Genomic DNA, 72,089 nt, shown 5'->3' with positions numbered 1-72,089 from the left:
GTCGCAGTTACTCCTCAGGCTGTTACGGTGATTATTACCGCCTCCACTCCTTCAGACTGAAGATCAAGGTGTAATAAATCGGCGTGTCTATAGGTGGCACTACATCAACATCAACAGCAGAGGGAGAAACTCATGGCTCCTCACAGATCCCAGTAAAACACACACTTATCATATTTATCTGACTGTACTGCACATGCTCATTAGCTGTCATGCCTGTTTGTATGTCGTATGTTTAATGGACGCTCATTAAAGTCTATCATACACTCCATTAAACCACTTTGCATCTCATCATCTCATACGTCTAATGGCTCAGAGCATGGTTAATGTCTGGTCTGCTACAGGTTTTCATTAAGATTAAATGTTTTGTCCTTCGCTGTGTTGGTAGAGTCAGACCAAGGTTAGAATCTTATATATGTATGTATGTACATACAGGGTGGGGAAGCAAAATTTACAATGAACATTTAGTTGTTTTTTCTCAGCAGGCACTACGTCAATTGTTTTGAAACCAAACATATACTGATGTCATAATCATACCTAACACTATTATCCATACCTTTTCAGAAACTTTTGCCCATATGAGTAATCAGGAAAGCAAACGTCAAAGAGTGTGTGATTTGCTGAATGCACTCGTCACACCAAAGGAGATTTCAAAAATAGTTGGAGTGTCCATAAAGACTGTTTATAATGGAAAGAAGAGAATGACTATGAGCAAAACTATTACGAGAAAGTCTGGAAGCGGAGGAAGCAACAAAAAACGTACCAAAGCTTTTATTAAAGCTCTCAAATCCAAAATCCTAAAGGATCCAACCAAATCCATGAGAAAAATGGCAATTGAACTTGAGGTAGACAACAAGACCGTTAGAAATGCAGTAAAATATGATTTGAAGTTAAAATCTTACACAAGAACACCAAAACACTTGTTGACAACAGCAACAAATCCAACTTTAGCAATTTTTGGGAATCATGTTTATGGCCGCATTCTAGCCCAGATCTAAACCCTCTGGATTCTGCTGTTTGGGGCGTTTTAGAACATGCTACCAATAGAACATCACACAGCAATGTCGACTTTCTTAAAGATACTATTAAAGAAGAATGGGAGAAGTTGTCACCCGAATATTTGAGGAACACTTGTTCACACAAGTTTCAGGAAGCGTGTGAAGGCAGTTATTGAGAAAGAAGGAGGACACATAGAATAAAAACATTTTCCATTATGTCAATTTTCTTGTGGCAAATAATCTCTCATGACTTTCAATAAACTAATTGGTCATACACTGTCTTTCAATCCCTGCCTCAAAATATTGTAAATTTTGCTTCCCCACCCTGTGTGTGTGTGTGTGTGTGTGTATATATATATATATATATATATCATACTAAAATTGATATTTGAAAAAAATAAAATAACGGTTGTTCCGAGGGACCAATAAAGGCTCCATTTTCAAAGAACTGGAATTTTCTGTCAGTGATTTAATGGTTCAGGCTTTACAGGGTTAAAAGAACATGATATAGTTTGCATTTCTATATTAACCCTTTCATCCACAGTGGTCACTGCAGTGGACAGCTGTTCTACAGCTGTTCTCTTACATATGGATGGATTTTGTTGTTTTAGTTTCATATCTGCCAACACATTGGATGCTTTTGCATCATCCCATACACTGCAACTGATAACATTACTGTAACTTTGCTGTTCTTGATAAACCTGATCTAACATGTTTGAGTGTAAATCAATTCCTTGTTATTGTTATTAGACTGTGATGAACAACAAAAGTTGTTTTTTTTTTTTGCATATTATTTCCATGAAATGAGTAATAACTAGTATTCGAGTATGTTAAAATGTGAGAAAACATCAAATTAGCAGCATTAAAATGTTTTTATTTCATAGTTTTCACACAGTGTATCTGTAAATGCATGTTTCTTTGCTTCCTCAAAAATTCAACACGTGGTGGACATTTTTTTCAACTCCATGAAAAATAGCTTCATAAAAAAAAATATTTGCATTGTTTTTTTTAATGCCTGAAGAGGAATTAAATCACTCAAGAAAAACATCTTGATTAAGATTCTCATAATTCATGCATGAAAAGGTTAAATATGGGCAAAAATTATTCTTTGAACAGTGTTTAGGTTATTGCATTTTTTAGTTTTTGGTTCTGGGAGACTGTACGCCAAAATTTCTTGCTGATGTTTGCCAAATTTTCTGGCTTATTTTTTGTAAATACATAATTTTGTAAGAGAAATGATGTCACCCATCGGTCAAAATTGTCTTTAGTGACAATAAAATTTAGCAGCAGAACCCCAGTGTGTGTCCTGCAGTGAGATTATATTCATAATTTGTGGCAACACTTGAGTTTAGTTTAATAATAGCCAAGGTTACAATAGTTTTAGATTTTTTTTATTATAGTTTAGTTTTATTTAGTTTTGACTTTTTTTTTTTCTCTAATTCAGTTAGTTTTAATTCGTTTTTAGAGCAGGTTTGCTAGTTTTTATTAGTTTTCGTTATTTTCTAAATGCTTAGTTTTAGTTTAGCTTTACTTTTGTCGTCTCTTTTCTCTTCTTCTCCGTCGTATTCACATAAATCCCAGACAGGACTCTGCTGCTTTCTCCCAACTTTAGTCTCCATGTTTCCAGGTAGAGTGGGGACCAGAAGACGACTAAACGACAAGTGACAAGAAGTGACGGACCGTGAAGTACTGTTTGGTGCCGCTAGCTAAAATTGCTAGAGCGAAATAAATTGCTTTTGTATCAATCTGACACTGACAAAGACGAAAACGAAGGGAATCTGATCTATAATTTTTATATGTTTTAGTTAGTTTTGTAAACACACAATACAGTTTCAGTTAGTTATCGTTTTTTTCATTTTAATTATAGTTTTTATTTAACGAAAACGTTTTTACAATTCTAGTTTTCGTCATTTCGTTAGTTTTCGTTAAAAATAATAACCTTGCGCCAGACACGATCAGCTCCAGTGAAAGAACCAGACCTCAAAGTCAAAGCGGCCGCTGTGCATGTGACCTGTGCATAAGTCGTGCTGGCATATTATTGTCTTTAGTACAAAAAAAAAACAAAAAAAAAAACGCTGGATAAAAAACACGGTTTGCTCTGTGAGTGCTTCCACATGATGCAGTGATACTGCACGGGCACAAACTCCAGCGGTCGCTCAAGGTCAGGTGTCTCGCCGTGCTGTTTTAATCACACCCAGGGGGAAATAGCATCACTTCAATAAGGTTAAGGTGGTTTCTGATGAACACAGAACATGTTGGAATAAGGAATTTTGAGCATCACGTCAACAGCCTGAGAATGTTTAATACTGCGAGGCTGGGTTTAGACTTCATTTACGCTATTTTTGTTTGAAAGGATGTGGTCGCAGCGGTAATTCGGAGCTCAGCTTACCCAGATCGGTGCATTGATTAGAAATGTGAATGAACCTCCCGCAGAGGTCAATGAAACTAAAGGGCAACGATGTTCTTACTTCCACACTGTCATTTTCACCCACAGGTCTAATAATAGACCTTGTTGAGCCGCATTATGTAGTAATGGTGCAATATGTAATATCTGGAAGTAAATCTGTCTCATCAGATTTGGAATTATAAAAGCTATTGAATTTCTAGCACTGATTTTTTTTGCACTGAAATTAAGTGTCTGAATTTTTTTTTCTTTTTTTTTGCACAGAAAATTAAGTATCTGAATTTTTTTTTTTTTTTTGCACGGAAATGAAGTATCAGAATTTTTTTGTCTCTCAATTTTACTATGTTCATAAATTTAGAATAAAAAATTCAGAAGCAAAAAATTCAGATGCATAAAATTCAAAAAGGAAAAAATTCAGATCACACATCCATATGGCAGTAAATCTGTCTCATCAGATTTGGAATTATAAAAGCTATTGAATTTCTAGCACTGATTTTTTTTGCACTGAAATTAAGTGTCTGAATTTTTTTTTCTTTTTTTTTGCACAGAAAATTAAGTATCTGAATTTTTTTTTTTTTTTTTTGCACGGAAATGAAGTATCAGAATTTTTTGTCTCTCAATTTTACTATGTTCATAAATTTAGAATAAAAAATTCAGAAGCAAAAAATTTAGATGCATAAAATTCAAAAAGGAAAAATTTCAGATCACACATCCATATGGCAGTAAATCTGTCTCATCAGATTTGGAATTATAAAAGCTATTGAATTTCTAGCACTGATTTTTTTTGCACTGAAATTAACTATCTGATTTTTTTTTTTTTTTTGCACTGAAATTAAGTATCAGAATTTTTTGTCTCAATTTTACTATGTTCATAAATTTTGAATAAAAAATTCAGAAGCAAAAAATTCAGATGCATAAAATTCAAAAAGGAAAAATTTCAGATCACACATCCATATGGCAGTAAATCTGTCTCATCAGATTTTGAATTATAAAAGCTATTGAATTTCTAGCACTGATTTTTTTTGCACTGAAATTAACTATCTGATTTTCTTTTTTTTTTTTTGGCACTGAAATTAAGTATCAGAATTTTTTTGTCTCAATTTTACGATGTTCAGAAATTTAGAATAAAAAAAATTCAGAAGCAAAAAAATTCAGTTGCAAAAAATTCAGAAGGAAAAATTTCAGATCACACATCCGTATGGCAGTAAATCTGTCTCATCAGATTTTGAATTATAAACGCTATTGAATTTCTAGCACTGATTATTTTTGCACTGAAATTAAGTATCTGAATTTTTTTTTTTTTGCATGGAAATTAAGTATCTGAATTTTTTTTTTTTTTTTTGCATGGAAATTAAGTATGTGATTTTTTTAAAAATTTAATTTAATTTTTTTTGCACTGAAATTAAGTATCAGAATTTTTTTCTCTCAATTTTACTATGTTCATAAATTTAGAATAAAAAATTCAGAAGCAAAAAATTCAGATGCATAAAATTCAAAAAGGAAAAATTTCAGATCACACATCCATATGGCAGTAAATCTGTCTCATCAGATTTTGAATTATAAAAGCTATTGAATTTCTAGCACTGATTTTTTTTGCACTGAAATTAAGTATCTGAATTTTTTTTTTTGCATGGAAATTAAGTATGTGATTTTTTTTAAAAATTTAATTTAATTTTTTTTGCACTGAAATTAAGTATCAGAATTTTTTGTCTCTCAATTTTACTATGTTCATAAATTTAGAATAAAAAATTCAGAAGCAAAAAATTCAGATGCATAAAATTCAAAAAGGAAAAATTTCAGATCACACATCCATATGGCAGTAAATCTGTCTCATCAGATTTTGAATTATAAAAGCTATTGAATTTCTAGCACTGATTGTTTTTGCACTGAAATTAACTATCTGATTTTTTTTTTTTTTTTTTGCACTGAAATTAAGTATCAGATTTTTTTTTTTTTGCACTGAAATTAAGTATCTGATTTTTTTTTTTTGCACTGAAATTAAGTATCAGAATTTTTTGTCTCAATTTTACGATGTTCAGAAATTTAGAATAAAAAAATTCAGAAGCAAAAAATTCAGTTGCAAAAAATTCAGAAGGAAAAATTTCAGATCACACATCCGTATGGCAGTAAATCTGTCTCATCAGATTTTGAATTATAAACGCTATTGAATTTCTAGTACTGATTATTTTTGCACTGAAATTAAGTATCTGAATTTTTTTTTTGCATGGAAATTAAGTATCTGATTTTTTTTTTTTTTTTTTTTTGCATGGAAATTAAGTATGTGATTTTTTTTAAAAATTTAATTTAATTTTTTTTGCACTGAAATTAAGTATCAGAATTTTTTGTCTCTCAATTTTACTATGTTCATAAATTTAGAATAAAAAATTCAGAAGCAAAAAATTCAGATGCATAAAATTCAAAAAGGAAAAATTTCAGATCACACATCCATATGGCAGTAAATCTGTCTCATCAGATTTTGAATTATAAAAGCTATTGAATTTCTAGCACTGATTGTTTTTGCACTGAAATTAACTATCTGATTTTTTTTTTTTTTCCACTGAACTTAAGTATCGGATTTTTTTTTTTGCACTGAAATTAAGTATCTGATTTATTTTATTTTATTTAATTTAATTTTTTGCACTGAAATTAAGTATCAGAATTTTTTGTCTCTCAATTGTACTATGTTCATAAATTTAGAATAAAAAATTCAGAAGCAAAAAATTCAGTTGCAAGAAATTCAGAAGGAAACATTTCAGATCACACATCCCTTTGGCAGTAAATCTGTCTCATCAGATTTTGAATTATAAAAGCTATTGATTTTCTAACTCTAATTTTTTTTGCACTGAAATTATGTGTCTGAATTTTTTGTTGCTGAATTCAACTATGTTCATAAATTTTGAATTAAATAATTCAGATACAAAAAATTCTGATGCAAGAAATTCAGATCACACATCTGCGCTGACCGTCTTCCTGCGTCGGTGTCACATGACCAACCTAACATAACTCAATTGGTTAGCTGTTGGTTCGACTTAAGATAGAATCGATTCCTTATCCTTGGTGTCCCAGATGTGTGATCTGAATTTTTTTGCGTCTGAATTTTTTGCATGTGAATTTTTTCTTCTGAACTTTTTTCTTCTAATTTTATGAACATAGTAAAATTGAGAGACAAAAATTCAGATACTTCATTTCAGGGCAAAAAAAAAAAAAAAAAAAAAATCAGAAACTTAATTTCAGTACAAAAAAAATTCAGATACTTCATTTCAGTGCAAAAAAATTCAGTGCTAGAAATTCAATGGCTTTTATAATTCAAAATCTGATGAGACAGATTTACTTCCATAAATCTGGGACACCAAGAATAAGCAATCGATTCTATCTCAAGTCGAACCGACAGCCAGCCAGTTGAGTTCCGTTAGGTTGGTCATGTGACACTGATGCAGGAAGATGGTCAGCGCGGATGTGTGATCTGAATTTTTTGCTTTTGAATGTTTTGCATTGGAATATTTTGCATCTGAATTTTTTTGAATCTGAATTTTTTTAAATTTTAAATTTATGAACATAGTTGAATTCAGAAACAAAAAAATTCAGATACTTAATTGCAGTGCAAAAAAAAAATTCAGAAACTTAATTTCAGTGCAAAAAAAAAAATGAGATACTGAATTTCAGTGCAAAAAAATTTCTGATATTTCATTTCAGTGCACAAAAAAAAAAAAAAAAAAAAATCAGAAACTTAATTTCAGCGCAAAAAATATTCAGATATTTAATTTCAGTGCATAAAAAAAAAAATTCTGAAACTAAGTTCAGTGCAAAAAAAAAATTCATACTTAATTTCAGTGCAAAAAACTGTTTTCTGTACAGTTTATGTTGTCAACAGCTGAACTAAAGGTCTGTTTGGAACTGAATCCACTGTGTAGTACAGTTGTACTTTAATAGTGTAACGTGCAGTGTTACATATTATTCTGTGTACAATCATCATTTACGGTTGAACACAAAGGTTTATTCTCTCTCATTCAGCGTCCTCTACCTGTTTAACATCCAAACTGTTCTTGTTCTGACTGGATGAAACACTTATTCTATTCATTGTTTCATTCTAATGTACTGTTCTGACAAAGAAACATCATACTCCTGGATGAATGTCTCGCTCCCTCTGAGAGTCACAGATTCACACTTTCTTTTATTCAGATTCGATTCTGTTTGGCATTGGACAGTTCTCCACTCACAGAAAAAACCATGAAGCAAAATTTTAACAGTCTGTATCCACACAGTCAGCGGCCGCCTCGCTAAAAAGAGATCTGCACTCACTGGGAAAAAAGTAGAGGCAGAAGAGAAAAATATGACAGACATGGCTGGACGGAGTAGATGGAGGAGGTGGAGCCCAAGCATTCACAAATGAAAGTTTTTCAATAACGGTGGAGTGTTTATTCAGACGGATCGCAGGCGGCCAAGTCTGTGATAACATTACAGTCAATGTAAAGTACAATAACTGATCTGAGAAGGAGCTTTAGACTCTATTAACACAATAAAATAAGTTTAATAATTCTGATCTAAACATCATATTTAACCAGTATTTTCAAGACTGACACAAGGTTTTCACTTCTATAACTACTGTGTATGTTACAGTCACCCTTTTCTGTCGGAATTACAGTTTACAGACATGTTTGGACATTCTCAAAGTACAATAAAAGCTCAAATCTGTACTGAAACTTGTATTGAATTGACAAAACTACACACACTGCAAAAAATGAGTTCTATGAAAGTGAAAAAAAAGCCTTATCTCCAGAACATTAGTCTTATTTTTCATCTAAAAAGCTGGCCAAGAAAGTTTTACGTAAGAAAAATATTCTTATTTAAAAAAAAAAAAAAAAAAAAAAAAAAAAAAAAAAAATATATATATATATATATATATATATATATATATATATACACACATAACTTTTTCTTAATAAGGTTTTCCAGCTGATAACAAGGTGATGTTTTTTTTCTTGTATTAAGCACCGTTCGCTAAAATTCTAGCATTTTGTATTTTTCATTTTTAGCTTACCGGCCGACAGGCTGTAAGCTATTGTCGTCACGCAGCGTCCGGCATCGTCGTCTGTTGTTGTCTGTCGTCGTCGCATTTTACACCCGTTAAATATTTTAGATCAGTAGATGCTTTTGGTTGCTGGTGGATGTTTGGGTCTTTACTGGTTAATACGAGTTTCACATCTTAACACTTCCTGTTTAATTTGTCAGCCCTTTATCTGTCCATTCCAGGTCAGGGGAGGGTAAACACATAGTTAAGCACAAAGTGCAACAATCCAGTCCTGTAACTCAACCAGTACCAGGGTTTAAAATAGGGATGTCCGATAATATCAGCCCACCGATATTATCAGCCCGATATTGGCATAAAAATGTAATATCGGTGAATATCGTTATCGTTTTTTTTGCCTATCATTAAAACCGATAAAATAGTGCCTTGATTTCGCCGGTGTTTACCGACGCGTAAATGAAGCATTGTTTGTAGGTGAAAGAAATGTGCAGTTTTCAAAATTGTACAGTAGAGTTGCCACACTGTAATAGACTCATGGAGGGAGGGAGAGAAAATAAATAAATATGGCATTTTTTCCACAGCTTAAGTTGAAGTATGTATTCTTTGCACAGACAGTGTTTACATTTTGAAAACCTTGTTGCATTTGAGAATGCATCCAATGGGCATCACAATAAAATTAGGCATGATGTGTTAATTCCATGACAGGAGATATGTGATGTTACCTAAAATTAGTTTAATATCCCACATATATCAGCAGCGGTATCGGTAGATATCGGCATTGGAAATTAAGCGGTGGACAATATTGGCATATCGGTTTTTGGCAAAAAAGCCAATATCAGACATCCTTAGTTTAAAACAATTAACACCTTAACTGACTGTAGGTAAAAGACTGATCACAGAAAACTGCCCCACTGATTAGTTTTAATTTCCACTTTAAGTTGATCAATAATATATATATATATATATATATATATAAATGGGGGCTATCGTGGAAGGACAAGCCCCTGCACGGCATGTACCACCGGCAAATTGAGGGAGTGGCTGATATCGAGAAAACATACCAGTGGCTGCAAAAAGCTGGACTGACAGACAGCACAGAGGCATGACTCATGGCTGCACAAGAACAGGCCCTGAACACCAGAGCAATAGAGGCTGGGGTCTACCACAGCAGACTAGACCCCAGGTGTAGGCTGTGTAGAGAAGCCCCTGAGACAGTCCAGCACATCACAGCAGGGTGTCAGATACTGGCAGTAAGGCATACATGGAACGGCAGAACCAGGTAGCGGGTATACTGTACAGGAACACCCCCAAGCTGAGAGGAGGGCTCCAGCAGATACCAGGAACAGCAGAGAACTCTGTCCAAAAGAGCGCAAGCCTAGGAACACCTAAGAGCCTGCGCAGAACCTGAGGACCGAGTCTGAAGGAAACACCGCCCAGGTGGGCGAGTATATTATATATATATATATATATATATATATATATATATATATATATATATATATATATATATATATATAGGTTCTGCGCAGGCTCTTAGCTGTTCCTAGGCTTGCGCCTTTAAGTAAAATGACGATTTAAGTAAATTACTGAATAACTATTTTTAGTTTATATTTCCCTTTTATTTTTGCTAAATGTTTAAACTTTTCTGGAACTTGTCTAAAGTGTATAAATAAAATGATATTATACATTTTAGGCACTTCTTATTGCTTAATCTGGAATATATGTTTGTCCATAATGACATACAATTGCAGAAAAAATTATTAGACCATCAAAAGTCATCAAAAACAATGGTTATGCAATCCAGTACTAACTCCTGTGTGTGTCATGTGACTAAAACAGACAGAAAAGAAAACATGGAATGCCTAAAAGCACTGTTTTTGTCAGTACAATGCCATAGATACTGATGTAAGAACTGAAGGGATTTTGGTTATTATCAAGAAAACATGGAAAATGGATAGATATCAGCTCTGAAATGAAACAATTATGAGCTATTTTTGTTGTTATCATTATATCTGTCCAACAAATGTACCTTTAGTTGTACCAGGCATTAAAATGAACAAAAAATTGAAGAAAACTAATAATTTTTCCATGACTGTATCAATGATTTATTTTATAAATAATTCAGGAATTAATTAATAATCATGACATGCTGTTTAATTAAACCTATATCCTACATCTATAAAATATAAGGTGATTTGTACTGTCTAAACATAATTAGTTGTAGGACCATCAGCAGGTGCTTCATGTAATGATGTGATGATAATCCTGTCATTATATAACAGTAGAATATCACCTGGAGCCTATGTGGGGCAGCATTGAGTTAAAAAAGAAATTGGAGTTTATTTTTCAAGCACAAATGACAGGTTCTGATAATTACATTAATTTAACAGCTGCTTGTAAAACTATCTAAAAATATATATATATATATGTGTTTTCCAGGTCCAAATTATTGTGTATATTTTTAGAGCAAGATTATTAAAAAAAAATAAACACCCAAATATTTGGTGTGAATTATGGCTGTTTGTCTCAGTTGGAAAACATGAGCCTGGGTGAGCATGTCTGATTGGGTTTCTGTTGGCAGACACATGTCAGCTCTTAATTACACTCATTTATATGATTCTATTAAATAAGGGATTCCTTTTTCTCTTCTGATGTTCAAAAATCATCCCTGCATGATGTGTCAGTTTATACATTTACACTACAAGCCAAAAGTTACGGATATTTTTAAATTTTGGGCCTAGTGAATTGAATTGAAACACATTTTTTTTAATGAGCAGACATAGTTTTATTTACAAATGGTGAAAATGACCAAAAAATTACAAAAAAAATTACAAAAAAGGAAATATTCTTAACTTTTTATTTGTAGTGTATGTTTGTTCCTTCTGTAAAATGCACATTGTCTCATTGTAATGAACTGTAGATGCTTGTAAAACACCCTAAACATAGTGTAAGAGTTTCTGGTAATAAAAAAACAAATCTTTAAAAAAAAAAAAAAAAAAAAAAGAAAAACTCCTAACGTAAAAATAAATAAATAAATAAAAGGTAAAAATACCACCTTAGATATTATATGTCAGTCACTGCTTCTAACGCCACACGATATTAAAAACATAGAAAATCTATTTATTTTTTATTGGACTCGTCTTGTCTCTATAGCACTTTGAGATTCCACTAAATGGAAAGTGCTTTATAAGTGCAATTTATTATTATTATTATTATTATTATTATTATTATCAGTCAATCAAATGTATTTATATAGTGCCAAACCATAACAAAAGTTTTCTCATTATACTTTACATATCGAGTTGGTCGAAGCATACTTATTATTATTATTATTATTATTATTATTATTATTATTATTATTATTATCATTATTATCATTATTATTATCATTATTATTATCATTATCAGTATCATTAATAATAATAATAATAATGATAATAATAATAATAATAATAATAATAATAATAATAATCATAATAATAATAATCAATCAAACAAATGTATTTATATAGCACCAAATCACCTATCTCTATCTCATTACACTTTACATATCGAGTTGGCCGAAGCAGACTTTATTATTATTATTATTATTATTATTATTATTATTATCATCATCATCAGTCAATCAAATGTATTTATATAGCGCCAAATCATAACAAAAGTTATCTCATGACACTTTACATATTGAGTTGGTCGAAGCAGACTTTTTTATTATTATTATTATTATTATTATTATTATTATTATTATTATTATTATTATTATTATTATTATTATTATTAACATAGAAAATCTATATAAACTAGTGCATTAAAATTCTACTCATACATTTATTCTGTGTTTCTTTGAACAGCCTGTGTCATTACAAACATTACAGATGTGTTTATAGTGTTTATACTGATGATCCTCAGACAGAAATTCAGCGTTTGCCCACAAAGGGGCTCCCTTCTCTGCAAAGTGTAATCCTTCAAACATGCTCAGTCACAGTCAGCTGTGTTTTTTTTAACAGGCAGTCCTTCATTTATTTCAGAATACTTCTGTTAAATGAGTAGCTGCCAAAACCTATTAAGACAAGGCCAGCGTACACAGAGCATGTAATGAGTGTCAGCATGTGCATTTGTCAGTGTTTTATGTTTACTGCAGGAAGTAAATATTCTCCAAATATCCAGTATTTTACTGTAAATATTGAGTTTTTTAACCTTTTATCGGGCAAGTGTCTATTTTTGGTGATTTTTGCATACATTACAAGACAGTGATAGATCCAGTGAGGACAGTGAGTCAACAATGTCAGGTCCAATGTGGTCTCCAGGGTCTGTAAGGTCCAATGTGGTCTCCAGGGTCTGTAAGGTCCACCTCTGCATGAACAGTGAGTGTACCTGCTTTGTTAGGTACCATGAAGTACTGGTACTAATGTAAGGAATGATGTTCAAAGGGAGAATGTGGATGTGGACAGGGGTCTGGATCAGCACTGATGTTGGTCTAATGTCCCTTTCACCTTACATGTGTTTTTCTTGGATTTTTTTTTTTTTTCCCACTTACAGACAAGGAACCAAATATGGTAACTTCAATAAACTTGATTTTCCACAAAAAAAAAAAAAAAAAGTAAAAATTTCACAAAAGTAATACTGTCTTGTTATGTCCTCTAATAACACACTAAGGCTGAAATTGTGTATTTCAGAGTATTTCTATGAGTGCATAAAGGGTTAATGTATCATTCAAAGTAGAAATAGACGGTTAGAAACAGGAACTACCCACTGGGAACCAAATATGGTAACTTCATTAACCTTGATTTTCTACATAATAAAAAAACAAAAACAAAACAGCATTCTGAAGATGGACAAGTTACAAAATTACAATTAATGACACTTGATCAAACTAACAGAAAAATGTACACCTATACAATGGTGGAAAAAATGTTTTTGGACACCCTATGCATTTGTGATAAATTACATTAGGAATCACTCTTAACCCTTTATCAGGCAAGTGACCATTTTTGGTAATTTCCACACATATTACAAGACAGTGACAGCAACAGTTCCAGTGAGGAAACAATCTCAGGTCCAATGTGGTCTACAGGGTCTGTAAGGTCCAATGTGGTCTACAGGGTCTGTAAGGTCCAATGTGGTCTACAGGGTCTGTAAGGTCCAATGTGGTCTACAGGGTCTGTAAGGTCCAATGTGGTCTACAGGGTCTGTAAGGTCCACCTCTGCATGAACAGTGAGTGGACCTGCTTTGTTCGGTACCATGAAGTACTGGTACTAATGTAAGGAATGATGTTCAGAGGGAGAATGTGGATGTGGACAGGGGTCTGGACCAGCACTGATGGTGGTCTAATATTGTTAGAAGTTGCTGTTCAAATGTGAATAGAACAAGAGAAAGGGTTCTATCTGCACTCTTGTCTTTTACTTGATTTTAACTGATTTTTTTTTTTTTTTACCTTTTATTGATTATGTTTTAATTGTAATTGTGTGTTTTTAACCTGTCTTTTTCCATTTTTGTAAAGCACTGTGAATCAATAGATAGATAGATAGATAGATAGATAGATAGATAGATAGATAGATAGATAGATAGATAGATAGATAGATAGATAGATAGATAGATAGATAGATAGATAGATAGATAGATAGATAGATTTTTGAAAGGTTCTAAAATACATGTTCCTATACCAGTGTTTTTCAACACTTGGGGTCAGGACCCCATGTGGGGTCGCCTGAAATTTCTAGTAATTGATAAAAATAATTTTTTTAAAAATGTACTTACAAATAATATGTGGTGAGTTGAGAGGGAATCACAAAACATATTTCATTGTTAATTTTGACACTGAACTGAGTAGAATTAACTCTATTTTGAGTGGGACCAAACATTATCTGAAACTCTCTAAGAGTTAATTGACACTATTTATTTATTTTTTACTGTGTATCACCTTACATGTGTTTTTCTTATATTTTTATGTATAGTTGTTGGATTTTTTTTTTTTTTTTTTTTTTTACGCTTATGGGTAAGGAACCAAATATGGTAACTTCACTGACCTTCATTTTCTACATGACAATTAAAAATTTTAAACATGTTTTTTTTGTTAATTTTGACTCTGAATTGAGTAGAATTAACTCTGAAAATTTGACACTGGCCATAGTCAATTTTACTCTAATTTTGAGTGGGACCAAATGTTATCTGAAACTCTCTAAGAGTTAAATTGACACTATTTATTTATTTATTTTTTACTGTGTATCACCTTACATGTGTTTTTCTTATATTTTTATGTACAGTTGTTGGATTTTTTTTTTTTCCACTTATGGGTAAGGAACCAAATATGGTAACTTCACTGACCTTAATTTTTTACATGACAATAAAAAATTTTAAAATTTTTTTTTGTTCATTTTGACACTGAATTGAGTAGAATTAACTCTGAAAATTTGACACTGGCCATAGAGTCAATTTTACTCTAATTTTGAGTGGGACCAAACGTTATCTGAAACACTAAGAGTTAAATTGACACTGTTTTTTTTTTGTTTCTGTTTTTTTTTTTTTTTTTTTACTGTGGATCACCTTTCATGTGTTTTTCTTCTATTTTTATACATAGTTATTGGATTTTTTTTTTCCACTTATGGGTAAGGAACCAAATATGGTAACTTCACTGACCTTCATTTTCTACATGACAATAAAAAAATTTAAACATGTTTTTTTTGTTAATTTTGACTCTGAATTGAAAAGAATTAACTCTGAAAATTTGACACTGGCCATAGAGTCAATTTTACTCTAATTTTGAGTGGGACCAAACGTTATCTGAAACTCTCTAAGAGTTAAATTGACACTATTTATTTATTTATTTTTTACTGTGTATCACCTTACATGTGTTTTTCTTATATTTTTATGTACAGTTGTTGGATTTTTTTTTTTCCACTTATGGGTAAGGAACCAAATATGGTAACTTCACTGACCTTAATTTTTTACATGACAATAAAAAATTTTAAACATTTTTTTTGTTCATTTTGACACTGAATTGAGTAGAATTAACGCTGAAAATTTGACACTGGCCATAGAGTCAATTTTACTCTAATTTTGAGTGGGACCAAATGTTATCTGAAACACTAAGAGTTAAATTGACACTGTTTTTTTTTTTGTTTCTGTTTTTTTTTTCTTTTGTTTTTTACTGTGAATCGCCTTTCATGTGTTTTTCTTCTATTTTTACACATAGTTATTGGATTTTTTTTTTCCACTTATGGGTAAGGAACCAAATATGGTAACTTCACTGACCTTCATTTTCTACATGACAATAAAAAAATTTAAACATGTTTTTTTTGTTAATTTTGACTCTGAATTGAAAAGAATTAACTCTGAAAATTTGACACTGGCCATAGAGTCAATTTTACTCTAATTTTGAGTGGGACCAAACGTTATCTGAAACTCTCTAAGAGTTAAATTGACACTATTTATTTATTTATTTTTTACTGTGTATCACCTTACATGTGTTTTTCTTATATTTTTATGTACAGTTGTTGGATTTTTTTTTTTCCACTTATGGGTAAGGAACCAATATGGTAACTTCACTGACCTTAATTTTTTACATGACAATAAAAAATTTTAAACATTTTTTTTGTTCATTTTGACACTGAATTGAGTAGAATTAACGCTGAAAATTTGACACTGGCCATAGAGTCAATTTTACTCTAATTTTGAGTGGGACCAAATGTTATCTGAAACACTAAGAGTTAAATTGACACTGTTTTTTTTTTTTGTTTCTGTTTTTTTTTTTGTTTTGTTTTTTACTGTGAATCGCCTTTCATGTGTTTTTCTTCTATTTTTACACATAGTTATTGGATTTTTTTTTTCCACTTATGGGTAAGGAACCAAATATGGTAACTTCACTGACCTTCATTTTCTACATGACAATAAAAAATTTAAACATGTTTTTTTTGTTAATTTTGACTCTGAATTGAATAGAATTAACTCTGAAAATTTGACACTGGCCATAGAGTCAATTTTACTCTAATTTTGAGTGGGACCAAACGTTATCTGAAACTCTCTAAGAGTTAAATTGACACTATTTATTTATTTATTTTTTACTGTGTATCACCTTACATGTGTTTTTCTTATATTTTTATGTACAGTTGTTGGATTTTTTTTTTTCCACTTATGGGTAAGGAACCAAATATGGTAACTTCACTGACCTTAATTTTTTACATGACAATAAAAAATTTTAAACATTTTTTTTGTTCATTTTGACACTGAATTGAGTAGAATTAACTCTGAAAATTTGAGAGTTAATTAGAATGACTGTTTTCCATATCTGCATGCAAATGCATAATCCAATACTAAATCACATGGGTAATATTTCATGTTTGCGCCCTCGATTGATAGAATCCAATTGTACAAACAGCCAACAAAATATGAAAAAAAAAAAAAAAAAAATTTTGCATGAGAGCCACGTCCAGCGCTGACCTTTCTTGATTGAGTGTAATAGCATACAGAGCAAATGCAAAAAGGTCACTCATAGAGACAGCTTTAATATTATAATTGGCACTTTTTCCAGGGAGACAGCTCTGTTGCAAGGAGCTGCACTGGCTTGCTCCAGAAAATACCTAATACATATTCAGGACATGGTGTTTGCAGCCCTGTCATATCCGTGCGAGGCGGACTACCTGCTTAATCACACAGACACAGCACTGTGAGCTACAAGCGACTGCAACACTCATGTAGTTTAACTTGTTTTGTTTTTTTTTTTTTTTAGTGGTTAGCATTCTGAGCGCTGCCTTTGTGCTTTTCCCATGGCCGCTCTTTTGCTCTGTGTAATAGCCGAGGACACCGTGTTTTCAAACAGAATTCTTTTGGGAAAATCAACAGAGGAGAAAGTGTTAAAAACGTTAAATTACTAACAAAGAATCCGATATGAAACCATCTGTCTGCCCAAAGATGAAGGTGGAATGGCTTTACCGAAATTAAAGGAATATTTCTACGCAGTCCAACTAAGACCTATCTGTCTATTGTTGGTGCAAACTTGATTATGAGGCTAAATCAGGGGTCTCAAACTCAGTTTCTTTCAGGGGCCACATTCAGTGGGCTGGACCAATAAAATAATAACATAATAACCTATAAATAATGACCACTCCAAATTTTTGTCTTTGTTTCAGTGCCAAAAAACCCCATTAAATTACGAAAATACTTTTATAAACTCTCCAAATTAAAAAGATGTGAATAACCTGAAAAAACTGAAATTTCTAACAAAAATAAAGTGCAATTTTAACAATAATATGCCTCAGCTTATCATTTCTACATGTGCATTATGGATCCGATCTAGAAAGACACTAAACATTTAGTAACGGGCAGAAAATTGTTAAAATTGTGCTTAATTTTCTTCAGACATTTCAGGTCGTTCATATTTATTCAGGTTATTCACGTTTTATTGTAACAGGATAGTTTGTACATGTAAATATTTCCATAATTTAATGGGTTTTTTTTGCGCTTCAACAAAGACAAAAATTTGAAGTTGTCATTATGTACAGGCCAAATGTAATATTAGTTGTTTTTTTTCACATCAAACTGAGAAAAAAATATGGAGTCATGATTTTTTGTAGGTTATTATGTTATTATTTGACTGTAGATCGTATTGGTCTGTACGTGGAACCTGAACTAAAATGAGTTTGACAGCCTTGACTGTACGGAATTTTTGCAATTTGCAAATTCATCCCAGGGGCCGGATTGGAACCTTTGGTGGGCCGCATGTTTGAGACCCCTGGGCTAAATGGAAAGAAATTGAGAAAGAAATATATCAATAACCAATTCAAAATATGACTGGAGACAAGAAAAAAAACATAGACCCAATAACAGTGTTTTTCAGCCTTGGGGTCAGGACCCCACATGGGGTCGCCTGAAATTTCTAGTAATTGATAAAAAAAAAATAAAATAAAAAAAAAAACCTTACTGATAAAAAATATATGGTGAGTTGAGAGAGACATTCCCAATACATAAAAGACATGACAAACAAGAAGCACAAATGGACAAGAAATGGAATAAATGGACTGATTATAGAACCCGGAATGGTGGAAGGACTGAATAATGCCAATGTAGGCCCAATCCCAATTCCCCCCTTGGCCCTTGCACTTGGCACTACCCCTTGAAATGGAGCTGCAAATGTTAGGGGTTGAAACGTTCCCCTATGAAATGGGAAAACCCTTAGAGACCTGTTACATCATCAGCAGTCATCGATGCCGCTATGAACAGATGCGACAACTTTTGCCCCGTTTCCACTACATCGGGGGTGTCAAACTCATTTTAGTTCAGGGGCCACATTAAGCCCAAATTGATCTCCAGTGGGCCGGACCAGTAAAATAATAGCATAATAACCTGTAAATAATGACGACTCCAAAATTTTCCCCTTGTTTAAGTGCAATCAAAATTAAATTATAAAAATATGTACATTTGCAAACTATCCAAACAAAAATGATGTGACTAATCTGAAAAAAACTGAAATTTCTTGAGAAAAATATGTGCAGTTTTAACAATATTACACCTCAACTTACCATTTATACATGCATATTATGGATTGGATCTACAAAGGTACAAAATATTTAATAACAGGAAGAATAATGTTAAAATTTCACTTTCAAAATTTCAGGTTTTTCACATTTCATTGTTAAAGAATAGTTTGTAAATGTTAATATTTTCATCATTCACTGTAAGTTTTTACACTAAAACAAAGAGAAAAATTTGGAGTTGTCATTACTTTTTTATAGATGTACTGTAATACTATGTTTTCATATTAAACTAAGAACATTTGGAGTCATTATTTATCGGTTATTATGCTATTATTTTAGTTGAGATCACATTGGTCTGTATGTGGAACCTGAACTAGAACGACTTTGACATCCTTGATTGTTAATATCTGAAGTGTAATTTTTGCGCTTTGCAAATTCATCCAGCGGGCCAGACTGGACCCTTTGGCGGGCCGGTTTTGGCCCCCGGGCCGCATGTTTGACACCTGTGCACTACGTGGAACCAGGTCGACTCGGCTCGACTCGGTATTCCTGGAGACCATTTCCATTACAGGATACTACTGACTTTACAGTACCTGGACGTCATAGCGATGCGGCGTGTTACTTCTGTGTCGTCTGTTCAGAGAGTTGCTGAAAACTCGCTCGTTGCGCGTTGTCTTGTCTGAATTTTTACGTCGGCCACCAAAGACTGAATCTCCTGGACCGACCATGGTGTAGTTTTGGGCTGCTATCATGCGGATTAATGTACCGCTATATTTTTTTACTGTTTACTTCTGCATCTGTTTTTTGTAAAACGGCGGGTCACAGAGACGACTCTCTGACCAATCAGTGGTCTGCAGTGTTTACACGTCATGTTTTAAGGATCTGGTCCTCAGTCCTGGAACCTCGGCGGAGGTGATACCAAAAAACTAGTACTTGGTACCAGATTCCAGGTCCTTTTTCGTAATGGAAATGCAAAAAAGGCCGAGCTGAGTCGAGTCGATACCACGTAGTGGAAACAGGGCATAAGACATCTCCAAGAGAAAAATGTCTTAGTTTTGAATGTCTGGGGTCGCCACAAATTTGTGATGTTAAAATGGGGTCATGAGCCAAAAAAAGTTGGGGACCACTGGGGTAGGGGGTGAAACATTCCCCTGTGAAATGGGACAACCCTTCGTGACCTGTTACATCATCATCAGTCATCGATGCCGCTATAAACAGATGTGACAACTTTTTTTCCCGAAAGTATCCCCCATGCCATCAGTAGCTGCAGTCTCTGTTGCATGAGCTTTGGTCATCTTTTTGCGGAAATGCGATCTATAACACATTGAAACGGCATTAAATGGCCGATCAATTGATCAAGTGTTTTACGAAGAAAATATGCACATTCGTGTTTTTCTGCTGCACTTTTTGGCTGCGTTTACCGCCATCTTGCTAATGATTCAAACAGAATTATGGGTGCTACGTGCCAGGAGGTCTAGGGTGCTGACATGAGAACAAGGAAAGATGTTCCGGGTGAAGACCAAAAAGAAAAAAACGTGGAGAGCAGGTCGTTTGGAACTAAAAGGATTAGGAATTTATTATACAGTTAAAAAAAAAAAAAAGAAAGAAAAGAAAAGCTAACAGTTACACTACCAGTCAAAATTTTGGACTCACCTTCTCATTTAAATGGCATAAGATGGACCACAGATGGTCACCAAGTGCTCAGCATCACTGGGAACTCCTTCAAGACTGTTGGAAAACATTTCAGGTGACTACCTCATGAAGCTCATCGAGAAAATACCAAGAATGTGCAAAGTAGTAATAAAAGCAAAATTTTGTCCTGACATGCATTGTGGGAAATGGAGGTTCGTACAGCCACCTGACAGCAGCAGCGCAACCATATGGTATTATATGGATGAAACAAACATGCGGAAACGGCTGGAGGAATATGCATAGAAGGAAGGGAGTTCCTGCCATTTCTGATCATGTCTGTTCCAGATGCCACTGTCAGGTGGCTGCACGAGCCTTCGCTTCCCACAATGCACGTCGCGACAAAATTCCGACGATGCCCGAGTGACTTCCCAGCTCGTTTGTAAACACACGGTTTGTTTATGGTGGATGGCACTTCGAAATTGTTCACCGTAATGCAAGAGATTCAGGTGAGTAATCCCAGAAAGACTTTCAGATTCATGAAACTGAGGATATGACTGAGGTTTGACAGATTTGATGAAAAATTGGTCACGAAAGTCTCCAGCACCTTTAAGAACTAACACAAAATTAAGCAAGCAAAATACTCCTGCGATCTTCATCATGGTGGCTCCTGGATTTATAGGCTGTGGAATTAGCGGCAGGTGTTGTCCGTCAGCCAAACAGGAGGCGGAGCCAAGGAAAAACAAGAATTGGGAATTTCTCCTACCCCTCTGTTCATAGTGTGGTCCTGAAAAATCTCCGTTTCGAGGGCTATACAGTCTTCTGCCTTAGCCCTTCATTTCTGTCTCATCAAAAATCGGGACAACTTCACGTGTATGTGCAAAATGGAGGGGGAATACCAAGGGTGAATTGAGATTCAGCTGTAGTGTACCCAAGCAACGTTGGTGTGTTCGTTTTTTTGTTGTTTTTGGTGACTACACTACCAGTCAAAAGTTTGGACTCACCTGTTTTTTCTTTATTTTCATGACTATTTACAGTGTAGATTCTCACTGAAGGCATCAAAACTATGAATGAACACATATGGAATTATGCAGTTAAAAGAAAGTATGACATAACTCAAAGCATGTTTTATATTTTAGATTCTTCCAAATAGCCACATTTTGCTTTTATTACTACTTTGCACATTCTTGGTATTTTCTCGATGAGCTTCATGAGGTAGTCACCTGAAATGTTTTCCAACAGTCTTGAAGGAGTTCCCAGTGATGCTGAGCACTTGTTGGTCATCTGTGGTCCATCTCATGCCATTTAAATGAGAAGGTGAGTCCAAACTTTTGACTGGTGGTGTAGTTTTTGGATTTTTTTTTTTTTCTCACTTATGGGTAAGGAACCAAATATGGTAACTTCACTTACCTTCATTTTCTACATGACAATAAAAAATTTTAAACATGTTTTTTTTTTTTTTTTTTTTAAATTTTGACACAGAATTGTGCAGAATTAACTTTGAAAATTTGACACTGGCAATAGAGTCAATTTTACTCTAATTTTGAGTGGGACCAAACGTTATCTGAAACTCTCTGAGATTTAAATTGACTTTTTTTTTTTTTTTTTTTTTTTTTTTTTTTACTGTGTATAACCTTACATGGGTTTTTCTTATATTTTCATACATAGTTGTTGGATTTTTATTTCCTCCCCCCACTTATGGGTAAGGAACCAAATATGGTAACTTCACTTTCCTTCAGTTTCTACATGACATTAAAAAAAAAAAAAAAACATTTTTTTGTTAATTTTGACATTGAATTGAGTAGAATTAACTGAAAATTTGACACTGGCCATGGAGTCAATTTTACTCTAATTTTGAGTGGGACCAAATGTTATCTGAAACTCTATGAGTTAAATTGACACTGTTTTTTTTATATTTCTTTTTTATATCACCTTTTATGTGTTTTTCTTATATTTTTATATATACTGTAGTTTTGGGATTTTTTTTTTTTTTTTTCTTCTCACTTATGGGCAAGGAACCAAATATGGTAACTTCACTTACCTTCATTTTCTACATGACAATAAAAAATTTTAAACTTTTTTTTAATTTTAATTTTGACACAGAATTGTGTAGAATTAAGTTTGAAAATTTGACACTGGCAAATGAGTCAATTTTACTCTAATTTTGAGTGGGACCAAACGTTATCTGAAACTCTCTAAGAGTTAAATTGACTTTTTTTTTTTTTACTGTGTATAACCTTACATGTGTTTTTCTTATATTTTTATATATAGTTGTTGGATCCCCCCCCCCCCCCCACTTATGGGTAAGGAACCAAATATGGTAACTTCACTGACCTTCATTTTCTACATGACAATAAAAAATTTTAAACTTTTTTTTTATTTTAATTTTGACACAGAATTGTGTAGAATTAAGTTTGAAAATTTGACACTGGCAAATGAGTCAATTTTACTCTAATTTTGAGTGGGACCAAACGTTATCTGAAACTCTAAGAGTTAAATTGACTTTTTTTTTTTTTTTTTTTTTACTGTGTATAACCTTACATGTGTTTTTCTTCTATTTTATATATAGTTGTTGGATTTTCCCCCCCACACACACACTTATGGGTAAGGAACCAAATATGGTAACTTCACTGACCTTCATTTTCTACATGACAATAAAAAATTTAAACTTTTTTTTGTTAATTTTGACACAGAATTGAGTAGAATTAACTCTGAAAATTTGACACTGGCCATAGAGTCAATTTTACTCTAATTTTGAGTGGGACCAAATGTTATCTGAAACTCTCTGAGAGTTAAATTGACACTGTTTTTTTTTTTTTTTTTTTTTTTTACTGTGTATCACCTTTCATGTGTTTTTCTTATATTTTCATATATACTGTAGTTATTGGATTTTTTTTTTTTTTTCCACTTACGGGTAAGGAACCAAATATGGTAACTTCACTGACCTTCATTTTCTACATGACAATAAAAATTTTTAAACTTTTTTTTTGTTAATTTTGACACTGAATTGAGTAGAATTAACTCTGAAAATTTGTCTTAAAGGAGTTCCCAGTGATGCTGAGCACTTGTGGGCCATCTGTGGTCCATCTCATGCCATTTAAATGAGAAGGTGAGTCCAAACTTTTACTGGTAGTGTATGTGTCTACAAAATCTCAATAAAAAAACTCAAATGACTATCCTTACATCCGTAGAGGCAGGACAGCGGCAAAACGTGTTACGACATACGCGTCACGTCCCCGAGATAATAATCACCTGCGCTCGGTAAAAGCTAATCAGCGTCGAAAAAATGTTGTGTTCGGTGGCAGTTAAGAACCTTCAAGTATTCTCTGACTGCCCTCTCCTTGTGCCATAATGATGAGCAAGCTGTCTGTCCAATTTAATCACTGTTATTCAGGCAGGTTGTGTTTGGACGTGGGCTCTGCTGATAAAGGCCGAATCGGAAAATATAGTTGAGTAAAAGAAAGCGCACGGCGGAAACATCTTTGTCCTCGTGTTGGCTTTGTTTACATTGTTATTGACTGGATCAAAGACTGTCACGCTGGAAAAGCTTGAGTTTTTATTGAAGGACACCGAGTTTTTTGCATTAACGTCCCCGCTGTAAAGGTTTTTTTTGTTTTTGTGATGTTGGGAGAGATGACAAGTGTAAGAGTTCTGAGCGGCTGTGAAGGGCACGCGTTGTCGGAAGTGTATATATATTTGTACTGTATCTTATTTCTAATTCAGTACATAAAACATATCACTGCAGTTTTGCCACATCACACAGTTTAGAACACACTCCTACTATATATTCTGCTACGTATTCTCTCACCTGTAAACAAGCAGGGACGTCTACGGCGCTTTGCTCCGGAATCTAGTCACATTATAGTAAAGAAAACAGTCAGCAGAGTCATTATTTTCCCAGCTTTATAATAGGTTTAGCTCGATGGCTTATTTTTTCGGGGTTATGTAAATATGTCCATATGGGTCATTTCCGATGAGCATGAAAAGACCACAAACTGTATTTTACACCAATTCTTTACATGTATTGATAGGATTAATGCAGTAGTTCCCAACCTTTTTTGGCTCGTGACCCCGTTTTAACATCACAAATTTCTGGCGACCCCGGACATTCAAAACAGAGACATTTTTTTGGCTAAAATTAATTTGTTTTTGATCGTGTAATGGTTTGCTATAATATGTTGCAAATAAACGTTAATTTTAGACAACATTTAGACTATATAATGTGAATGTTTATTAGTAAGTTTTAATTTTTTTTACTTTTTTTTTTTTTTTTTTTTTTATAAATTATTAGAAATTTCAGGTGATCCCAGACATCCAAAACAGAGACATTTTATTTGCTAAAATTAATTTGTTTTGATCATGTAATAGTTTGCTAGACAATATTGCAAATAAATGTTAATTTTAGACAACATTTAGACTATATAATGTGAATTTTTATTAGTAAGTTTTAATTTTTAACTTTTTTTTAAAATAAATTATTAGAAATTTCAGGCGACCCTGGACATTCAAAACAGAGACATTTTTTTGGCTAAAATTAATTATTTTTGATCGTGTAATAGTTTGCTATAATATGCTGCAAATAAATGTTAATTTTAGACAACATTTAGACTATATAATGTGAATTTTATTAGTAAGTTTTAATTTTTTTTACTTTTTTTTTTTTTTTTTTTAATAAATTATTAGAAATTTCTGGCGACCCCGGACATTCAAAAAAGAGACATTTTTTTGGCTAAAATTAATTTGTTTTTGATCGTGTAATAGTTTGCTATATGTTGCAAATAAACGTTAATTTTAGACAACATTTAGACTATATAATGTGAATTTTTATTAATAAGTTTTAATTTTTTACCTTTTTTTAAAATAAATTATTAGAAATTTCAGGCGACCCCGGACATTCAAAACAGAGACATTTTTTTGGCTAAAATTAATTTGTTTTTGATCGTGTAATGGTTTGCTATAATATGTTGCAAATAAACGTTAATTTTAGACAACATTTAGACTATATAATGTGAATTTTTATTAGTAAGTTTTAATTTTTTTAACTTTTTTTTTTTTATAAATTATTAGAAATTTCAGGTGATCCCGGACATTCAAAACAGAGACATTTTATTTGCTAAAATTATTTTGTTTTTGATCGTGTAATAGTTTGCTATATGTTGCAAATAAACGTTAATTTTAGACAACATTTAGACTATATAATGTGAATTTTTATTAATAAGTTTTAATTTTTTACCTTTTTTTAAAATAAATTATTAGAAATTTCAGGCGACCCCGGACATTCAAAACAGAGACATTTTTTTGGCTAAAATTAATTTGTTTTTGATCGTGTAATGGTTTGCTATAATATGTTGCAAATAAACGTTAATTTTTGACAACATTTAGACTATATAATGTGAATTTTTATTAGTAAGTTTTAATTTTTTTAACTTTTTTTTTTTTTTATAAATTATTAGAAATTTCAGGTGATCCCGGACATTCAAAACAGAGACATTTTATTTGCTAAAATTATTTTGTTTTTGATCGTGTAATAGTTTGCTATATGTTGCAAATAAACGTTAATTTTAGACAACATTTAGACTATATAATGTGAATTTTTATTAATAAGTTTTAATTTTTTACCTTTTTTTAAAATAAATTATTAGAAATTTCAGGCGACCCCGGACATTCAAAACAGAGACATTTTTTTGGCTAAAATTAATTTGTTTTTGATCGTGTAATGGTTTGCTATAATATGTTGCAAATAAACGTTAATTTTAGACAACATTTAGACTATATAATGTGAATTTTTATTAGTAAGTTTTAATTTTTTTAACTTTTTTTTTTTTATATAAATTATTAGAAATTTCAGGTGATCCCGGACATTCAAAACAGAGACATTTTATTTGCTAAAATTATTTTGTTTTTGATCGTGTAATAGTTTGCTATATGTTGCAAATAAACGTTAATTTTAGACAACATTTAGACTATATAATGTGAATTTTTATTAATAAGTTTTAATTTTTTACCTTTTTTTAAAATAAATTATTAGAAATTTCAGGCGACCCCGGACATTCAAAACAGAGACATTTTTTTGGCTAAAATTAATTTGTTTTTGATCGTGTAATGGTTTGCTATAATATGTTGCAAATAAACGTTAATTTTTGACAACATTTAGACTATATAATGTGAATTTTTATTAGTAAGTTTTAATTTTTTTAACTTTTTTTTTTTTTTATAAATTATTAGAAATTTCAGGTGATCCCGGACATTCAAAACAGAGACATTTTATTTGCTAAAATTATTTTGTTTTTGATCGTGTAATAGTTTGCTATTTGTTGCAAATAAACGTTAATTTTAGACAACATTTAGACTATATAATGTGAATTTTTATTAATAAGTTTTAATTTTTTACCTTTTTTTAAAATAAATTATTAGAAATTTCAGGCGACCCCGGACATTCAAAACAGAGACATTTTTTTGGCTAAAATTAATTTGTTTTTGATCGTGTAATGGTTTGCTATAATATGTTGCAAATAAACGTTAATTTTAGACAACATTTAGACTATATAATGTGAATTTTTATTAGTAAGTTTTAATTTTTTTAACTTTTTTTTTTTTTTTTTATAAATTATTAGAAATTTCAGGTGATCCCGGACATTCAAAACAGAGACATTTATTTGCTAAAATTATTTTGTTTTTGATCGTGTAATAGTTTGCTATATGTTGCAAATAAACGTTAATTTTAGACAACATTTAGACTATATAATGTGAATTTTTATTAATAAGTTTTAATTTTTTACCTTTTTTTAAAATAAATTATTAGAAATTTCAGGCGACCCCGGACATTCAAAACAGAGACATTTTTTTGGCTAAAATTAATTTGTTTTTGATCGTGTAATGGTTTGCTATAATATGTTGCAAATAAACGTTAATTTTTGACAACATTTAGACTATATAATGTGAATTTTTATTAGTAAGTTTTAATTTTTTTAACTTTTTTTTTTTTTTATAAATTATTAGAAATTTCAGGTGATCCCGGACATTCAAAACAGAGACATTTTATTTGCTAAAATTATTTTGTTTTTGATCGTGTAATAGTTTGCTATATGTTGCAAATAAACGTTAATTTTAGACAACATTTAGACTATATAATGTGAATTTTTATTAATAAGTTTTAATTTTTTACCTTTTTTTAAAATAAATTATTAGAAATTTCAGGCGACCCCGGACATTCAAAACAGAGACATTTTTTTGGCTAAAATTAATTTGTTTTTGATCGTGTAATGGTTTGCTATAATATGTTGCAAATAAACGTTAATTTTAGACAACATTTAGACTATATAATGTGAATTTTTATTAGTAAGTTTTAATTTTTTTAACTTTTTTTTTTTTTTTATAAATTATTAGAAATTTCAGGTGATCCCGGACATTCAAAACAGAGACATTTTATTTGCTAAAATTATTTTGTTTTTGATCGTGTAATAGTTTGCTATATGTTGCAAATAAACGTTAATTTTAGACAACATTTAGACTATATAATGTGAATTTTTATTAATAAGTTTTAATTTTTTACCTTTTTTTAAAATAAATTATTAGAAATTTCAGGCGACCCCGGACATTCAAAACAGAGACATTTTTTTGGCTAAAATTAATTTGTTTTTGATCGTGTAATGGTTTGCTATAATATGTTGCAAATAAACGTTAATTTTTGACAACATTTAGACTATATAATGTGAATTTTTATTAGTAAGTTTTAATTTTTTTAACTTTTTTTTTTTTTTATAAATTATTAGAAATTTCAGGTGATCCCGGACATTCAAAACAGAGACATTTTATTTGCTAAAATTATTTTGTTTTTGATCGTGTAATAGTTTGCTATATGTTGCAAATAAACGTTAATTTTAGACAACATTTAGACTATATAATGTGAATTTTTATTAATAAGTTTTAATTTTTTACCTTTTTTTAAAATAAATTATTAGAAATTTCAGGCGACCCCGGACATTCAAAACAGAGACATTTTTTTGGCTAAAATTAATTTGTTTTTGATCGTGTAATGGTTTGCTATAATATGTTGCAAATAAACGTTAATTTTAGACAACATTTAGACTATATAATGTGAATTTTTATTAGTAAGTTTTAATTTTTTTAACTTTTTTTTTTTTTTTTATAAATTATTAGAAATTTCAGGTGATCCCGGACATTCAAAACAGAGACATTTTATTTGCTAAAATTATTTTGTTTTTGATCGTGTAATAGTTTGCTATATGTTGCAAATAAACGTTAATTTTAGACAACATTTAGACTATATAATGTGAATTTTTATTAATAAGTTTTAATTTTTTACCTTTTTTTAAAATAAATTATTAGAAATTTCAGGCGACCCCGGACATTCAAAACAGAGACATTTTTTTGGCTAAAATTAATTTGTTTTTGATCGTGTAATGGTTTGCTATAATATGTTGCAAATAAACGTTAATTTTAGACAACATTTAGACTATATAATGTGAATGTTTATTAGTAAGTTTTAATTTTTTTTACTTTTTTTTTTTTTTTTTATAAATTATTAGAAATTTCAGGTGATCCCAGACATCCAAAACAGAGACATTTTATTTGCTAAAATTAATTTGTTTTGATCATGTAATAGTTTGCTAGACAATATTGCAAATAAATGTTAATTTTAGACAACATTTAGACTATATAATGTGAATTTTTATTAGTAAGTTTTAATTTTTAACTTTTTTTTAAAATAAATTATTAGAAATTTCAGGCGACCCTGGACATTCAAAACAGAGACATTTTTTTGGCTAAAATTAATTATTTTTGATCGTGTAATAGTTTGCTATAATATGCTGCAAATAAATGTTAATTTTAGACAACATTTAGACTATATAATGTGAATTTTATTAGTAAGTTTTAATTTTTTTTACTTTTTTTTTTTTTTTTTTAATAAATTATTAGAAATTTCAGGTGATCCCAGACATTCAAAACGGAGACATTTTATTTGCTAAAATTAATTTGTTTTTGATCATGTAATAGTTTGCTATACAATATTGCATATAAACATTAATTTTAGACAACATTTAGACTATATAATGTGAATTTTTATTAGTAAGTTTTAATTTTTCCATTTTTTTTTTTATACATAAATAAATTTTATACATAAATTATTAGAAATTTTATGTGACCCCGGACATTCAAAACAGAGACATTTTATTTGCTAAAATTAATTTGTTTTGATCATGTAATAGTTTGCTAGACAATATTGCAAATAAATGTTAATTTTAGACAACATTTAGACTATATAATGTGAATTTTTATAGTAAGTTTTATTTTTAACTTTTTTTAAAAAATAAATTATTAGAAATTTCAGGCGACCCTGGACATTCAAAACGGAGACATTTTATTTGCTAAAATTATTTGTTTTTGATCATGTAGTAGTTTGCTGTAATATGTTGCAAATAAATGTTAATTTTAGACAAAATTTAGACTATATAATCTAATTTTTTATTAGTAATTTTTAGTTTTTTTGAATAAATTATTAAAAATTTCAGGCAACCCCAGACATTCAAAACAGACATTTTATTTGCTAAAATTAATTTGTTTTTTATCTTGTAATAGTTTGCTGTAATATGTTGCAAATATTTAGGCTACACAATGTACATTTTTATTCGTAAGTTTACATTTTTTATCAATTACTAGAAATTTCATGTGACCCCATTTGAATTCCAGGCGACCCCACGGGGGGTCCCGACCCCAGGGTTGAAAATCACTGGTATAATGGATCATTCCACAGTCTGTCTCAGTCTATAAAAACTCACCTCTGTCTGAGGTCTCTGGTCATAAATTTATTTGCACTTAAATGTCATTTTACACATTCTGATTTGGAATATTACACCTTACAGTTCTATTTTCACACATTACAGGTATTATCCATATCCTACCCAGATCTTTTTATACTTCTAATTCATTATGTGTAGTGTTTGCTCTTGTGTTGTATTTCTTTTTACTTGTGTTTGTTGTGGTGCTTTATTATTGTGTGTGTGTCACACTGCTCCTGGAATAAATAAGTCCGTTTGTCTGTCCATCCATCTCTATTAACAGGTATTATGCATTTTAGATCAGTAGGTGGTTTTGGTTGTCAATGGATGTTTAGGTCTTTACGGGTTAAAAATGAAATCAAACAGTTTTACTTTTTTTCTCATACGAGTCAGTTTTCTTTCAAATGTCATTTCACCTCATTTTTGTTTGTTTCTACTGCAGCAATTAGCCTTATCCCATCACCTATCAGATACTGATGATAATTCAGATATATTAAAAAAAAAATTGGAATAAATTGGAAATTGGAATAAATAAAATCCATCCATCTCTGTCAACAGGTATTAAACAGTTTAAATCAGTAGATGGTTTTGGTTGCCGATGGATGTTTGGGTCTTTACAGATTGAAAATGAAACAGTTTTACTTTCTTTCTCATATAAGTAAGTATTCTTTCAAATGTCATTTCACCTCATTTTAATTTGTTTCTACTGCAGCAATTAGCCTTATCCCATCTCCTGAAGGTAATTCAGGTAAAAAAAAAAAAAGTTTGGAATAAATAAAGTCCATCCATCTCTATCAACAGGTATTAAACAGTTTAAATCAGTAGATGGTTTTGGTTCCCGGTGGATGTTTGCATGTTTATGGGTTAAAAATGAAATGAAACAGTTTTACTGTCTTTCTCATATGAGTAAGTTTTCTTTCAAATGTCATTTCACCTCATTTTTACCTCCGCCAGGAGGTATTGTGATCACTTTGCTTTGTGTGTTTGTTTGCGTGTTTGTTTGTTAGCAACTTTACAGGAAAACTATTCCAACCATCTTTACCAAATCTTACCCACAGATAGGCCTAGGCCCTGGGACCAACCCATTCAATTTTGGGCCAAATAGGCCAAAGTTCAAGGTCACAGCAAGGTCACAAAATCTACAATTTTTCTACCTCTCATCATTGAGCAATTTTCGAAAATTCATCAAAAAATTCAAAACGACTTTATTGATCAGCCTCCAATTTGATCCACCCGTAGCTTAGAACAATATCTTGTATCTGGCACAAAACTGTCCACATCCACTGTGGAATGTGGACATTTCAATTTAACATTGAAAATCCCATTTACCACACATTTTTCATTAGAACTCAACAAATATTGATTGGAATTTAACCCTTTCATGCATAGTGGTCACTCCAGTGGACAGTTCTTCTCCAGCTGTTCTCTTGTATATTCACAGGTTTTGTTGTTTTAGTTCCATATCAGCCAACACAGTGGACACTTATGCATCATCTCAAACTGACATTCAGACCATTACTGTAACTTTGCTGTTGTTGATAAACCTGATCTGTCGTTACATGTTTTAGTGTAAATCAATTATTTGTTAGAAAAGAAGGCTTTTTTTTTGCATATGATCTCCATTAAATGAGTAATTACTAGCATTTAAATATATTAAAATGTGAGAAAACATCAGATTAGCAGCCTTAAAAATGTTTTTATTCCATTGTTTTCATGTCATTTCCTGATATTAGGTTTTAAACACGTTTCTTTACTTCAAAAATTAAATGCATGGATATTTTTGTAACTCCATAGAAAAAAAAACTTGGTCGCATTGTTTTTCTCATGGCTAAGGAGGAATAAAAATACTCAAAAAATAAATCTTGACGAAGGTTCTTAAAATTCATGCATGAAAGGGTTAATATAATTTGACAAACACATGACTGGTACCAAGCTTCAACTTTTTCCGCTGTATGGAACAACCTGGAAACTGTTGAATTTAAAAAGAAATAGTCGATCCACACATGCACACCGTTCGGGGTGCTTGGCGGAGGGTTGTGTTCTATGAACACGTTTTAATTTGTTTCTACTGCAGCAATTAGCCTCATCCCGTCTCCTGAAGGTAATTCAGGTAAAAAACAAACAAACAAACAAACAAATTGGAATAAATAAAGTCCATCCATCCATCCCTATCAACAGGAATTAAGCATTTTAGATCACTTGATGTTTTTGGTTCCCAGTGGATGTTTGGGTCTTTACAGATTAAAAATAAAATGAAACAATTTTACTTTCTTTCTAATATGAGTCAGTTTTCTTTCAAATGCCATTTCACCTCATTGTTGTTTGTTTCTACTGCAGCAATTAGCCTTATCCTGTCTCCTGAAGGTAATTCACGTAAAAAAAACAAAAAACAAACAAACAAATTGGAATAAATAAAGTCCATCCATCCATCCATCCATCCATCCATCCCTATCAACAGGTATTAAACATTTTAGATCAGTCGATGGTTTTGGTTCCCAGTGGAGGTTTGGGTCTTTAAAGATTAAAAATGAAATGAAACAATTTTACTTTCTTTCTCATATGAGTCAGTTTTCTTTCAAATGTCATTTCACCTCAATTTTGTTTGTTTCTACTGCAGCAATTAGCCTTATCCCGTCTCCTGAAGGTAATTCAGGTAAAGAAAAAACAAAAAAAGTTGAAATAAATAAAGTCCATCCATTCATCCATCCATCTCTATCAATAGGTATTAAACAGTTTAAATCAGTCGATGTTTTTGGTTCCCAGTGGATGTTTGAGTCTTTACAGATCAAAAATAAAATGAAACAATTTTACTTTCTTTCTTATATGAGTCAGTTTTCTTTCAAATGTCATTTCACCTCATTTTTGTTTGTTTCTACTGCAGCAATTAGCCTTATCCTGTCTCCTGATGGTAATTCAGGTAAAAAAACCAAAAACAAAAAAAACCAAAAACAAATTGGAATAAATAAAGTCCATCCATCCATCCCTGTCAACAGGAATTAAGCGTTTTACATCAGTACATAAAACATATCACTGCAGTTTTGCCACCTCACACAGTTTAGAACACACTCCTACTATATATTCTGCTACGTATTCTCTCACCTGTAAACACGCAGGGACGTCTACGGCGCTTTGCTCCTGAATCTAGTCACATTATAGCAAAGAAAACAGTCAGTAGAGTAATTATTTTCCCAGCTTTATAATAGGTTTAGCTCGATGGCTTATTTGTTCGGGGTTATGTAAATACAGTGCATTCTAATTAATGTAATTGGGTAAACAAGAGGAGATAATTGGGAAACATCACACAGTGCTGTTGTGGTGCTTTGGTTAATAAAAAGGTCATGAACATGAATACCAACATGAATGCAGCACAATTATAAATAATGTGCCGTTCTACGTATGTTTGTGTGTGGTGGTTTGCGACATAATACAGCGATGAAGAGCGATTTATTGTTGCAATAAGGGTCGCACTTGTGATTCAGGCCACACGGTGTCATGGAGTGCACTTTGGACAAATGGCATCATGGCACCGTCTGATAGATACGACTCAGTCTGCAGATGATTTGTTAATGATTGATGGGCGTGTCAGAGCACTCTGCAGCGAGTTCCCATCAGAAATGCTGCCATCGCACTGCCTCTGTGCAGCCGTCCTCACACCAAACGTACATGCACACATGACATTTTCTATTTCATGGGGATAGTTTGTGTCTACAATGAATCTTAACCCATAAAAACCCAGAGCCACTTCAGCGTCAGTTCCCAAATGAACTTTTATTTCTATTTAAACTTTCTTAAGTAATTTATGACCATTTATTATAATATTATTCTCCGTATTTTGCATTTTTAAGTAGAAAATCAGGTATTTGTAGATGTTTATAAAAATTCAGATTAACCCTTGATCAGGTAAGTGACTATTTTTGGTCATTTCTACACCTCTTTTGTTGAGGTACTCTATTGTTATTGTATGTGTGTCACGTAATTTCCCAGTTTTGAATAAATAAGTCTGTCTGTCCATCCGTCCATCTCTGTCAACAGGTATTAAGCATTTTAGATCAGTAGATGGTTTTGGTCGACAGTGGATGTTTGGGTCTTTACGGATTAAAAATAAAATGAAACAGTTTTACTTTCTTTCTCGTACGAGTCAGTTTTCTTTCAAATGTCATTTCACCTCATTTTTGTTGGTTTCTACTGCAGCAATTAGCCTTATCCCGTCTCCTATCAGATACTGAAGGTAATTCAGGTAAAAAAAAACAAACACAAAAAAAAAAACAAAAAAAACCAGTTTGGAATAAATGAAGTCAATCCATCTCTATCAACAGGTATTAAATAGTTTAAATCAGTAGATGGTTTTGGTTCCCAGTGGATGTTTGGGTCTTTACAGGTTGAAAATGAAATGAAACAGGTTTACTTTCTTTCTCAGATGAGTCAGTTTTCTTTCAAATGTCATTTCACCCCAATTTTGTTTGTTTCTACTGCAGCAGTTAGCCTTGTCCTGTCTCCTGAAGGTAATTCAGGTAAAAATAAATAAATAAATAAAAGTTTGGAATAAATAAAGTCCATCCATCCATCCATCCATCCCTATCAATAGGTATTAAACAGTTTAAATCAGTCGATGTTTTTGGTTCCCAGTGGATATTTGAGTCTTTACAGATTAAAAATGAAATGAAACCGTTTTACTTTCTTTCTCAGATGAGTCAGTTTCCTTTCAAATGTCATTTCACCTCAATTTTGTTTGTTTCTACTGCAGCAATTAGCCTTATCCTGTCTCCTATCACATACTGAAGGTAATTCAGGTAAAAAAAAAAACAAATAACAGTTTGGAATAAATAAAGTCAATCCATCTCTATCAACAGGTATTAAACAGTTTAAATCAGTAGATGGTTTTGGTTCCCAGTGGATGTTTGGGTCTTTACAGGTTGAAAATGAAATGAAACAGTTTTACTTTCTCATATGAGTCAATTTTCTTTCAAATGTCATTTCACCTCAATTTTGTTTGTTTCTACTGCAGCAATTAGCCTTATCCTGTCTCCTGAAGGTACTTCAGGTAAAAAAAAAAAAAAAAGTTTGGAATAAATAAATCCATCCATCCATCCATCCATCCATCCATCCATCCATCCATCCATCTCTATCAATAGGTATTAAACAGTTTAAATCAATCGATGTTTTTGGTTCCCAGTGGATGTTTGGGTCTTTACAGATTAAAAATGAAATGAAACAGTTTTACTTTCTTTCTCATATGAGTCAATTTTCTCTCAAATGTCATTTCACCTCAATTTTGTTTGTTTCTACTGCAGCAATTAGCCTTATCCCGTCTCCTATCAGATACTGAAGATAACTCATATAAAAAACCCCACTTCTTTCTAACAGCGTGACCCTGTTGCTCGCTCGTTCGTACGTTCCCGCTGAAGTCTGTGTAAACCCACCGTGCGGTCTTGAACACCGAGGAGGAGAAAGGAATATTAAATCCTCACACTCTCATTATCAAACACATCTGAAAAGCTCACATTCAAATGAAGTCTAAAGCCCACAGATTCAGATTAGCGTAACCATCGGTCTTGTTGAAATGATAAATGTGTTAAAGCCTCTATACACTGATTTATAACACGGAGGGAGTCGGGACCAACACTGTATGTGACAAATGTGTGTCCCACCCCACCCCCACCCCCCCCACCCCAACAGTGCTTTGGTGATTATGGCGTTTAATGGCCCCCGTCTCGGTAACACATTGACATTGTCCACCCTAGATCCTCTCCGAGATGGCTTGATTTACCAAACCTCTCGAAAGGCAGAAAAAATCTCATTGAGGAGACGGATTGCTGAGAGGGTGCTCCAGCAGGACTATAAATCATTCTTTAATCAGAGCGCACCCAGAGTGAGGTTACACACTCAGACCTCACATTAGCACCACTGACTCTCAGCTGTCTACGCTCTGCTCCCACACTCTGCCTTCCAAACTCCCTCTTTGCCCCTTTGCCCTCCATCTACTTTCATTCTCTACCACCCCCAAAATACAAAGGAGTGTGTCATTCACCATGCAACCTGAGGAGAATGCTAGAAATTAAATGCACACGACAACAAGACACTGACTCAGGGATGTAACGATTACCGGTATAATGATAAAATCGCAACCGGTTAGTATTACCATTTAAATTCTAATTATCATGATAACCAGGTTTGGTTACTGCACTTTTAGGGGGAAAAAACCCTATGTTAAGCTATGGTTTTATGTCAAATATTTGAGTATAGTTTTAATTTATTACAATTTAAATTTTCTATTCCTAATATTTGGAACCAATATTCACTTTTAAAGTCTTTGAAAAGATTTGTTAAGCATCTGTGTGTTATTCATGCAATAAAGTATATACATTTTTCAAATCAGATTTTTTTTGTGGCATTTTCTTGCCTTTTATGTTCATATAGTAGGTTAAAGTGAAAAAAAAAAATTAGCAGATGTAAATAGATGAAAAAAAAAAAAGATACCAAACATGGGTATAGTAGACATTTGTTTATAGATAAGATAAGATAAGATAAGATAAATACTTTATTGATCCTTTGCAGGAAATTGTTTCGTTACTACAGTAGCAGTACAAGAAAAACACACTGACCCATCCTGATGAACATCCCACAAACAACCAACAATGGAACGAAGAAGTAAACCGAATAAAAATAAATAAATAAATAAATGAATAAATATATATATATATATATATATATATATATATATATATATATATATATATATATATATATACACACACACACATATGTATATAATATGTACAATGCAAGTATATAAGTATAAGTATATAAAGGCAAAATCAAAAGTACTGAAAAATGGCCAAAATATATGGAAGTCTATTGCATTCACACAAAAAAATAAATTCGGTTCTGTTTTTCTGAATTAACGAGATAGTTATCTCGTAAAAACAGAGCCGAATTTAATTTTTTTCAGAAAACAGTGTGTCGTTAATTCGGAAAAACAGAGCCGGATTTTATTTTTTGTGTGAATGCAATACACTTCCATAAAAACAGGCTCAGACCCCTAAAGGTTAATATGTGAATGTTTCTGCCAACAGAAGGTACATTGTGCCTATTATTTTATTTATTTATTTATTTTTAAATACAGCTTAGTTAAATTATTTCAGTGTGTGTAATAGTACTTTATGAACATTCTCAGCCCCATTTCAACAATAGTGCAATAATAATGATAACTGTGATATCCGGCAAGCATCCCGAATGGTGTGCATGTGTGGATCGACTATTTCTTTTTAAATTAAACAGTTTCAACGTTGTTCCATACAGCAGAAAAAGTTGAAGCTTGGTACCAGTCATGTGTATGTCAAATTATATTCAATTCCAATCAATATTTGTTGAGTTCTAATGAAAAATGTGTGGTAAATGGGATTTTCAATGTTAACTTGAAATGTCCACAGAGTCCACATTCCACAGTGGATGTGGACAATTTTGTGCCAGATACAAGATATTGTTATAAGCTATGGGTGTCTGAAATTGGAGGCTAATCTGAGTCGTTTTGAATTTTTTATGAATTTTCGAAATTGTTCAATGATGAGAGATAGGAAAATTGTAGATTTTGTGACCTTGCTGTGACCTTGAACTTTGGCCTACTTGGCCCAAAATTTATTGGGTTGGTCCCAGGGCCTAGGCCTATCTGTGCGTACAATTTGGTAAAGATGGTTGGAATAGTTTTCCCGTAAAATTGCTAACAAACAAACACACAAAGCAAAGTGATCACAATACCTCCTAGCGGAGGAAATAAAACATAAACACCTAAAGAGTAACTTAAATGAGAGATGAACTACATCTTGAAAATCTTATTTCAAGAAATCTCTCCATGATAATTTTCACTTGTTCCATTGACAGATTTTTTTGTTTGATCAGTGGTTCTCAAACTTTTATAGTGGAGTAAAACTCTTGCTTCTGCATTTTTTATTTAAAAAAAAAAATTAAGCAAAATTAGTTCCTGTGCCAAAGGTGTATGTTTATATTTTCAAACCTTTGTAAACAAACAACACATATTTATCTGTAATACATAAAAAATAACACATTTTTAAAGTAAATTTTGTGTGCAAAATATAAACTGAAAAGTGCCCCGTTTCATTGATAGGAAAAAATAAATAAATTGGTCATTAATTAATAAACTAGAAAAGCACTCACAGAACGCAGACCTCCGCCAAGGCAGATCAGTCTGCGCTGAAACGCCGCGGCTGGGATAGACGGTCATTGAACCAGATCATGGTGTTGATGAGTTAGAATCACTTTAGGGCAGGGGTCTCAAACTCAGATCCTCGAGGGCCGGTATCCTGCATGTTTTGGATGTATCCCTCTTCCAACACACCTGATTCAAATGATAAGCCTATTATCAAGCTCTGCAGAAGCCTGACAACGACCGTCAGGTGTGCCGGAGGAGGGAAACAACTAAAACATGCAGGATACCGGCCCTCGAGGATCTGAGTTTGAGACCCCTGCTTTAGGGACATGGTGGAGCGAAACACAGACTGATACCGACCACGCCGAAATACACGCACAAATGCGGGGTCGCTGTTGGATCGGAGTGTTTTCCTGGTCTAGTCCACAGTCAGTGAGACAGAAGTTGAAAACATCCTCCAGGCTCCTGATTCGGGCCACAGCTATGTCGAGCATTTGCAAAGCTTCAGGAGGTGGAGAAAAGATAAATGAGCGAAAAGTTTCACTTTCACTTCTGCGGGGGTATGGACACCACCACCCCATACCCCCATACTATTAGAAGTAGGACGGAAAGTGACGCAGGTACACGCAGTTACCAACCAACACGCACACATCCCCCAGCTGAACTGCGCACATACAGCCGAGTAACCACCACCCCCACACACACACCGACGAAACGCACACGTGCACACCCTCCATTCCACACCACCACATCAGCAGATAAATTCCACAGGAAACACTGACTGTATCCAATAGTTCAATAAATCAATCATTAAGGAATATGACATGCTTTTTTTCATGAAGTATATAAGCAATATTTAGCTTTTATTCTTATAGACCGTATTGAAAGAGAAATTCAGGTTCTCAGGAAAATCGCCGCTTATCGATTAATCGTTAATCGATCGATAAGGGCAACCAACTAATGAATCATCGATAATTTGCATCCCTAATTCTCGGTAATATTTTACTCGGTACATGTTCAATAGTGCTTGCGTTACAACTAGTGTTGTAGTACTCAAGACTTGTTAGGTTTTTTTTTTTTATGTCTTGGTCTCGTCTCCATCTCAGGTCCATTTTTACTCGGTCTCGTCTCGGTCTCGGATTGTGCGAACTCAGGATTTTAAGGTGAGACTGTTGGAGACCACCGCTGTTAAGTTATTTGCTCACGCCACTGATTAGAGCGGAAAGGGATCTATCTCAAAAACCAACCAGTTATTGGTTGCTTGATTCATTTCCCACGGTTTCCCTGGAAACAGCTGCATACAGACACACCGCATGAGTAACAACCTTCCCCCCACCCCCTCCCCCTCCCTCACACATGTGGTGAGAGCGAAGGAAGACTAAGAAAAGGTGCTTACGTGTCCGGCAGCAGTGATGTCTGCAGACTTGTTAGTAATAAAGTTTGGTTTCCAAAAGCACAAAGAATACATCTGTAAAACGACGTGCACATGAAAACACTCAGCAGCGTGCACATTCTGCATAATTAACAGAAACGGTGGGGACCACATCAAACTTTTACTGTCACCCCCCGAAAAGGAAGCACAGGGAGAGGTAAGATAACAATAAACTACACAAGCAATTAGTGTCTGACATCTAGGAAGATTTCAAGTAAATACTTGTTATGTGATCCCTGTAGTTGGTTTATTATACTAGAAAACTTTTAATGCATTGTACATTTAGAGTTAAAGTTGGAATACACTGCAGGGAATGGTTAGCTGGCTAACGTTAGCCTGTGTGTTGGGTTTCAACAAAGATGATTCTGGCCGTGTTTCTCTGTTAAACTGTGTCACATAATTAAAATCCACAGGAGGCTTTGTCAGTTTACTGTACATGTAAATTGGATTAATCTCAAAGGTGTTGGAATTCATAAGAATAAAATAGGCAAATAAGCAAAGCTACTGGCAAAAAATATCTGTTTAAAAAAAAAATACATTTATAGGTAAAAACTAAAAATGTGAAGAAAGAACTTAATTGTAGCTGCATAATAAATGACAAACTTTGCATGACAACAGTGCTAACTCAGCAAAATTAAAACTACTGAATGACTGAGCCTCTTAAAATAAAATGTGAACAAATAATAATGATAATAATGATAATAATGATAATAATAATAATAATAATAATAATAATAATAATAATAATAATACATTTTATTTATGGGCACCTTTCAGGACACTGAAGATCACCATACAAAGTTGCTAAAATAAATAAAACAATTAAAATTACACACATACATATATAAAACACAAGTACAAATGACAACAGATAATAGTGAAATTTAGTGAAACAAAGGAGCCTGTTTGAGGGAAATTCAGTTACCTTTAGGGTTAAGGCTTGACAGTTAATTCAAATTTCAATTGAATTAACCCTTTCATGCATACTGGTCACTACAGTGGACAACTATTCTACAGCTTTTCTCTTCTATATTCATGGATTTTGTTGTTTTTGTTGTTTTGCTTTGTTCACACATATCTTTACTAAAGTTTTAAGACACTACATATCTTTTCTGACATGAAATGGTAACATTATGTAGATCTCTCCTGAGCATAAACCCCCAGAATCACAAGCCCTCCCCATAGTTTTCACACAATTTATCAGTAAATACGTGTTTCTGTGCATCAAAAATTAAACGTGTGGTGTCCAGCTGAGTGGACATTTATGCAACTTCATGAAAAATAGGTCCATAAGAGTTTTTTTTTTTTTTTTTTTTTATGATTATTTTTTTAATGTTTTTTTTTTTTATTCTATTTTTTTAAATTTTTTTTTTTTTTTTTAATTTATTTTTCAGAAGAAAATTTTCAATCACATTGTTTTTTTCATGCCTGAAGAAGAATAAAAACACTCAGGAAAAATTTTTGATTAAGGTTCTCATAATTTGTGTATGAAAGGGTTAAAATAGCGTTCTCTGCAACTGTCAAATCTTTCTCTTTCATTCTGAATTTTAGTTTCCTGGAGTACAAGGCAGGACAACAGACGGATACCACACAGCCAATAATAACATCCTTTTGTCAGGGAGTGCAGATCTACAGGCTGCAGTCGGGGTCTGGAGCCTGTCATTGTATGTACGGTCTTGGTCTTGTCTCAATCTCAACCCTTAAAAGTCTTGGTCTTGTCTTGGTCTCGGAACCCTCTGGTCGTTCTGCTCATGTGTCATTTATATACTGTATTTTCCGGACTCTAGAGCACACCTGAATATAAGCCACACCCACCAAATTTTAAAAGAAAAAAATATTTGTACATCCACTACCAGTTAAAAGTTTTAGAACACCCCAATTTTTCCAGTTTTGCATTGAAATTCCAGCAGTTCAAGTCCAATGAACAGCTTGAAATGGTACAAAGGTAATATAAGCGGTGAACTGCCAGACGTAAAAAAAAAAAAAAAAGTAAGATTAAACAAAACTGAAAAATAATGTAAATTTCAGAATTATACAAAAAGGCGAACAAGAAACGTTTGTGAATTACTTACAACCCCCTCTGTCTGCATAACAGTAGTGTTGGAACACACTTTGGTACCATACTGTTGTGAGCAGTATTTGAACAGTATTGTACTGCAGAAAGTAGTGTGTTACTATAAAAATGTAAGAGAGGAAAAGGCAATTAACGACAGAAGAGAGACCGACCATCAGAACACTTAAAAATGTAGGTCTGTCCTGCAGAGAAATGTCCAAGAAAGTCCAGGTGTCAGTAAGTCCAGTTTCCTTCACCATCCAAAGGCACTCAGAAACTGGACTGGGAAATACTGACAGGAAGAGGTCTGGCAGAGGTCAGGAAGAGCCACAACAGAATCAGAAGACAAGTTCATGACAGTCAACAGCTTGTGTGATAGGAGACTCACAGGGCAACAGCTTCAAGCACAGTGAAGATAGTGGTCGTAGTAGTAATAATAATAATAATAATAATAATAATAATAATAATAATAATAATAATAATAATAATAATAATAATAAACTTTATTTGTATAGCACCTTTCATACAGAAATTGTAGCCCAAAGTGCTTCACATTGATTGAAAAAAAAAATAAAATACAATATTAAAATACATTAAGATTTGATTAGAAATACAATAAAATAAATATAAAAACAGCGCACATTAAAATATTTGATTATGCATAGAATTTTTGAAGCGCAAGAAATAAGATGAAATTTGAGAGAAATACAATAAAATAAAAATAAAAGCAGTGCACATTATGCATAGAATTTTTGAAGTGCAAGAAATAAGATGAAATTTGAAATACAATAATATAAAAAATAAAAACAGAAATACAATAAAATAAAATTAAAAAAAAAAACGCACATTCCTAGTTAATGAATTGTGACCCCATTTTTATCTCCTTTCAAAGGCTAATGAGAATAAAAATGTTTTTAATTTGGTTTTAAATATATTCAGTGAACTGGCTTCTCTAATGTCTTTTGGAATTGTATTCCATAACTTTGGTGCATAGTTAGTAAAGGCTGCGTCCCCCATTTTCTTTGTAATATTTCTGGGAGTCGCTAGTAACCCTGCGTTTGATGACCTCAGTGTTCTAGTTTGTACATAATCGATCAGTGAGTTTGCAGTGTAACTTGGTCTGGTTCCATTTAGAGCTTTATACGTGAGGAGTAGTATCTTAAAATCAGTTCTGTAGGTTACCGGTAGCCAGTGCAGGGAAACCAACACCGGAGTAATGTGCTCTCTCTTCTTGGTTTTGGTTAATAACCTAGCTGCAGAGTTCTGAATCAGCTGAAGTGTGTCTGTGGTGCTTTTTGGGAGACCTGTAAGGAGTGCATTACAGTAGTCCAGTCTGCTGGAGATAAAAGCATGGACCAGTTTTTCAGCATCCTTTCGATTTAGTAAGCAAGTCTAGTAAGCAAGTAAGCACTAGTAGTAGTAAGCAAGTCTCAGTTTCAACTGTGAACAGCAGACTTCCAGTTGCAGGTTTGATGGGTCGAGTTGCCGCAAGAAAGCCATTGCTGAGACTTCAGAATAAGAAAAAGAGGCTTGCCTGGGCCATGAAACACCGCCAGTGGACTACTGAAGACTGGAAGAAGGTGTTATGGACTGATCAAACCTACAACTTTCTGCAGTACAATAATGTTCAAATAATGCTCACAATGGTATGGTACCAAAGTGTGCTCCAACATTACTTTTATGCAGACAGAGGGAGTTGGAAGGAATTCACAAACGTTGGGACACCTGTAGGAATTGGTAGCACCAACTTTCGAGGCTTGATCAACCTCCATTGCTGCAGAACTGCTTTAAGTCGTTAACCCATTTTTTTGTTTGCCTTTTTTGTATGATTCTGAAATGTACATTATTTTTCAGTTTTGTTTAACCTTACTTTTTTTCAGTTCAGAAAAACCGCTGAAACTGACAGTTCACCGCTAACCTTTGTACCATTTCAAGCTGTTCATTGGACTTGAACTGCTTGAATTTCAATATAAAACTGGAAAAACTGGGGTGTTCTAAAACCTTTGACCGGTAGTGTATACAGGCCGCACCTAACTATAAGCCGCAGGTGTCCAAGTTGTGACATGAGATATTTACATAGAAAGATAGTAAACAGAAAGATTACTTACATATTTATTTCCATACCTTAACTGCTTTTTTTCCAAACAGTGCCTGTAACACAGCAGTAAAACGGCAGGAAGACGGCTGGTTCAAAAACCCAGAAAAGTCACTGATCTCTATCTTCATCTTCCTTCTGCTCATTAAACCACTGCACTCGTCTTCTTCAGTGTCAGAATTGAACATCCTCAGAAAGTCTCTGTCACACACCTTCTACGTCTCTCTTCCGTTGTCGCTCTCCATGGTACTTCCGTGCTGCAGCTCTCTTTCCTTCTTGGACAGACACATTGATTACTTTTAACTTAAAAGCTGCATCATATGCATTTCGTCGTGTGTTTTCCACGATGAGGGTTTGTGCATGACGCGCAAAATGATTTTTAAAAGCTAAGCTTAAAACTAGCATCTTCCTCTTCGCATCACCTCTTCCACCTGTCTCGCGTTTGCGCTTCCTGCTAGATCGCCCCCTGGTGGCTGTTAGCCTGTAAAAATCTATCGATGAACTGCATCATTGTATAAAAGCCGCAGGGTTCAAAGTGTGAGAAAAAAGTAGCGGCTTATAGTCCGGAAAATACAGTAATCACGTAATGTATTGCAGTTCCGAGACAGTAATATTGTAAGGTACGGTATTACTTTTAAATAGCAGTAATAATAGTAATCTGTAGTGGATTACAGTTTGAAAGGAACTTGCACAACACTGGTCGTGTAAATATGTGGCCATCAGTCACTTCAGTCATTGCGTTCGGTGAAGAAAACAAATGGGAGGAAAATGTAGACTGACAGTTTAATTTATAAGCGTTGACAACATCAAAACAGCAGTCACAGATCGACTTTTTCATTTCATATTGTGCACAAAGGTGAATCAAATATCTCCAGAAAGGCGAGACGAGCCAAAAATGTTCAATCCTTGAATTACCCTGATACGTTTTGATTTAATGAGCTACAAAAAAAACAAAAAAAAAACACCTCCGAATGACGGCTGTGTTTCTAAAGATACTCTAAACTTTGCTCTTACTCTAGTCATGGGAAACTTTTACTTTTTTTTTTTTTTTGGCATGAGTCATTTGTCAAGGTTCATGCCTCTGTGGTGCTCTCTCCCTCCAATGACAAACCTTGTGCTGTGAAACCAGCCTGGTGAAATATAAAACACTTTCAGTCTGGCCTTCACCCAGTCACGAACATACCATTTCATATTTTTGAGCTTTAACAGGATAAGACACAGATGTAAGGTAAACAACACCTACCTCATACCTAAATGGCAAAATAGGCACCGGTTCCCAAAATGACATATTTGAGTGTTTGCAGATTTCCGGGTGTTGTTTCTCTATAAAGGGTTCATTTATGCAAAATCTGGATATACAAACTTCTGTCGCTATAATGCTTTAGTTTCATCAGTATTTGGGCATGTCGCCAAAACTTACAAGAATGATGTAAACAGGAACAGAGTAGTAAAAAAATAAATAAAATAAAATACAAAACCTCATAGATTGTCGTTATTTTGTAGCCTGCGATGCAAAAATCCAAATCTTACTAAGTGTATTTTTCTCATTTCTAGTCAAATATCTCATCACGCTTCAAATAAGACATAATCACCTAAAGAGTAACTTTAAAGTGAGATATAAGGACTTATTTTTAGACAATAGATCTTGAAAATCTTATTTCAAGAAATCTTACGAAGATAATTTTCACGTGTTTCATTGGCAGATTTTTTTTTACTTGAATTAAGGGAAAATATCTTGAATTAAGCAAAAAAAAAAAATCTTGAATTAAGCAGAAAAAAATCATGAATTAAGCAAAAAAAAAAAAAATCATGAATTAAGCAAAAAAAAAAAAAATCTTGAGCAAAGCAAAAAAAAAAAAAAAACTTGAATTAAGCAAAAAAATCTTGAATTAAGCAAAAAAATTTTTTGAATTAAGCAAAAAAATAAATAAATCATGAATTAAGCAAAAAAAAAAAATCATGAATTAAGCAAAAAAAAAAAATAAAAATCATGAATTAAGCAAAAAAAAAAAAATCTTGAGCAAAGCAAAAAAAAAAAAAACAAAAAAACAAAAAAACTTGAATTAAGCAAAAAAAAATCTTGAATCAAGCAAAACAAAGTCATGAATTAAGCAAAAAAAAATCTTGAATTAAGCAAAAAAAAATCTTGAATTAAGCAAAAAAAAATCTTGAATTGAGCAAAAAAAGAAAAAAAAAATCATGAATTAAGCAAAAAAAAAAAAATCATGAATTAAGCAAAAAAAAAATCTTGAATTAAGCAAAAAAATCTTGAATTAACCAAAAAAAAAAAAAAATGAATTAAGCAACAACAAAAAAAAAAAGAATCCTGAATCAAGCAAAAAAATATTGAATTAAGAAAAGAAATCTTGAATTAAGCAAAAATAAATCTCAAATCAAACAAAAAATATTGAAGAAAAAAAAATATTGAATTAAGCAAAAAAAAAAAAAAAATCATGTATTATGCAAAAAAATTTTGAATTAAGCAAAAAAAAATTCTTGAATTAAGCAAAAAAAATCATGAATTAAGCAATAAAAAATAATCATGAATTAAGCAAAAAAACAAAAACAAATCTTGAGCAAAGCAAAAAAACAAACAAACTTGAATTAAGCAAAAAAATCTTGAATTAAGCAAAAAAAATTCTTGAATTAAGCAAAAAAATAAATAAATCATGAATTAAGCAAAAACAAAAAAAACATGAAGCAAAACAAAACAAAAAAAACTTGAATTAAGCAAAAAAAAAAAACTTGAATCAAGCAAAAAAAATCTTGAATTAAGCAAAAAAAAAATCTTGAATTAAGCAAAAAAAAATCTTGAATTAAGCAAAAAAAAAAAAAATATCATGAATTAAGCAAAAAAAAATCTTGAATTAAGCAAAAAAATCTTGAATTAACCAAAAAAAAAAAAAAAAATGAATTAAGCAACAAAAAAAAAAACTTGAAGCAAAAAAAACAAACAAAAACAAATCATGAATTAAGGAAAAAAAATCTTGAATTAAGCAAAAAAAAATAATTATGAATTAAGCAAAAAAATTTATGAATTAAGTAACAAAAAAAAAATCATGAATTAAGCAAAAAAAATCATGAATTAAGCAAAAAAAAAAAAATCATGAATTAAGCAAAAAAAAACTTGATAAATATACACTTGGTAAAATGAAAATGCAGTTGTAAATCATGTTTTTTGTTTTTTTTTCAGTGGATATTTCCTTGAGAGAACAAGACGAGATTTATAATTTCAACAATTTCTCAGAGGCTCCTTTATATTTTTATGGAAAAATCATAGACACAATTTATTATTCTTTTTTTTAATGATGTCTCCTAAAGCGACTGGAGGGGATCTTTAAACAATGTGTTCGAGTTGTTAGAACCAATGACGGTAAATTAGATCAGTCTATTATTTTTATTATTTCTTTCTAAATTGCATTTTCTCTCCTTTTGGCATTGCTCCCTTGATCAGCTGTCTCTCATTTAACAATATTAAATTCATGAAAGTATTATGAAAACATCATTATGTCCAAAGCTGTTTTTGAGAAAAGGAGTAATATTAGCATCCTCGTTAGATTTGGTGCGACTCTCTCTCTCTCTCTCTCTCTCTCTCTCTCTCAGTTTGGTCACAGATGAAGTAGTGCACCCAGTTGTCGTTGGATTTAATTTCTTTCAACTCACTTCAAAAGCTCGTCTTCCACTGATAGTACGGCAGAATTTCAGGCTTCAGTATGTGAGCATCACAGCCTGCACTCTCTGGATGTGTCAGCTTCATCATGTGGAGCCTCTTAGTTGTCATCTTCTTCAAATAGGATGTGTTCAGCTTCACTACGATAGGGAATAGAAAACTGCATTTCATTCTGTGCAGCAGGACATCAAGTGTACTCAGACTGAGGGTCCAACAGCTCCCCTCACGTACACTTCCACTTGTGTTCCTTTAACCCTTTAGCGCCTGATGTATCACTGGTGAGCACTCTGAATGCATGATTTAGTAGCCCCGCCCCCCGAAGAGAAGGCGAGGGAGATTGTTTTTGGTTCGGTTTGTTTGTTTGTTTGTTAACACTCTAGCGCAGGGGTGTCAAACATGCGGCCCAGGGGCCAAATTCGGCCCACCAAAGGGTCCAATCCGGCCCCCGGGATGAATTAGTGAAATGCAAAAATTACATCGAAGACATTAACAATCAATGTTAAAATAAAGGTCAGTTCAATCTAAAGTGGGTCAGACCAGTAAAATACAGGGTGGGGAAGCAAAATTTACAATATTTTGAGGCAGGGATTGAAAGACAGTGTATGACCAGTTAGTTTATTGAAAGTCATGAGAATTTATTTGCCACAAGAAAATGTACATAATAGAAAATGTTTTTATTCTATGTGTCCTCCTTCTTTCTCAATAACTGCCTTCACACGCTTCCTGAAACTTGCGCAAGTGTTCCTCAAATATTTGGGTGACAACTTCTCCCATTCTTCTTTAACAGTATCTTCCAGGCTTTCTCGTAATAGTTTTGCTCATAGTCCAGGCATGTCCAAAGTCCGGCCCAGGGGCCAATCACGGCCCGCAGTCAGATTTTATACGGCCCACAGCTTGGGTTTTATAATATATTATTTACAGCCCGCTTGGACTGTTGAACAGAGTACATGAATCATAAAAGGTTCAAAATGCACTTTCTCCTTTCACCTCATGGTGGCAGCACCACTCTAACTCTATCTGGCTCTGTGACTTTGCCGTGAACCCTTTTTGCTAATTTCTAACCATGGCGCCTGTAAATAAAAAAAATAAAGTTGACAGTGAGGGCCGCCGCTTCCAGGAGAGATGGGAATTACAATGTTTTTTCACTGAAAATCGAGGCGATTGTGTTTGCCTAATTTGTCAAGAGACTGTTGCCTTGTTTAAGGAATTCAATGTAAAGAGACACTAGCAGACAAAGCATGCTAACGCATACGACAAGCTAGCAGGGAGTGAGCGTTCTGAAAAAGTGAAGCAAATTTAAGCTGCTTTAAACTCAACAGTGACTCTTCATGTGAACCTGGGAGTTCAATGAGTTCACCACCAAGGCAGGCTACCAAGTTGCCAGGTTAGTTGCCTCTAACTGCTGATGTTATGTACTTGTAGATGTGACACAAAATATCCATCCATCCATTCTCTTCCGCTTATCCGGGGCCGGGTCGCGGGGGTAACAGTCTAAGCAGGGATGCCCAGACTTCTCTCTCCCCAGACTCCTCCTCCAGCTCTTCCGGGGGGATCCCGAGGCGTTCCCAGGCCAGCCGAGAGACATAGTCTCTCCAACGTGTCCTGGGTCTTCCCCGAGGTCTCCTCCCGGTGGGACATGCCCGGAACACCTCCCCAGGGAGGCGTCCAGGAGGCATCCGAAACAGATGCCCGAGCCACCTCAGCTGGCCCCTCTCGACGCGGAGGAGCAGCGGCTCTACTCCGAGCTCCTCCCTTGTGACTGAGCTCCTCACCCTATCCCTAAGGGTGCGCCCAGCCACCCGACGGAGGAAACTCATTTCGACCGCTTGTATCCGGGATCTTGTCCTTTCAGTCATGACCCAAAGCTCATGACCATAGGTGAGGGTAGGAACGTAGATTGACCGGTAAATTGAGAGCTTCGCCTCTCGGCTCAGCTCCTTCTTTACCACAACCGACCGGTACAGCGACTGCATCACTGCAGACGCTGCACCGATCCGTCTGTCAGTCTCACGCTCCATCCTTCCCTCACTCGTGAACAAGACCCCGAGATACTTAAACTCCTCCACTTGGGGCAAAGACTCCCCACCGACCCGGAGAGGGCAAACCACCTTTTTTCCGGTCGAGGAACCATGGCCTCAGATTTGGAGGTGCTGATCCTCATCCCGCTCGCTTCACACTCGGCTGCAAACCGCCCCAGTGCACGCTGAAGGTCCAGGTTTGATGAGGCCAACAGGACAACATCATCTGCAAAAAGCAGAGATGAAATCCTGTGGTCCCCAAACCGGACCCCCTCCGGCCCTTGGCTGCGCCTAGAAATTCTGTCCATAAAAATTATGAACAGAACCGGTGACAAAGGGCAGCCCTGCCGGAGTCCAACATGCACCTGGAACAGGTCTGACTTACTGCCGGTAATGCGAACCAGGCTCCTGCTTCGGTCATACAAGGACCGGACTGCCCTTAGCAAAGGGCCCCGGACCCCATACTCCCGAAGCACCTCCCACAAGATACCACGAGTGACACGGTCGAACGCCTTCTACAGATCCACAAAACACATGTGGACTGGTTTGGCGAACTCCCATGAACCCTCGAGCACCCGATGGAGAGTATAGAGCTGGTCCAGCGTTCCACGACCAGGACGAAAACCGCATTGTTCCTCCTGGATCCGAGGTTTGACTATTGGTCGGGTCCTCCTCTCCAGTACCCTGGAATAGACTTTCCCCGGGAGGCTGAGGGGTGTGATCCCCCTATAGTTGGAGCACATCCTCCGGTCCCCTTTCTTAAAAAGGGGAACCACCACCCTGGTCTGCCAATCCAGAGGTACTGTCCCCGACCGCCACGCGATGTTACAGAGACGTGTCAACCAAGACAGTCCCTGCACATCCAGAGACTTAAGGCACTCAGGGCGAATCTTATCCACCCCCGGTGCCCTGCCACCGAGGAGCTTGCCAACCACCTCGGTGACTTCAGCTTGGGAGATGGACGAGTCCACCTCTGAGACCTCAGCCTCTGCTTCTTCTATGGAAGACGTGGCAGTGGGATTGAGGAGATCCTCGAAGTATTCCTTCCACCGCCTGACAACATCCCCAGTCGAGGTCAGCAGCTCCCCACTTCCGCTGTAAACAGTGTTGGTGGCGCACTGCTTTCCCCTCCTGAGGCGCCGGACGGTTTGCCAGAATTTCCTCGAGGCCGACCGATAGTCCTCCTTCATGGCCTTCCCAAACTCCACCCAGACCCGAGTTTTTGCCTCCACAACCGCCTGGGCTGCAGCACGCTTGGCCTTCCGGTACCCATCAGCTGCCTCGGGAGTCCCACGGGCCAACAAGGCCCGATAAGACTCCTTCTTCAGCTTGACGGCATCCCTTACTTCCGGGGTCCACCACCGGGTTCGGGGATTGCTGCCACGACAGGCACCGGAGACCTTGCGACCACAGCTCCGAGCAGCCGCTTCGACAATGGAGGTGGAGAACATGGTCCACTCGGACTCAATGTCCCCAGCCTCCCCCGGGATCTGGGAGAAGCTCTCCCGGAGGTGGGAGTTGAAGACCACACTGACATCGGGTTCCGCCAGACGTTCCCAACAGACCCTCACAACACGTTTGGGCCTGCCGAGTCGGTCCGGCTTCCTCCTTCGCCAGCGGATCCAGCTCACCACCAGGTGGTGATCGGTTGACAGCTCTGCCCCTCTCTTCACCCGAGTGTCCAAAACACGTGGCCGGAGGTCTGATGATACGACAATGAAGTCGATCATCGACCTCCGGCCTAGGGTGTCCTGGTGCCAAGTGCACTTATGGACATCCCTGTGTTGGAACATGGTGTTTGTTATGGACAAACTGTGACTAGCACAGAAGTCCAGTAACAGAACACCACTTGGGTTCAGATCAGGGAGGCCGTTCCTCCCCATCACCCCCCTCCAGGTCTCACTGTTGTTGCCCACGTGGGCATTGAAGTCGCCCAGGAGAACAATGGAGTCCCCAGTCGGAGCACCATCCAGCACCCCTCCCAGAGACTCCAAGAAGGCCGGGTACTCTGCACTGCTGTTCGGCCCGTAGGCCAAAACAACAGTGAGGCACCTGTCCCCGACCCGAAGGCGTAGGGACACGACCCTCTCGTTCACTGGGGCGAACTCCAACACATGGCAGCTGAGCTGAGGGGCTATGAGTAAGCCCACACCAGCCCGCCGCCTCTCACCGCGGGCAACGCCAGAGAAGTGGAGAGTCCAGCCCCTTTCGAGGGGTTGGGTTCCAGAGCCCAAGCTATGTGTGGAGGTGAGCCCGACTATATCTAGACGGTATCTCTCAACCTCCCTCACAAGCTCTGGCTCCTTCCCCCCCAGCGAAGTGACATTCCATGTCCCAAGAGCTAGACTCCGTGTCCGGGGATCGGATTGTCGGGCTCCCTGCCTTCGACTGTCACCCAATCCACACTGCATCCGGCCCCTATGATTCCCTCGATGGGTGGTGAGTCCGTCGGAGGGTGGGCCCACGTCGCTCTTTCGGGCTGGGCCCGGCCGGACCCCGTGGGCATAGGCCCGACCACCAGGCGCTCGCATGCGAGCCCCAACCCCGGGCCTGGCTCCAGGGTGGGGCCCCGGCTGCGCCGTACCGGGCGACGTCACGTTCTTAAGATGTTTGTTATTCATAGGGGCTTCTGAACTGCTCTTAGTCTGGCCCGTCCCCCAGGACCTGTTTGCCTTGGGAGACCCTACCAGGGGCATAAAGCCCCGGACAACATAGCTCCTGGGATCATTCGGGCACACAAACTCCCCCACCACGATAAGGTGGCAGTTCAAGGGGGAGACACAAAATATTACTTTCTGAATTATTTTGTGAAAGACAAGAGTAAAAGTCATGTTTTCATCTTAAATGTTAATAGACTTTGCATTACTGAGTAATATATGAGTAATGATTACTTATATAAGTCATGTTTAAAATGAATGTGGGGTTAAGATTTTTATCAACTTCTTGGACGTTTACGATACTCCACACAGTTTGTTCTATGTTATCAGACTCCAGATGTGAAAGGAAGGCAGAAATGTTTTGGTTTTTTTTTATTTGTTCACACCTGAGTGGCTTAGATTTGGTTACATTGCCATTTTAAAAAATTATATTGTGACAATGAAAATATCATTGTTGCAGAACAGCACATTTATATGTAATTTTTACTGTTTAAAAAATGTCTGAAGAGACCACTGGCCCCTGGCAATGTCCACATTCTCAGATCTGGCCCTCTTTAAAAAAAGTTTGGACACCCCTGTCATAGTCATTCTCTTCTTTCCATTATAAACAGTCTTTATGGACACTCCAGCTATTTTTGAAATCTCCTTTGGTGTGACGAGTGCATTCAGCAAATCACACACTCTTTGACGTTTGCTTTCCTGATTACTCATATGGGCAAAAGTTTCTGAAAAGGTATGGATAATAGTGTTAGGTATGATTATGACATCAATATATGTTTGGTTTCAAAACAACTGACGTAGTGCCTGCTGAGAAAAAAACAACTAAATGTTCATTGTAAATTTTGCTTCCCCACCCTGTACTATCATAATAAACTATACATAACGAAAACCACACATTTTTATTTGTTTTTGTGTAGAAAAACGTAAAATTACACAAAAATGTTTACATATATATTAGGGATGGGAAGATTATCCGATACGCATCGATACGCCGACATGCGCGAGCATGATCCGAGTGCACCGGTAGAGAAGCTGCGAGTGAATGAAAAGTTTGGAATGATATTGCGATGCATCAGTTATTGTATGTTTGTAAAGATAAAATTCGATCCGTTTAATGGAACATAGTTTTATATGCATTTAAAAGTGTTACTATTTATTTGGGTAAAGTTTTTCTTTCCAGACCAACGTTAACGTGCGCCGCAGATTTGCGGATGTGTACACTGTACACGACAGTCTGAGCTCCGTGGATGGACTGTGGCAAAAGCACCGCAGATGAACACTGTAAAGTCTGTATGTGAAACTGACAGACTTAGAAGGAGGTGACCACATGTGGTTTAGGAACGTCTACTTTTTACTATATGAACTGCATTAAATACTGCCGTACAAACCGGAGATATTTCCTTAAACAGTGTCATACATATCCAACAGTGCATCCCAGAATACCTTACACAGGTGTCTCTTAAAGTGACAGAACCTTTTTCTGTTTTACCTTCAATACAAATACATTACATTACAAAATGATTCTGTGAGGGAGCAAGAAGTTAATTGTGAGAAACATACAGAGAAACGACTTTGGAAACAAACTCCTAACTTTTTCACCTGACTGAATGTGAGGCACGTGTTCTGAAACTGAACTAAAGCCACTTTGTAAAAAGTCATGGTCTTTTTTGATATATAAATAATCAAACTCACTGAATTGCACTGCATTTTTTTTTTTTTTTACCAGAATGAATGTGTTCAATCAGAATGTGCTTAATTGCTCTGTATCGTGATTTGGGTGTGAATCGTATCACATTGCATCATGAGATGCCATACACGTATCTTTAATATATCGGATCGGAGATGCTGTATCGAGATGCGTATCGTATCGGCCTTACAACTAAGATTCCCAACCCTAATTTACATACTAGTCTTTTACAAAAAATGTGAACAACCTGAAATTTCTTCAGAGAATTCAATGTAATTGCACTAATATTCTGCCAGTTGTTAAACGTTTTGTGTATTTGTAGATCCACAGTAAGATGTAATGAACATATGAAAATGAGAACTGAGGCCAAATAATGGCATAAATTGTTAAAACTGTACTTTTTTTCTTAATAAATTTCATTTTGTTCATGGTTGTTCATATTTTTAATTTTTTTTTAAAGGTTAGCTTGTAAATGTAAACATTTTGATTACATAATTTCACACTAAAACACATAAGTTAGACATACAAATTTTGGAATTGGTATTATTTATATATTATTCTGTTATTATGTTAATGATCCGGCCCACTTCAGCTCATGTTTGGCTGTATGTGGCCCCCGGACTAACATGAGTTTGACACCCCTGCTCTAGCAGCAAAACTACTGGTTGAATTCACACCAAATTGGGTTTATAGATTACCAGTGACCCAGAATAGATCTGATTAAATTTAAGGAACAGTAGGTCAAAGTTCACATTTTTAATGAATTTTTACCTCCGCCAAGGAGGTTATGTTTTTGCCAGGGTTTGTTTGTCTGTTTGTCTGTCCGTTAGTGTGCAACATAACTTAAAAAGTTATGGACAGATTTTGATGAAATTTTCAGGGTTTGTTGGAAATGGGATAAGGAAGAAATGATTAAATTTTGGTGGTGATCGGGGGTGGGGGGGCCCACGGGGGGGGGCCACTGATCAGCCTTGGCGGAGGTCTGCGCTCTCCGAGTGCTTCTAGTTTATTCACTCAGTCATGTCTAATATTTATTTAAACCTTATGTGACCAGAAAAATGACTAGATGATACTAAATAGGTCTAGATCTCATTACATTTTGGGAACAATAGGTCAAAGTTAACATGTTATGTGAATTTAAAAAAAAAAAAAAAAATTCTCCCTCATTTACTTATAATAGGTGAAATTTCAAATGTCTGTAGCAGCAAAAATATTGGTTGAATTCATGCCAAATTGGGTTTATAGATTGCCAGTGGCACAAAATAGATCTCATTACATTTTGGGAAGAGTAGGTCAAAGTTCAAATTTTTTATGAATTTTTAAAATCTTTTTTTTCCTCCCATTTACTAATAATGGCCAAAATTTCAAATGTCTGTAGCAGCAAAACTATTGGTTGAATTCAAACCAAATTGGGTTTATAGATTGCCAGTGACCCACAATAGATCTCATTACACTTTGGAAAAAACAGGTCCAAGTTAAATTTTTTTATTAATTTTAAAATCTTTTTTCCCTGTTTATTTATAAAGGGTGAAATTTCAAATGTGTATAGCAGCAAAACTATTGGTTGAATTCACACCAAATTTGGTTTATAGATTACCAGTGACCCAGAATAGATCTGATTAAACTTTAGGAACAGTAGGTTAAAGTTACATTTTTTTATGAATTTTAAAATCTTTTTTCCCTATTTATTTATAATGGGTGAAATTTCAAATGTCCATAACAGCAAAACTATTGGTTGAATTCACACCAAATTGGCCTTATATATTGCTGGTGACCCAGAATAGATATGCTAAAATTTAAAGAACAGTAGGTCAAAGTTCACATTTTTAATGAATTTTTAAAATCTTTTTTTTCTCCCATTTACTAATAATGGCCAAAATGTCAAATGTCTGTAGCAGCAAAACTATTGGTTGAATTCAAACCAAATTGGGTTTATAGATTGCTAGTGACCCACAATAGATCTCATAACACTTTGGAAAAAATGGGTCCAAGTTACATTTTTTAAAATTAATTTTAAAATCTTTTTTCCATATTTATTTATAATGGGTGATATTTGAAATGTGTATAGCAGCAAAACTATTGGTTGAATTCATACCAAACTGGGTTTATAGATTTCCAGTGACTTAGAATAGATGTGGTTACATTTTGGGAAAAGTAGGTCAAAGTTCAAATTTTGAATTAATTTTTTTTAATTCTTTTTTTTCTCTCATTTACTTATAATAGGCAAAATTTCAAATGTCTATAAAAACATCATTTTATTTATTTATTTGCCAAAATAAGCTACAATACATGTGAGGGGCAGGGTTTGTTGTGCCTGGCACCACTTGTTAATAATTAAGTGTTAACCATGTTTATTGCTATAATGTACATTGTATATGTCAAGTTATGCAGTTTTTTTTTTTATAGTGTTCAGCTACTGCCCAAACTTGAAAAAGGCCTTGCAAACCATGAACAATGAATGGCTCAACTCCTCTTCCTTTTACTTTTTTTATTAAGTGGAATAATAGGTTGAAACCTTTAAATAAAACAGAAATATACAAACATCACAAATCATCAAATTATTTTTACATAAAACAATGTCACATGCTCTAAATTGTTTTTAGACATTTCAAAGTTCTTCATTAAACAAATATTTTAACTTTAACTTAACTTTTTTGAAGTAACATATTCACATGGTCTCATTTTAACTTAACATTTTTAAGTACTTTTACTCAAACATTTTAACTTAAAGTTTTTAAAATGTTCTATTATTCAAAGTTTGTTAATATTAATTTAACTTTTTAAGGTGCAAAGCTGTCAAACACACTATCTTCATTAACATGATTTAAACAAAAATGCTGCAGTTCACTCCTACCAGTAGCCTTTCATGGCTGGTTGAAGCTGAACAGTCTGTTTTTTCTCCTTCTGTGTCTGCAGCCTGAATGAAACTGTGTGACCTCTTTCTCCCAGTCTGCAGCAGGTTTTCTCCATTCAGCTCATCAGCTGGAGCCAGACCACAGAGGAAGGTCACTGCCTCTCTCCTCCTGTAGGTGGCAGGCTTTCTGATGCTGTTTTGGTTGATACAGATTTTGACGCAACAGTATATCATATGTAATCGCTTCAAATTCCAAATTATGCACCCAAGTAAATGTCAGTAATAAAATATTGTAGATGTATATAGATTTTTTTTTTTTTTTTTCAAAAATTTGTATGCATTTTTTACCCCCTCCCCCCCTCCCATTTACTTGTAATGGGCGAAATTTCACATGTCTGTAGCATCAAAACTGCTGGTTGAATTCATACCAAATTTGGTTTGTAGATTACCAGTGACCCAAAATAGATGTGGTTACATTTGGGAAAAGTAGGTAAAAGTTTAATGTTACATGAATTTTTTAAATCTTTTTATTCCCCTCATTTACTTATAATGGGTGAAATGTCTCATGTCTGTAGCAATAAAATTATTGATTGAATTCATACCAGATTTGGTTTATAGATTGCCAGTGACCCAGAATAGATCTCATTACATTTTGGGGAAAATATATCAAAGTTCAAATTTTTAATGAAATTTTTACCTCTTTTTTTCCCCATTTACTTACAAAGTGCAAAATGTTAAAAGTCTGTAGCAGCAAAACTGTTGGTTGAATTCATACCAAATTTGGTTTATAGATTGCCAGTGACCCAGAATAGAAGTGGTTACATTTGGGAAAAGTAGGTCAAAGTTCAAATTTATATGAATTTTAAAATCTTTTTATTCCCCTCATTTACTTACAATGGGTGAAATGTCACATGTCTGTAGCAACAAACTATTGGTTGAATTCATACCAAATTTGGTTTTTCGATTGCCAGTGACCCAGAATAGATGTTATTACAATTTGGGAAAAATATGTCAAAGTTCTAATTTTTTTAATGAATTTTTAACCCCCCTCCCCATTTTACATTTTAAAATGGTTCTTTTTCAAGGAACTGGAAAAATTACATGTATTCTAAGTAAATGAATCAAGTTAATCCCTTATGGGGCACTCAGAAATACTCTATAATTCAAAATTCCAACCTTAGTTTGTTATTGGAGCACCTAAGAAGACTTACTTTTGTGAAATTGTTAAAAAAATTTTATTGCCATGTAGAAAATCAGGGTCAATGAAGTTACTATATTTGGTTCCTTGCTCATGTGTGGCAAAAAAATACATAAGTCCAAGTAAATATAAAAAATACAAGAAAAACATATGTAACGTTTATGTTCTTTTAGAACATTAAAACAACATAAAAAGAATTCTAGTATGTAATCATGATTCTTTTATTTATTAATTAATTTTTTTGTGTGTTTTTAACAAGTTTTGATCGTTTAGGAGTTCAACCAGGTGTCAAAAAGCAACTAAGGCCTAAATTCAAATACTTGTTGTTTGGTGTTTTCCAGTTTGCAGTTCATGTTCAACATCCTAAATCTCTTACTGACGTACATTCTGAGTGCTTTATCTAATAAAAACCTTCCAAACTTCAGTTCCTCTCTTTGTCTTTTTCTGTTATTCCTCCTGTTTTGACCTTAAAACACACAGTAAAACAAAACCACTGAAGAAAAGGAACACAAACACATACTCACAGCAGCTTTTATGACAATTCACAGCAGAAATAACATCTCAGGAGTTAAAGGGTTAAAAGAGAAAACAAGTGGAAGCAGCGACGCAAACGTATATTCACAAGGAGCAAAAGGTCGCATTACCCGCTTGACGTTTGATAGAATAATAACGAAAATCAAATGCGGTTCAGAGAAACTAATATTTATCTGTCAATCATTATGTTTCCTGCTCCACAATTACCAGAAACTCAGATTTTTCTCTTTCAGAAGTGGTCCACAGAGGTCTGACATAACGAAAATGACTCATTTTTCTCAAAAAAGGGAAAATTATTTCATGTTTAATTGCTTTGTAATGATGAAAACAATGCTTTGTATTTAAGACTTGACTTGTTTTTTGTTTTTTTTTTAATTTTCAAAGTCTGGAACACTCGGAAATGACTACACTATGGTTCTTTTTTCATTGCAGATGTATTTGTAATGTGTTTTAAATGTATAGATGCTGAGCTATATACTTCCATACTGTATATCAGAGTCATAATAGGCACATTTTAATGCAGTCATTTCCATAAAGTACTCTACTGTCTGCTGTATAAGCTCTAACTTTTTTGCCCTGCCTCCGGAGCACATATGGTAATTCCACTCCACACTCCACACAAATCCCAAAAGCCATCCTCTGATAAATATCCTCAAGTTAACCTCTTTATAGAGGAGTGTACCACGCTCCCATATCTCCTTCTTGGGGAAAGTCCCAGGAGGATTTGACTAAGTTGGGAGCATTGTTCGTTATATAGCACATAACCTTGCCATTAGTCCCCATCTCACTGTGTTTATGAAAAACAAAGAGGTAGAACGCCTTGAGGTGTGGGATTTAGGATCTCCTCTGTTTGTCACATCCTTTAAACGCAAGGTCAGAGCTGATCGGAACAGCACAGCAAGAATTCAGCATTGTCTTTCCTTGAGTCTCACAATTAAAGTCAAGTCAAAGTTTAATTATAAGCTACGTATCACACCTTAACCCTTTATCAGGCAAGTGACTATTTTTGGTCATTTCCGCACACATTACAAGAAAATGGAGCTTCTCAGCTTTTCAGCAACATCAGATATGATGTTCTAGAGCAGGGGTGTCCAGTCCTGGTCCTCGAGGGCCGGTATCCTGCATGTTTTATGTATGTATGTATGTGTGTGTGTGTGTGTATGTGTGTTCTTTAGATCCGCGACTTACTCCACTCATACAATCTTGGGACTGTTGTGTTGACAGAAGTTGGAAAATCTTTTTGTTGGAAGGGATGCATGCACTAAATTAGCTTTGCTTTAGCGTTTTAGCTTTGCATTAGTTTTTATTTGCCCAGATTTTATTAGTGCAGTAAGTAAGTTAGTGCAGTAATAATTAGGGAGAATCGGATTTCACAAAATCAGTTACAAAACACTACAAATCACCTTTAAAAAACTTGCTACATGTGACCATGGAAATGCAGTGACTATGCTAAGCTAAGCTAACAGAAGGGCTGCGAGAAAACAGCAACGTGAGCACTGCAGCGCAAACCCTTTTACTCACTTATCTACCTCATTAATACCTCATGTAAACCTTTATTCAGGTTTAACATTTCCATGTAAACAGAAGAGAAAATACTTCAGTTCCGAATTAATTTCTTCTGGAAAAATAAATCGGATTTAAAAAACATCATGTAACCGTACCCAATGAGTTCGATAAATGGGCAAATCAGTTTGCACTGCAGTGCACCAAATGCCGTGTTCTCACAGCCCTTCCGTTAGCTTAGCTTAGCCTAGCCTAGTTTAGCATAATGGCTTCATTCCTATGGTCAGACGTAGCCAGGCTTTTATAGGCGATTCGTAGTATTTTATGAATGATTTTGTGAAATTCAGTTCTGTCTAATCATTCCTTTAGTCTGGTGGGGTCAATATGATCACAAATTGAGGCTAAAATCATGGTCATGTGACTTACTGCACTAATAAAATCTTGGGAAATAAAAACTAATGCAAGCTAAAACGCTAAAGCAAAGCTAATTTAGCACATGCATCCCTTCCAACAAAAAGATTTTCCAACTTCCGTCAACACAACAGTCCCAAGATTGTATGAGTGGAGTAAGTCGCAGATCTAAAGAAATAATTAGAGAGAATCGGATTTCACAAAATCACTTAAAAAACACAACAAATCACCTTTAAAAAACTGGCTACATGTGACCATGGAAATGCAGTGACTGTGCTAAGCTAAGCTAACAGAAGGGCTGCGAGAACCGAATCAACGTCTCTCATCTACACCTCTATTCAGGTTTAACATTTCCATGTAAACAGAAGAGAAAGTACTTTAGTTCCGGATTAATTTCTTCAGGAAAAATAAATCGGATTTAAAAAACATCATGTAACCGTACCCTATCACCCTGATTGACCTCATACGTTCACATAATAATGTCATTAGTGTTAGTAAGCATCACTCAAACTCTTAGTTTAATATCTGCATTACTTATTGAGAGTCACTACTTTTGATCTATTTATAATCGATGCATAACATTTTCAGGAGTCGTTCTAAAACAGGTCATACGACTTTCATCCATGAACAGAAGTTTATAGTGTCTATATGCTGATGTAAATGAGACATCAATATTCTACAGGATATGTGCAAAAGGGAAATCATATTTTAATATTTTATCCACTGTTCCTATTAATACAGACATGCTCTTTACAGTTTTATAGATGTTATTCATGGTAGACCTTGTCCTTGTTTTTGTTTTTTCAATGCCACTTTTCTAAAAAAAAAATAAAAATAAAAATAAAAAACTTTGTTGCCATAGTAATACCATAAAATTTTTAATATGTGCTTCCATGTGGAGATAAACTGCGTCAAAACTTCTCTGAAGACCAAATTATTGAACTGTTTTCTTGTTTGTTTGTATTTTTTTACATTTTTCAGTAAGCTATAATTAGCCCAATTACCATCAAAATTTTATCATTTGTTCCTTGTGCCAGTATCAACAGTTCCTGAAAAATTCATCCAAATCTGTCCATAACTTTTTGAGTTATCTTGCTAACAAACAGATGAACAAACAATAATAATTCTCCATTTCTGGATTTTTTTTTTCGAGGCAATGTAATTCCCTTCCCCTCCCTTTTTTTTTTAAAAAAAAAAATTTGTGTATTTTTTTTTTTATGTTTATGTCATGAGTTTACTTATTTTATACAGACTATGTCTTAGTATTCTTGTAATTGTATTGTTTGTTTCATTGTTATTTTTCCAAACTTCCAAACTGTACTGCATTACAGTTTGGAAGTAACTTGCACGACACTGGAGGTGGATTTATCCTGTAGTGGTGGTGGTGGTGGTGGTGGTGGGCATTTATGATGAGAGTCTGTATGTAACTCAAAAGTAATAGAGAAAGAGGGGTCATGTAACACATTACAATTCTGAGATACTAAGATTTGTAAGGTAAGAAATTACTTTTAAATAACAGTGACAAGTAATTTGTAATGGATTACAGTTTGGAAGTAATTTGCACAACACTGGATGTGGATTTATCCTGTAGTGTGTGTGTGTGTGTGTGTGTGTGTGTGTGTGGGGGGGGGGGGGGGGGATGCACCATTTGTGATGAGAGTCTGTATGTAACACAAAAGTAATAGAGTCATGTAACGCATTACAATTCTGAGACAGTAATATTGTGAGGTAAGAAATTACTTTTAAACAACAGTAACAAGAAACCTGTAATGGATTACAGTTTGGAAGTAACTTGCACGACACTGGAGGTGGATTTATCCTGTAGTGTGTGTGTGTGTGTATGTGTGTGTGTGTGTGTGTGTGTGGGGTGGGGTGGGGGGGTGCACCATTTGTGATGAGAGTCTGTATGTAACACAAAAGTAATAGTCATGTAACGCATTACAATTCTGAGACAGTATTATTGTAAGGTAAGAAATTACTTTTAAATAACAGTAACAAGTAACCTGTAATGGATTACAGTTTGGAAGTAACTTGCACAACACTGGAGGTGGATTTATCCTGTAGTGGGGGGGGGGCATTTATGATGACAGTCTGCATGTAACTCAAAAGTAATGGAGTCATGTAACGCATTACAATTCTGAGACAGTAATATTGTTCGGTAAGAAATTACTTTTAAATAACAGTAACAAGTAATTTGTAATGGATTACAGTTTGGAAGTAATTTGCATGACACTGGAGGTGGATTTATCCTGTAGTGGGGGGGGGGGGGGGGGCATGCACCATTTGTGATGAGAGTCTGTATGTAACTCAAAAGTAATGGAGTCATGTAACTCATTACAATTCTGAGATACTAGTATTTGTAAGGTAAGAAATTACTTTTAAATAACAGTTACAAGTAATTTGTAATAGATTACAGTTTGGAAGTAATTTGCATGACACTGGAGGTGGATTTATCCTGTGGGGGGAGTATTTATGATGAGAGTCTGCATGTAACTCAAAAGTAATGGAGTCATGTAACGCATTACAATTCTGAGACAGTAATATTGTTAGGTAAGAAATTACTTTTAAATAACAGTAACAAGTAATTTGTAATGGATTACAGTTTGGAAGTAATTTGCATGACACTGGAGGTGGATTTATCCTGTAGTGGGGGGGGGGGGGGGGGGGGGGGCATGCACCATTTGTGATGAGAGTCTGTATGTAACTCAAAAGTAATGGAGTCATGTAACGCATTACAATTCTGAGATACTAATATTTGTAAGGTAAGAAATAAGAAATTACTTTTAAATAACAGTGACAAGTAATTTGTAATAGATTACAGTTTGGAAGTAATTTGCACAACACTGGATGTGGATTTATCCTGTAGTGTGTGTGTGTGTGTGTGTGTGTGTGTGTGTATGGAGGGGGGGGGGGGTGCACCACTTGTGATGAGAGTCTGTATGTAACACAGAAGTAATAGTCATGTAACGCATTACAATTCTGAGACAGTAATATTGTGAGGTAATAAATTACTTTTAAACAACAGTAACAAGAAACCTGTAATGGATTACAGTTTGGAAGTAACTTGCACAACACTGGAGGTGGATTTATCCTGTGGTGGTGGTGGGGTGGGGGGGGTATGCACCACTTGTGATGAGAGTCTGTATGTAACTCAAAAGTAATGGAGTCATATAACGCATTACAATTCCAAGACAGTAATATTGTAAGGTAAGAAATTACTTTTAAATAACAGTAACAAGTAATTTGTAATGGATTACAGTTTGGAAGTAATTTGCATGACACTGGAGGTGGATTTATCCTGTAGTGGGGGGGGGGGGGCATGCACCATTTGTGATGAGAGTCTGTATGTAACTCAAAAGTAATGGAGTCATGTAACGCATTACAATTCTGAGATACTAATATTTGTAAGGTAAGACATAAGAAATTACTTTTAAATAACAGTGACAAGTAATTTGTAATAGATTACAGTTTGGAAGTAATTTGCACAACACTGGATGTGGATTTATCCTGTAGTGTGTGTGTGTGTGTGTGTGTGTGTATGGGGGGGGGGGGGGGGTGCACCACTTGTGATGAGAGTCTGTATGTAACACAGAAGTAATAGTCATGTAACGCATTACAATTCTGAGACAGTAATATTGTGAGGTAATAAATTACTTTTAAACAACAGTAACAAGAAACCTGTAATGGATTACAGTTTGGAAGTAACTTGCACAACACTGGAGGTGGATTTATCCTGTAGTGGTGGTGGGGTGGGGGGGGTATGCACCACTTGTGATGAGAGTCTGTATGTAACTCAAAAGTAATGGAGTCATATAACGCATTACAATTCCAAGACAGTAATATTGTAAGGTAAGAAATTACTTTTAAATAACAGTGACAAGTAATTTGTAATGGATTCCAGTTTGGAAGTAACTTGCACCACACTGGAGGTGGATTTATCCTGTAGTGAAGGAGACAAAAAGTACCAAGTGAATAAAAAAATAAAAAAATCAGCCAATGGCAGCCTGTGAACCAGACAACAACGTAATTAATGATGCAACTAAAGTACATTAAGTAATTTAAAGGAAGTGTAACATAAAAAGCCGAATGTTTGCATGACTTTTCTCAGTAAGAACCTCTTGCCTGCGAACCCACCGTATTCCAATCAATTAATTCCATGTAAGTGTTTGAGTGTGTCGACTATAGCTGCGTTAAATGTGTGTTCAAATGAACCATCCTGGTGTTGCTGCTGTTTTCTGCATAAGCTTTGCATCATACTGAGCTGGGAAGCACATGTCGTGTTTATCAGCCCCGAACAGCAGCACCGCTCCGCATGCCTTTAGGTTCTTCTTGCCGAGTTAATTTAGCGCCGATAGATTATGACCGTAATGTGATGGTCGCATCAGGAGCGTCCGGACAGGGACTGGCAGCTCACACCGTATTGTTTTGTTTTAGCGGAGCTGGGTTCGCACTGCCAGGTCTGGAGGTGCAGGCTGAACGAGAAGAAAATGGGAAAATCAAATATGCATCCGCTTAAATGTACTGTACAACATTTGCCTATGTTAAATAATTCACCCATGTGGCCTACATTAGCGAACGAGTAGCACATGTGGGACGAACGTTCTCACAAAAACACTCATGAAAAAAGGCTTGAAATGATCTTCAGTGTTTTTAGAACTAAGTGACTGATTCAAAACCATAAACACAGCAGTAATGTCTGTCCACATGCATTACAATGGAGGGAGGGTCTGGAATAAAAGTTGGGATTTGTCTCATATTTATACCATCTTAATGAGTCAACATCATGTTAACCCTTCCAGACTATTTTTATGGTGACTTCCAGATGATTAAATTATGATTTATCACAACTTATTGTTATAATATTTTCTGTATTTTGCATTTTTTAGTGAAAATCAGGTATTTTCTTTTATTGTATTTACTGATCATGTAGATGTTCTTTAAAGCTCCTCTGCCTTTTAAAGTGAATCTGAAAGTTATTACCATGTGCTTGATATGCTATTAATCGGATTATCGTTCTGAAGTATGGATTTTGTTGCCAATGAGAGTGCAGCACCACAGAACGCCAGCCAATGAATGAGCAACGTCACAGATCGAAAGCCAATGAGACAGAAGCGTCACAGAATGTCAGCCAATGGGAGCACAGCGTCACAGAACGTCAGCCAATGAGAGTGCAGCGTCACAGAACGTCAGCCAATGGGAGCGCAGCGTCACAGAACAAGAGCCAATGAGAAAGCAGCATCACAAAATAAGAGCCAATGAGAAAGCAGCGTCACAGAACGTCAGCCAATGAGAAAGCAGCGTCACAGAATGTCAGCCAATGGGAGCGCAGCGTCACAGAATGTCAGCCAATGAGAAAGAAGTGTCACAGAACGTCAGCCAATGGGAGCGCAGCGTCACAGAACGTCAGCCAATGGGAGAGCAGCATCACAGAACGTCAGCCAATGGGAGAGCAGCGTCACAGAACATCAGCCAATGAGAGCGCAGCATCACAGAACGTCAGCCAATGGGAGCGCAGCATCACAGAACAAGAGCCAATGAGCAAGCAGCGTCACAGAATAAGAGCCAATGTTAAAGCAGCATCAAAGAACATCAGCCAATGAGAAAGCAGCGTCACAGAATGACAGCCAATGGGAGTGCAGCATCACAAAACAACAGCCAATGAGAAAGCAGCGTCACAGAACGTCAGCCAATGAGAGCGCAGCGTCACAGAACGTCTGCCAATGGGAGCGCAGCGTCACAGAATGTCAGCCAATGGGAGTGCAGCGTCACAGAACATCAGCCAATGAGAAAGAATTGTCACAGAACGTCAGCCAATGAGCTAGCAGCATCACAGAACGTCAGCCAATGGGAGCGTAGCATCACAGAACAAGAGCCAATGAGCTAGCAGCGTCACAGAATAAGAGCCAATGTTAAAGCAGCATCAAAGAACGTCAGCCAATGAGAAAGCAGCGTCACAGAATGTCGGCCAATGGGAGTGCAGCCTCACAAAACAACAGCCAATGAGAAAGCAGCGTCACAGAACAAGAGCCAATGAGAAAGCAGCGTCACAAAACAACAGCCAATGAGAAAGCAGCGTCACAGAACGTCAGCCAATGAGAGCGCAGCGTCACAGAACGTCTGCCAATGGGAGCGCAGCGTCACAGCATGTCAGCCAATGGGAGTGCAGCGTCACAGAACATCAGCCAATGAGAAAGAATTGTCACAGAACATCAGCCAATGAGCTAGCAGCGTCACAGAACGTCAGCCAATGGGAGCGTAGCATCACAGAACAAGAGCCAATGAGCTAGCAGCGTCACAGAATAAGAGCCAATGTTAAAGCAGCATCAAAGAACGTCAGCCAATGAGAAAGCAGCGTCACAGAATGTCGGCCAATGGGAGTGCAGCCTCACAAAACAACAGCCAATGAGAAAGCAGCATCACAGAACGTCAGCCAATGAGAGCGCAGCGTCACAGAACGTCTGCCAATGAGAGCGCAGCGTCAAAGAACAACATAATATGAACGCTTTCATGCACACTGGTCACTACAGCGGACAGCTATTCTACAGCTGTTCTCTTGTATATTCATGGATTTTGTTGTTCTTTTCGTTGTTGTTGTTGTTGTTGTTTTTTACACATATCTTTATTAAAATTTTAAGACACTACATATCTTTTCTGGCATGAATTGGTAACATTATGTAGATCTCTCCTGAGCATAAAGCCCCAGAATCACAAGCCCTCTCACACATTTTATCAGTAAATACATACTTCTGTGTGTCAAAAATTAAATGTGTGGTGTCCAGCTGAGTGGACATTTTTGCAACTTCATGAAAAATAGGTTTATAATAATTTTTTTTAAATGTATTTTTAATTTTTTAAAAACGTTTTTATTGTTATTATTTATTTTTCAGAAGAAAATTTTTAATCACATTATTTTTTTTTTCATGCTTAAAGAGGAATAAAAACACTCAGGAACAAATTTTGATTAAGGTTCTCATAATTTGTGCATGAAAGGGTTAAAATTTCACTTTCAAAATTTCAGGTTTATTCGCATTTTATTGTTAAAGGATAGTTTGTAAATGTTAATATTTTCATCATTTAATGTAAGTTTTTACACTAAAACAAAGAAAAATTTGGAGTTGTCATTACTTATTCATAGATGTAATGTAATATTATATTGTTCACATTAAACTAAGGACATTTGGAGTCATTATTTATCGGTTATTATGCTATTATTTTAGTTGAGATCACATTGGTCTGTATGTGGAACCTTAACAAAAACGACTGACATCTGTGATTGTTAATATATTTATTTATTTTTTTAAATTCTCTTTATTGAGTTTTTCCATATAGTAACAAAAACATGTTCATGTACATTCATTGTGCTCAATGCAAGAAAAATGAGAACACGCAGTAAAACAAAAAACACACAAACAACAGTAAACAATGAACATCAAAAACCAAACTGAGGACATCATATATCGCCAATCCTAAATTGTTTACACATTTGCATTATTAAAATAATCAATGAAAGGTTGCCATGTTAAGTGGAATGCATTTAATTTCCCTTTTAATGAAAATTTAATTTTTTCCAATTGTGTTTCATTACTTCTCTCATTAAGATTGAATGGGCGGGGGGAGTTTTTTGTTTCCAATTCAATAGGATTAATTGGATTAATGATGTAGATGTAATGTAATATTATGTTTTTCACATTAAACTTAGAAAATTTGGAGTCATTATTTATAGGTTATTACCTCCGCCAAGGAGGTTATGTTTTTGCCAGGGTTTGTTTGTTTGTTTGTCTGTTTGTCTGTCCGTTAGTGTGCAACATAACTCAAAAAGTTATGGACAGATTTTGATGAAATTTTCAGGGTTTGTTGGAAATGGGATAAGGAAGAAATGATTAAATTTTGGTGGTGATCGGGGTGGGGGGGCCCACGGGGGGGCCCATTTCCAACAAACCCTGAAAATTTCATCAAAATCTGTTCATAACTTTTTGAGTTATGTTGCACACTAACGGACAGACAGACAGACAGACAAACAAACAAACAAACAAACAAACAAACAAACCCTGGCAAAAACATAACCTCCTTGGCGTGGGGGGGCCCAAGGGGGGGGGACCACTGATCAGCCTTGGCGGAGGTCTGCGCTCTCTGAGTGCTTCTAGTTATCCTATTATTATTACCTCCGCCAAGGAGGTTATGTTTTTGCCAGGGTTTGTTTGTCTGTCCATTAGTGTGCAACATAACTCAAAAAGTTATGGACAGATTTTGATGAAATTTTCAGGGTTTGTTGGAAATGGGATAAGGAAGAAATGATTAACTTTTGGGGGTGATCCGGAAGAAATCCTGGATTCTGGATCACTTTGAAATTTTCGTTAACATTGTGGTAAATGGGGCCAAAATTTTCGTTTCCCAATATCTCGCTTAATTATTGACCAAAACTCACGAAATTTTACTCAGGAATTGACAATGGGGTCCTCTGTCACATTTCAAAGGCTGATCCGGATCTGATCCAGAAGGCGGATTTTATTTTTAAAAATAAAAAATAAATGTAGGATTTGTATCACCAATTATGTGGGGAATTTTTGTGCTTGGCGGAGGTTTGCGCTCTCCGAGTGCTTTTCTAGTTTTAGTTGAGATCACATTGGCCTGTATGAGGAACCTGAACAAATACGACTTTGACATCCTTGACTGTTAATATCTTAAATGTAATTTTTGCGCTTTGCAAATTCATCCCACGGGCCAGATTGGAACCTTTGGCGGGCCGGTTTTGGACCCCGGGCCACATGTTTGACACCTCTGGTTTAGATCATTGAGGGTTCAAGCTTTTAAATTTAGGATTCAAAACGGCTTTTCTGTTTCATTTCATTTACTTGCAGTATTTCCTGTGTTTCAGAAGAAGCAGCAGAATGGAAACAAAAGTGACACTTCAGATCATTCGGTGCTGGAACATCTCTCCCAGCCCCAAATTGTATCACTTTACAGTTTCTGTCTACAATGCAAAAAGTATGACAAATCACCAAAAAGCACCCCCTCTTGATTCTGCAGTTTTAGCATCCCTGAACCCTTGTCTTTGTACGCTGAGTCTCCGCCCCGTGACACCACAGTGCAAGCAGAGGTGATGGATGATTGAAGCTTTTTAGACCCTTTTTTTTTTTTTTTTTTTCAGTTTTCTGTTGGGTTGTGTGTGGAGTTCCTCCTCAGCAGTGAGAGGATTGTGTGGATACAGAGTCAGCCTTCTGTGAAAAGACAAACTAGGCAGAAAATTGAACACCTCCATCACTATTTGCAACTTGTTTAAATTAAATATTCATGCATCGATCCTAGCGCCGTCTGTATGGGCACGTAAAAAAAGTCGTGGGTTTTCGTAGGTTTTCGAAAACCCACAAATAGGGATGGGAATCAAGAAGCGGTTCTTTTTGAGAACTGGTTCCCACTAGCTCGATTTGTTGGAATCGTTTGCCTGCCTGCTTAACGATTCTGCTTATCGATTCTGCACGATGATGTCACACGTACGCTACATTGTTTTGATCAGAACGTAGCCAGAAACGGTGCAAAAAGATGAAACCAGGTCCACTTGTAACACTTGCAAAGTTTCCATTTCTTCAAAAGGGTCGAACCCCTCCAGTATGTTCCAACATTTGTCCACAGCATGTGATTCATTTACAGGAATGTCACATATCGTCGGCTTCCTGATAAAACCTGCTAAGTGACATTTTTGGTTGGGAATAAAAACCTGCTATCTCCCCTATGATAGCTTCAAATTTCAGTCTCCTGTGGAAGTTGTTTACATTCCATCAGAAGTACCAACATTAAAGGAACACATATTTTTTGTCATATTTCACAGTTTCCTGTTATATAAACAGTTTTTTGTTTCTCCTGTAAAATTTGCCAAAAGTCACATAGCAGGTTTTATCAGGAAGCCGACAATATTTGATGTGCTACTTAACGGCGCATGTGAATCTAGCTGCAGAGTGAACACCAGGCTGCCTTCCAGTTCCAGTGTGGGCAACAAACATCGTACCAAGGTTATATTTGTTAACGAGAACAAACGAAATGACGAAAACTAAAATTGAAAAAACATTTTCGTAAACTGAAATAAATACAAACTCTAATTAAAAGAAAAAATGATGACTAACTGAAACTGTATTGTGAGGTTACAAAACTAACTAAAACGTATAAAAATTATGTATAAAATTCCCTTCGTTTTCGTCTTTGTCAACGTCGGATTGATATCAAATTTACTTATTTCGCTCCAGCAATTTTAGCTAGTGGCACCATACTGCACTTCACAGTCCGTCATGTCTGGTCCCTTGTGGTTTACAGTCGTCTTCTGGTCCCCACTCTACCTGAACAGTGGCGGCGCCAGGAAAATGTTGGGGGGGGCAGACCAAAAAATTTTGCACATAGCGCGAAATTAACGCTTTGCGCTTTAGCGGCTGCACAATATATATATATATATATATATATATATATATATATATATATATATACACACACATAGATAGATAGATAGATAGATAGATAGATAGATAGATAGATAGATATACATAATATAATGTATAGCCTATCTGTTACATTTTATATAGAGGGCAATTTTAGGTAAAATCAGGTATTACTTAATGTATTCAAGGTATTTGTTAAAGCAGAAATTTAAATTGAGTGATAAAACAGACCTGAACAGTTAACAAAACTATTTGTAATTAATAGGTGGGTTCAAAACATAAAAAACTAGTCCGTATGCCACTCGTGCTAATTCTTTGCTTTACATTTCTTAAGTAGAAGGAAGATGAATGCAATACAAGCGGAGGTATTAATCCATTCCAGAACTGAAGGCACACATATCATTATGAACCTAGAACTATATTATTCATAAGAAACAGCCTCTGCACGTTAGACCTGCTGTTCAATCTCTTCTTGAACAGAATGCAGTTAGAATATGTGGTGTATTTAAAAGGCATTGACGGAGTTTTCATATTTCTTCGTTGCCCGAATTTTCCCAAAGATTTGCCCAAATCTGGGTGGGGGGGCAACTGGGGCGGCAAATTCATTCAAATCACTAATTTCTTTGATCAGGATGGTGAGGAAGATAAAATATATGAATTAACTAAAACTAATACTAAAAACTAAACTAAACTAAAACTAAGCATTCAGAAAAAAACGATAACTAACAAAAACTAGCAAACATGCTCTAAAAACTAATTAAACGAACTGAATTAGAGGAAAAAAAAGTCAAAACTAAATAAAACTAAACTATAATTAAAAATCCAAAACTATTATAACCTTGCATTGTACCCCCTCAAATACAAGTTTCCGAAGGTAGGGGAAAGGAAATGAGGTGCACAACAACAGGAGACGAGCCGAGTTGAGCAGTTCTGCGTAGTGGAAATGCAGCAATAGAGGAATTAACAACGCGCCTTAGGTTTCACTTTTACTGTAATCGTTAATTTTTATTGATTCCCATCCCTACCCACAAATTTGAAGACGAAGTACAGAGGCATGGTTAAACA

The sequence above is a fragment of the Sphaeramia orbicularis genome, chromosome 8, assembly GCF_902148855.1.
Source record: "Sphaeramia orbicularis chromosome 8, fSphaOr1.1, whole genome shotgun sequence".
NCBI lineage: Eukaryota > Metazoa > Chordata > Actinopteri > Kurtiformes > Apogonidae > Sphaeramia > Sphaeramia orbicularis.
The sequence above is the reverse complement of the archived record's forward strand: the minus strand, read 5'-3'. Positions refer to the sequence as shown.